The sequence below is a fragment of the Neltuma alba genome, unplaced genomic scaffold (genome assembly GCF_004799145.2).
Source record: "Neltuma alba isolate B1F8T4 unplaced genomic scaffold, ASM479914v2 tig00010701_pilon, whole genome shotgun sequence".
NCBI lineage: Eukaryota > Viridiplantae > Streptophyta > Magnoliopsida > Fabales > Fabaceae > Neltuma > Neltuma alba.
The window spans coordinates 228,626-300,545 of NW_021635537.1; the positions used below are offsets into that span (position 1 = coordinate 228,626).

The following is a 71,920-nucleotide window of genomic DNA, read 5'->3' on the forward strand; positions in this document are numbered from 1 at the left end:
TAAATAAAGAAGAAATAGAGAGAAGAATCATACAGAGGAAGAGAGGATCAACAAGAGAGAGTATTTCTCATTCTATTCAAATGTACTCAATACATTATCCATGGCCTCTATTTATAGACACACCTTTACACCTTTGATATTACATAATAATATGAGATAATTGTGGGATATAAAGATAATGGGAGATATTAGAAATTATAGGAGATATAAGAGATAATAGGAGGTATATGGAGATCCACAAAGATATTATTATATTCATAACAATACAAAATTTTTCTGAACTTTGGGCCAGTTACATGTATTGACGTATTACAGTTTAAATTTAAATAATCTTCCTAACTTTTACCTCTTTTCTTTTTACTATTAATCTGTTGCTGTCAAGTCACCATCATATTTTTAATAAAAAGTTTCATCTCAGATTAATGTGAGTCACATATGTGAGTTAATAATTTTATAAAATCATCTATAGGAAGTTTTATATAATTTAGCCGATTAGTAAATACTTTTCTGGCCCATAATTTTAATCTGGTTTAACCACCTAATATGGAAAAAAAAATTTCGTATAAAGCTTTTCAACAAGGAAAAAAAAGGGACCGGATCGGCCGGTTCGATCGAGAAATCGGTGACCGGTCTCCAGTTCGGTCCAGATGAGCTGCTTGACCGGGGAGCCATCCAACTGGAAAAAACCGGTCCAACTGGTTATAACCGAATTGAACCGGGTATTTCCTGGTTGGCCTTTTTTTTTTTTTGCCTGTCAGCACCCCAAAACGCTGTTGTTTTATTTATTAAAAAAAATTTCTCTTCTTCGGTAGTTCGGTTCTCTTCCACTCACGAGTCGGCCATTTTCCCTCCCCTAAAGACTAAACTTGGCGGCAACTCACGCGACTCCCTCCCTCAAACCGAAATCAGTCCCTGCTCCCTAGCGTCGTCGACGGCACTACAGTCTCCGGCAGAGGTAGTTGTTCGGTAGATCTCCAAAATCGCAGTCGTAGCTAGTCTGATCTCCCTCAACGTCCTCGCAGTCTATGGCAGATCTGAAACTGAAAATCACAGCTCTCCACCTCGCAAAGTCGCTATCGCATCAGTAGTCTGGCGGTTTGAGCTCGCAAGTCTCCCTCAACATGACCACGTCCTACTTGGCCTTTAGCATTTACAGTTTGGCAGTTCGCAGAAGCTGAATCCAGAGTCACAGGTCGCCCTGAAATCCCACTCGGCCACTCAGCATTGTCCCTTCGGTGCATTAAGTTGTGGTTAAGCTCAAAACTTTTCCCTTTCAGCTAGATTGTGTTTTTAAGATGTATTTGTTTTGTTGCTTCTTTCTCTTCGGCTGTCGAAAGATTTGGGCAGGGAGGAGATGAAAATTGTATTATGATTTCTGATGAATACTTGAAGTAGGAGAGGAAAGTAGATGAATTTGCTGAAATAATACAGATTATTGGATTAAATTGATTCTGGACGATATACAAAGTATGAACAGCTTAAACTGATAAACTTAAATTGATTTTGTTTCCTTTGGAGATTGGATTAAATTGGTTCTGGATAGATAAAGTATGTTTCACATGTCTGAAGTCTTGATTGGTGATGTTCTGGTCAGGAAAAGAGTATTGATTAATAATTAATATGATATTTTTTGATTTGAAGATTTAGGACATATAATTATGTACAAATGCATACGTATGAGATAGATAAATTCATGTTTGTAACTTGAAGCATTGATTGGCATATCGATATATGGTAGATAAATTGATACTGGATTAAATTGATTTTGTATGGATTTTGTTTCCTTTCCAAGAGGTAGCAGTGATGGATATTTCAAATAATCAAAGTTCTGGAAATGATAATGTCACTCTTCATACTGAATCTTTGACTCCCAATACTGAAACTTCCACTCCTTCTGCACCCACTTCTTCATTGCGTGCAAAGACTGATCCTGCATGGGCACATGTTGCTTATAAAAAAGGACACAAAATGTATACACATGCCTTTTTTGTGGTAATAGTTATAGAGGTGGTGGGATAAATAGAATGAAGCAACACCTTGCTGGTATCACTGGTCAAATATCTTTTTGTAAAAAAGTTCCGCATGATGTACGTCATAGAATGACAGAATCTTTGAAAGAGTGTTCAAAGAAAAAAGCTATTGAAAATATAGAAGAAGAAATTGAAGAAACTCATGTTGATTCTCCAATTATCATGAGTAGTGCAAAAAAAAGAAAAGCTACGGGGAATATGGACAATTATTTTGCTCCTCGCACAACTCCTGATTCCCAGCCAAGTATTAAAAGTGCATTAGCAACAAAAAAAGCAAGACACAATGTGAAAATGTTGATTGCTGAATGGGCAATTGTGAACTGTATTCCATTTAAAGCATTTGATTTCCTATTATTTCAAAAAGCTGTAGATGGTATTGCTTCAATTGGCCCTCGGTTTAAAGCCCCTAGTGCTTATGATTTCAAAACCAATTTGCTAAGTGATTGGAGAAAAGAATGTCAGTTACTTATTGATAGCCATCGAGCTAAATGGAAAAACAACAGCTGTACACTCATGGTTGATGGATGGACTGATGTCAGGCAACGTACTTTGATAAATTTCTTAGTGTATTCTACTCACAGTATAGTATTTGTGAAGTCTGTTGATGCATCAGATCTAGTCAAAGATACTAAAACTTTGTTTACGTTATTCTGTGAACTTATTGAGTGGATTGGTCCTAAAAATATTGGTCATGTAGTAACTGACAATGCAACCAACTATGTAGCATGTGGCAGGTTGATTAAGGAAAAGTATAAAAGTATTTATTGGTCACCTTGTACTGCTTATTATTTGAATCTTATATTGAAAGACTTTTCCAGCATGCCTCATGTGTTAGACCTCACATCGAAGGCATCAAAGGTGACTATCTTTGCATATAATCATATGGTTTTTTTATCATGGCTGAGGAAAAAACCGAGTTGGAAAGAAATTGTGCATCCTGGTGTCACAAGATTTGCTACAACATTTATTACATTGCATAGCATATATATGCACAAAAATGACTTGCAGGCTTTAGTGGTTGATAAGCACTTTGTGGACCATAGATTATCGAAGACTGAAGCAGGAAAAAATTTCAGTGTAATCATTTTAGATAATCGGTTTTAGAATGATTGTTATCAAGTTGTGAAGATTGTATCTCCTCTCATCAAATTATTGAGAATTGTGGACTCAGATGAAAAACCTTCATTACCTTAGGTTCATAAAGGAATGCAAAGGGCAAAAATGGCAATTAAGGAGATGTTTAAGAAGAATAAGGAACTATATAAGCCTTACACAACAATCATTCAAACTCGATGGGATAGACATCTGAAGACCAATCTTCATGCAGCATCGTATTTGTTGAATCTTGTAATTACAAATGGTCCAGACTATCCTAGCAAGTCAAAATTGATGATGGCTTTGATTGATGTTGTGGAGTCTTACTCAGATGAGGATATTGATGGCTTCCTGGTAATGAAACAAGCGACTACTTATCGCGAAGGGAAGGAATCTTTTAGTAGACCCTCATGTCAAAAAGCTGCACAAAAACTAGACCCTTGTAAGTATTACATTCAATTATTCATGGTTATTCACTAATTTTATATAATATTGGATACTAAATGTATTTTATTATGCAGATGAATGGTGGACAAATTATGGTTGTTCAGTTCCAGAATTGCAGCGTGTTGCAATGCGTATTCTTAGTCAAACTTTTGCTTCTTCTAGTTGTGAGAGGAATTAGAGCTTATTTGAAAGAATTCATATGAAAAGAAGAAATAGATTGAAACATAAAAGGCTGAATGATTTGGTTTTCACCAATTATAATCTGCGACTGAAGCATAGGTAATGTTGAAAATTGTGAATACCTTTAGTTTTTTATTTTAATTGATTCATATTTATTTGAAATTTTATTTGTCATTAAAGGATTACATTGAAGAAGAGCAAAAGTTATGATCCAATTGACTATGAAAACATTAATATGGTGGATTTTTGGGTCGTTGAAGAAGATCCCACTCCGGAATTTGATTATAGAGATGTGGCTTCATTCGAAAGCGTCCTTAACAATGAGGGTATTGCTAATTCAACAACTCTTGAGAAGGCTAATGAAGGTTTATAACTTTATATATATAATTAAGACTTTATTTCTATACAAATATATAATTTTTTGTATGATTGTTAATATTGATCATTGTTTTACATAGGTGATGAAGATATGGATATTGCTAACCCTCCACCTTTACAAGATGATGTTGTTGCTCCTACTTTTCCTCATCCAGCTATTGACATCTTAGTCCATGTCAATGATCTTAGTGATGATTTTGATTTTCCATAGTGAAGATGTGCATTTCATTAATATTTGCTTGGTACGATTAAACATTAAACCAACTTTTGTAGCTTCTCATCTTTTTTTTAGTGATTATTATTTATAAATTTTGTTTCATTTTAATATTATGAATTAAATTATATTATTTTAATATGACCGGTCCGACCCCGGTTCGACCTCGATTCGACCAGTAACCCTTGACCCACTATCTTGACTGGTTTAATGTCCGGTCCGGTTTTTTGTTCCTTGCTTTTCAATACTAGTATATTAATTATAATGAATTAATTACGACTTTGGTCATTATTAATTGTCACTTGTAGGAATTTCTCATATATCAAAAAGAGCATTAAATAGATAAAATCTTACACTTTTGTCCTTATCAAGAATAACATTAAAAACTAGTGTATTTTCTCCCACCCATTTTCTTTTTCTTCACCTTTGCTATAATTAATAGGGATAGAATTGAAAATGAAGTATTAAAAAGGGTACAAGTAACAAATAAAAAAAACTAAAATCCCTTCCCACTAGTGATAAATAATAAGGATCAGGGTGATACTCACAGAGTTTAATTATATAGAAAGGCCAACTAGGTAAACAAATATCAAATGCTTTAGATATATATTATCAAACTTGGTTTAGATTTGGGACCAAATCGGTACAATATAAGTAATAAACAAGAGACGCTGGGGAACGATAAGTCGCAAATGGAAGTTATTGGAAAGCAATAGACAAGAACGATAAAGAGAAAACATACTGATGTTCCTTAGGAGTCCAGGGGTCCTTATTCAGACGCTGATCAGTTGCTTGAGAAAAATGGAAGTTTCCAAAATTAGGATTAGGGTTAAAGGTGAAGAAGGGCAAGCAAGATTTCTTGACCTTGAATCGAATTTTCCTGGAATAAATATGAGCTGTGAATTTGAGGATTCTTGAGGATTTATTATATGGGTTTTCTGGGGAAGATGGAGGAGACTTTGTAAGATCAATCACTTCTGCTTCCATTAATGATCAGAATGGTCCGTAGAAGAAAGAGGAGATGATTGCTTCAAGTTTAGGGTTAATACGGTTGTGCTCAGAGAGTAACATGGATTGGTATTTATAGAACTTTTTAATTTTTTAAGGATATTTGCATAAATACCCTCGGGTACGCGAAATGGCAGTAAACCCACGGAAGGAATGAAACTGATAAAATTGTGGCTGGGAGATGAGGAAGAAATTATTGCATGGGAAAGTGAAGTTAGAGTCAAGTAGACACGTTAAAGAAGAAACAGATAAAGCTATACGCACCATGCATATTGGATATTGTCAAAAAAAAAATTCATCTAAGAGTTTGTTATTAGTCCTTATGGTTTGATCAAATTTTAATTTTAATATCCTTATAGTTTCAAATCGTGTTTTTTGTCCTTATAATTTTAAAAAGACTTAGTCTAAATTTAATGGCATTAGCTTTTAATGGGTTTAACCGGCTTAGGTAATATGGACCAAAACAACCAAAACATGTTATTAAAAGTAGAGGAGTCCAGACTAGTTTTGGTTTTAGTCCATATATTTTTAACAAGTTTTGGTAGTTTTGGTTCCTATACTTAATAATGTTAACTATGATTAGGTCCTTATGAAATTATAAGAACTAAAAATCACAATTAGAAACTATAAGCATAAAAATCAAAATTCAATTAAGTAGAAAGAACTAATAATAATATTAAACTTCATTACCAACATGCTGTTAGTTAAGTTGATAAGTAAACTCACCCTTGTAAGGAAAAGAACACATATTCAAATCTTAGGAAGCACACTTATTTAGGAGAAGCAAATTCTTTATGCTATAAGCCTCAAATAAGAAACCTCAATCAAATAAAAAGAATAGTAACCCTTCATTTAATTTAGTTTGTAGAATTTTCGGTTCAACCTCGTGAAAAAAAAATCCCTCAACTGTCCCTTTTCATCCGACGCCTAGTGACTATCACCATGTTATGATATGCACTAAACTAATGATATTATATTTGTTCCTTGATGTAAAACTTAATTAATTAATTTGAAAAGATTAAAAAAAGTTATCAAATTATTTAATTATAATACATATTACAGGATATCTGTAAGACACTTATGTATGTCATTAGATTCTACGTCAATTGTCAATTTATAAGTGAGTCAAATTAGTTTGAAAAAAATGATAAATATAAATGCTTTAAAGTAATTTAGAGACTTCCTTAATCTCCTTAACTAAGCAACTAGTCTTATATTAAAAATTAAAGGTAGTATGATAGATTGATATATCATTAGAATATAGATTGATAAGTATGTTGTTACCAAAAAAATTAAATAAATTGGAAAACATAATGTTTTAAATTTATAGGGTTTTGTTTGAAGGATAACAAATTTTAAAGAATTAAGGTTGTCTTGAAAGCTTTCATGCAAGAGATTTGGATATTTGAAATTTTTTTGGAAGCAAATTTGCCCCAAAAATTTAAAATCATGACAATAGTACCCCCAACCGTTAAAAAGCTAATATTGACCGTTAAAATAGTGACATTGACTATTAATATTTTTAACAGTAGAGGACAATATTACTACGATTTTAAACTTTCAAGGCAAATTTGCTTCTAAAAAAAATTCAGGATACCCAATATTCCTAAGTAAAAATTTTCAGGACAAATTTACAACATAACCCAATTTTAAAATAATAAACCTTACTTTTAAATTCAAATTGGATTAATATAATTTTTAATTCTTTAAATTTACCCTCATTTTGGCTTCATATCTATATTTATTGGACTATTTTTTTTTATAGGCAACATCAAAAATATTTATGTTTAGCTACAAGTTGTGCATGCAGCTTTTGAATATCCCAAATTCAAGTAGACTATTTCGTAAACGGCTTTTAACCCCGTTTCTCCATACTTTTATAGTCTCCCAACTCTTTATCTTAGTGTGATCATGACTCTTTGGAATAGGTTTTTGGGAGTTTTTGTTCAAATCAATCAATTGTTAGTATGAGTTATTTAGACTTTTGTCTTATCCTTTCTTGTAACTTTGAAACGTATGTAGCTCAACCATTTCTATTAAAAAAATCATTATTCTTTATCAAAATATTCAAAGAAATTGTTAATTACTTTGTATCTAATTATCCCCATATTTCATAACACAAGGTGCTTCACCCTGAGTAATAAATACGCCCTCTACTCTTAACATAGAAGTTAGTAACTAATTTATGGATATCAAAAACATAATAAAATTAATTATTTGTAATAAATATCTACTGATTTCTTTGAAATACTCTTTTGATTATCATTTGATTAATAGAATATGCTATTAACAAGGAAAATCAACTATCAACTATCAACTATCAACTATCAACTATCAACTATCAACTATATACTAGAAATCTTGTAATACCCAGATATTCAATCGGGTCGGGTCGGGTCGGATCTCGCAATCAATGTGTTTTGCTTGGTGTATTATTAATAAAATCATATTACAATTCAAAATTTATTATTCTGAAAAAACGTGTTATTTAAATGCATTAATGAAAAATTATTAATTAGAGAATTAACCAATCAAATTCAAAACAATGAAATGATTGTGTTTTAAATGGATTTCCAAATTTATCGATTGGGATATTAATACAATAATATCTTTTATGGCATATATTAAAAAACATTTTTAAAATTTAACACCCAATAAATATGTAGAAACACCACTTCTTTTGTTTTATATTGATATTGATGATATGGTGCACGTTGATAGCTTCTTATTTTACATTTTTCATTTTAATATCCTTTCCATAAAATCAATTAGAGTTGAATTCAATTATTTTTTTATACTCAACAAAAGAATCTTGTGATATTATTTACTTTCTATTTGGATATATGGATTTATGTTGATTTGATCATGGTCCCTAAATATTTAAATGTCAGCGTACACTTTTATTAATTAATACAGTTTTGTTGAGATTTTCTTCCATTTACATTACACTAAGCAACATATTCTGGATTCTTCGCTCACTGAATTAGGGCATCTAAAAACGTAAAATTTATTACATATAGAATTAAAAGATGATTTCAATTCACTATCTATTGTGGTATCCAAAAATATTCAGTTATATGGGATTTGTACATATTAAATTATTAAATTAAATTAAATTAAACTAAATGCGGTGCATTATAATTAAATGAGAATTTAATTGGAGGTTCAAACAGAGGAATTTTTTAATTAAAATTCGCATCTCCATTTGAAATTATATAGGTTAATTGAATGACAGAGAAAATCAAGAATTTGCATCCCCATTTCAAATGGTATAGGTTAATTAAATGACGGAAAAAATCAAGGAAACCTTGCAAATTGTCTTATGATTTTCACATGATCTTCTGCACAATTTCCATTAACATTCCTAAAATTAACAGTACTAAAATAATTAATGAATACAGGGTTAAAGATCATTCATTTTGGATTCCATGTAAAATTGATTCCATACATAATCAAAAGATGATTTCAATATCCATTATGGGATCCAAAAATATTCAGTCATATGGGATTTGAACATATTAAATTAAATGCGTTGCATCATAACTAAATGAAAATTCAATTAGAGATTCAAATAGAAAAATTTATTAATTAAAATTTGCATCTCCATTTCAAACTGTCTAGGTTAATTGAAAGATAGAGAAAATCAAGGAAACCTTACAAATTGTCTTAGGATTTTCATCCAGTCTTCCCAACAATTTTATTAATTAATATGGTTTTGTTAATATTTCCTTCCATTAATATTACTAAAATTATCATTACTAGAATTTTTTTTTTTAGCTGAAACCGTTACTAGAATAATTAAGCAATATAAGGTTAAAGTGCATTCATTTTGGGATTAAATGGGCATGTTATTATGATGGTATAGAAGAAATCATAACATTAAATAATATTTTTTTCACTATTGCAGAAATTTATACAATTGAGTTTCAGAAGAGGGATCTACCACATGCTCACATTATTCTATTTTTGGATCCTTCAGACAAACCAACCACTCCTGATGATGTGGATAGAATTATTTGTGTAGAAATACCAGACAAAGAGAGAGATCCAATGCTATATGATCTTGTCAGTAACTACATGATTCATGGACCGTGTGGCCCTTCCAATAAGAAATCTCCTTGCATGAAAGATGAAAAATGTTCCAAGTACTTTCCCAAGAAATTTGTCAATCATACCACAGTAGATGAAAAGGGTTACCCTACATATAGGAGAAGGAATGATGGTAAGAGCATCGATAAGAAGGGTGTACCACTAGATAATAGATATGTCGTTTCTTATAATGCGACTTTGTTAAGACTGTTCCATGCTCACCTTAATGTTGAGAAAACAAACCAATCAAGTGCCATAAAATATTTGTTCAAGTATGTCAGCAAAGGAAGTGATCGAGTCATTGCTAGCATCTACAACAATGATCAGTCAAATAATGGAGACAATGGTTTTGATGAGATCTCTCATTACTTGAATTGCAGATATGTTTCTTCTTGTGAAGGTGCATGGCGTATTTTTTCATTTGATATCCATCATAGATACCCTTCTGTTGAGCGGTTGAGTTTTCATTTACCAGATCAGCAAGCAATTTTATACAAGTAAAGATTCGGTTACCTCATTGGTTCACAAACCGAGAGTTAAAGAATCAATATTTCTTGCATGGATGGAGCAGAATCTAGAAGATACATTTGCAAGGAAATTAACATATACTGAGTTTCCCCATTATTATACATTTAATAAGCAAAAGAGCATTTAGAAGCTTAGAGAAAGGGGCTTTGTTGTTGGACGATTGGCACATGCATCACCTGCTCAAGGCGAAATATATTATCTTAGAATACTATTAACAAAAGTGAAGGGACCTAGCAGTTATGAACAGATAAAAACTGTAGATAATGTTGTTTACCCAACTTTTAGGTCTGCTTGCTATGCCCTCAGATTGATTGACGATGATCAGGAATTCATTGATGCAATAAAAGAGGCATCATTGTGGGCTACGGGATGTTATCTTAGAAGATTCTTTGTGTCAATGCTGCTAAGTCATTGTATATCACAACCACACATCGTGTGGGAGCAGACTAAAAATCTCTTATGTGAAGACATGTTGTTGTCCACAAAATAATCCACAATGTCAAGGTAAATTCAACTATGCACTTACTTTTTATGCAATTGACATGAATATAGTATTTGCTTTGTCTTTTTATGATTTATAACATTATTGCTGTTCCAATAAAATAGATTTAAATATTAGTGATGATGACAAGCATGAAGCAGGCTTAATTGAGATAGAAAAGCTACTGCAAATGAATGAAAAATCTCTTCATGATTACCCATTAATGCCACTTGCAACAGCTACTAAGTATTTTGATACCAGAAATCATTTTATATTGCAAGAATTAAATTTTGACAGAGAAACATGTCAGAGAGAAGCGATTAGGTTGCTAGAATCACTAACAGATGAGCAGAAGAATATATTCAACCAAGTAATGAAAGCAACAAACCATCCTACTGATGGGTTCTTCTTTGTGTATGGTTTTGGAGGTACTGGAAAAACTTTCTTATGGAATGCACTAACAGCATCGATTAGAGCACGAGGAGGAGTAGTGATTAATGTGGCTTCAAGTGGAATAGCTGCAACTTTACTACCTTCAGGCAGAACTGCACATTCAAGATTTGCAATTCCAATTGATATTAATGAAGATTCCATGCGCAACATATCCCAAAGTTCACCACTAAGTGAGCTTATCAGGTGTGCCAAATTGATTATTTGGGATGAAGCCCCAATGGTGAAACGTTTTTGTGCAGAAGCTGTTGATAGGACATTCAGAGATATAATGAAGTGTAATCATCCCTTTGGAGGCAAATGTATTGTCATGGGAGGAGATTTCAGACAAATATTGCCTGTCATCCCAAAAGGTAGTCGTGTAGATGTTGTCAACTCAACCATAAACTCTTCTTATCTATGGAGTCATTGCAAGTTATTCCAACTTACTTCTTGCGATTATCTTCGAGTTCATCCACAGATAATTCAAAATTGAAATTATTTTCTGACTGGCTTTTGGATATTGGTGATGGTCGCATCGGTTTACCTCATGATGGAATGGCAGAGATAGAAGTCCCTGATGATTTTTTAATTATGGACTATCATGATCCTCTGCAGTCGATTGTCGAAGCCACATATCCTGATCTTTTACATCATTTAGCTGATTCTGAATATCTCACTAATAGGGATATTTTGACACCAACAGTTGAAGTGGTTGACCAAATTAATGACTATATGTGCTCCTTACTGCCTGGCGAGCCTATTGTATATTTTAGCTCTCATTCTGTGAGTATAGCTGATCAAGGTTGTGCATCATTTCAAGAGTTGTATACCATCGAATTCTTGAACACAATAAAATGCTCTGGCTTGCCTCCACATAGACTTGCAGTGAAAGTTGGAGTTCCCATAATGCTGGTGAGAAACATAGATCAAGCTGCAGGACTCTGTAATGGCACAAGACTAAAGAACACATTTCTTGGTAAACACTTTATTAAAGCAATAGCTCTTAATGGTACAAGTACAAGTCAAGAAGTTTTGATCCATCGAATGGATATGAATTCTTCAGAATCTAGACTACCATTCATGATGACAAGAAGGCAGTTTCCTATCATATTATCATTTGCCATGACGATCAACAAAAGTCAGGGACAATCAATGACTAATGTTGGCTTATACCTACGTAGACCTGTCTTCACACATGGTCAATTATATGTTGCGCTGTCAAGGGTTAAGTCTATGGATGGCATCAAGATTTTAATTCTTGATTCAGACAAAAACCCAACAACAAGACCACTAATGTGGTCTACAGAGAAATATTTCAAAACATCATGTGAAGCTTATTGGTGATTAAATGTTTCTTTACATCTTCAAATGTATTACTTTATAAGGTTAAAAAAGATTTTTGTTGTTCTTTTTTGTTAATTTTGTTGGTACTTTCAGATTACTCTTATATATATATATATATCCTTTTTTATGTTTTAAAAAATTATTTTCATTAATTTTATGTCAAAATATCTATGCTCAAATTTTGTGTACATTGTTATGACAAAATTATTCATAATTCACAACCCGTGCAACGCACGGGAGAGTTTTCTAGTTTACCATAAAATTATGAATTTGTCAAACAAAATAAATTAAATTTTATATTTAAGAATAAAATAAATATCTCAACTAGCTCCTATACTTTAGTGGGAGAAATATAATATAATTCCATTAAAGTTTGGAGATGTGAAAGCTTTTTTTTTTTTTTTTAGGTCGAAGGAGATGTTAGAGTTTCCTAAACTAAAATACACACACATAATAACGTATCCCACTTCACACATACCTTAAAGATTAATCATCATTAATTTTGTTGTGGTCCAATAATTCAAAGGCCCATATTCATGTCTGCCCAACTCAAGCATATAGATAATCCTGGCCTATCAGAAATTAGTTTCAAATATAAAATGACTTAAGAATATTCTAAATATCATAAAAAAGCAAAAAAGAAACTATGTGTTAGCAACTTGGAAAACAAGAAAAAATATTTTATCTTATTTTTTCCTTGTGTTTTTGCGTATTTTTCAGTCAAATTCTACAAATATATGAATTTTGCAAAAATGGGGCTTATTGTTATATATTTGTGTCCCTCTCCTGTTATTTTAAATAAGGTTGTTTTAGGAACTTCAAATGACATTCTTATCTAAATACTCAATCGTTTTATTTTCAATTCATCTTTTTTACTAGAGTTTTATTTTCAATTCATCAGAAATTATTAGTAATCAGAGGAAAATACAGTCAAACCTTGTGTCAGTATTTTTTTAAATCATGCACCACAATATCCATTGTATAATTTGTATTCACTTTCAAATTTGACCATTTTACTAGCCACGTTTTTAATTCACTGAAATTTATATACTACTATCTTTAGTTCTAATTATAAAATTTTATTTGTAATCTACTAACAAGGTCTTATAAATAGAACCGTAGGCAGTACATTCTAGTTAAGTGCCTCTTTTCAACAAAACTGATCCCGAAATTGAATTTTGTTACCCTTCAACTACAATTCAACTATTTCACTTTCTAAATCTTTATTATAATTATAATTATAATTATTTCACATAGATTAGCATAAGTAATAGCGAAAATAAATTTGATCATATACCTTATTCTCCTTTGGTATAAAATCATATAATGTACTCCCTCTAATCTTAAATATAAGAGCTAGTTAAAAGGCTTCGCTTAAACCTAAACATAGTTTATAATGTTTTTAATAAAATATCATATTGATTTTATATATTAAAAATGGTTTCCATTAATAGGAATAGTTTCCAATATAAATACTTAAACAAGTTATTTTATGAAAATTTACATACATTTAATACAAATAATTTAGTTAATTTTTTAATTTATCTAAACTAATTATTTAATTCTTTCTTTTATCTTTTTTCTTAAACAAAAATTCTTTCTTTTATCAGCGCAAAGAATATTGTATTGTATTATGTTTTGTCTCAAAACTAGTACGGTATCTGTGCAATGCACAGGCATGAATTGGTAGTTTTTTTTTATATAAGATAAAAAGTTAAATCACTACAAAATAATTACTTGAATATTATATTTCTATTTCAAGTCATAATTTCAACTTAATTTAAGAATAAAATATTCATAAGCTTTTGAAAAATGTAATATATGTAAATCTATTATCAACATTTTAAAAAGATTCATTTAATAGAGACAAAATCATTAGTGAGCTAAAATATTTTGAAAACCACACAAAGATGTACTCTCATAAGTTGAAAATGCTTGTCATGGACAATAACTTCAAGCTTAGTCACCCCATCCAAAAAGAGTTTGCTTATATAACATGCAAGTAAGCAATTCCGATTATAAAAAAAATAAAAAAAGAGATTCTAAATCAAGAACTACAATATAAACTTAAAATAATATAAAACTTTCAAAATAATATCAAAATATCGATATTCAAGAAATATTTTATGAAGATAAAAGAAATATAGGAAAGAACTACAATAATAGCCTAGGGTTGCAAGTGAAAGTTTGAAATGTATGCTAAATACGCTTTAGTAACATTATATTCAATTATGCAAGACAAAACTTCAAAAATCATACAATCTCTTAAAAGGAATATTATAATACAATTTTGTATTATAAATACAAAAAATCAATATCTCAAGCTAATCAATTATGTGGTACTCACACATTAAAATGTTGGAACATCCAAACAATTGGATGACACAAAATGACACTGAAATTTCATTTTTTTTTAAAAAAGGGCAAAGTATATATGATGAAAATAGAGTAGGGACCAACATTACTCCACAATACATGTGGATGCTTGAGTGTCTTCGACTACCTCATCACAACTATGACCTTCCTAGTATTCTTGTCTTTTAAAAACTTCATAATACCCGTGCCTCTCTCCTTCTATCAATTCCTATCAATTTCTCTCCACTATCATGGTCATCACCTGGAAAGAAGTAGAGTGCAACTTCTAAGAAATAGATAATAGATTCTAAATTCATAAATCAATTATTACAATGGAGAGAAAATATAAAACAACACTTGAGATAAAAAGAACAACAACAATGAGAGGAGGGAGGAGAGTGGGTCGAAACAAAAGAAAATATGGAAAAAAAATCTGAAACTTATAAGCTAGATGACCATGTCATCTCCTTTTCACCATCCATATATTTGAAGACAGTGTTCTATATCTTGATCCGTAACTCCCTCCTATCCTCTTCATTTGGCGTTGAAAAGTTAGGATGTGGATCCATAAATACCCAAGATAGAGATGATGATGATTAGCCAATGAAGCAAAGCAACCATTAGAAACTAACTCTACAACATGCATAGCATCCCATGCTCCTTTTTCTAAATAGGCATGTCCACCTTACCTAGGGATTAACCCATTCAATCACAATGATAGTAAAATATTAGGAAAAGAATGAAAAGTATTTAATTAATTAACTCAAAAGCGAGCAAGGCTGAGCTGTCTTAATTGAAAAAAGAGACAGCAAAGCCTTTATTGTCATCTCCCTAACCACATGTAAAGATGGAGTCTTGTGGCCACCGCCATAGATAATAATAAAATAAGACTTCCAATGTAATCTTGTGGTAGTAGTCTGTAGTAGATAGCCCCTTCATCTTCATCGTCCATGAGAAAGAGGAAAAGGAGGAGCATGCACAGCAACATTCATGGGTATTTAGATAACTATGGTAATTGAATAATTGTCATATCCCTCCATAACCATCCCCCACCATACACAAACATGAGATGCACACTGGTTACTCCCTCCTGAAATCTGCATACCTTATGGAGTTAAGATTGAATTAGGTATTTAATATAAAACATAAAATATATTGATTATCGTAATGATAATTAGGAAATTCACTATTTGAGATAATTAATAATAGACAAATCTCATATAAAATATAAAATAGGTTCACTATTCAATATATTAATAAATTGAGTAGTTCCTATTGTTAAAGTTACATAATAGTAATAAACAAAATATCTCAACTAATATTTTTAAGTTTGTATTTCTTTTTTTATATTAGGCTAATCCGTAAAAGACATCCATTGTTTTTCTAAAAATTAATATTTTATTTTATTTTAAAATAAATTTTAATTCTAAATATCATAAGTAAAATAATTTTCCATTTGAATTAGATTTCAGAATAATTTATAAATAAAAATAATAAATATTTCAGGTATAAATAATAGTTTAGATTTAAGGCATAGGATACCATTTTCAACACATTAATAGACTAAAAGAAATTAAATTTCAAGCATAATTAATTTTAAATAATACTACCAAATTAATACAAATTTCAAAATTTGAATATATATCATTCCCCGCGTATATGCCATATTTTTAGGATAAGAGAAGTTATATAATTTTATTTATTTTTTTTAATTTAAAATATTTGCAGATAAAAGGTATTTTGGTTTTTTAAAAAAAATGGAAAAAAATAAGGCTCATTAGTGGGGATAACTGCAATAAATTCTGTAATAAGTCAGAATTAATTGAATTAATAAAAAAATTATAAAAAATAGATTTATCTCTCATTAACAAAAATCATTATTTTGCAAAAATAAAAATAAAAAACATTTTATTTTTAAGATTGCATGGGTTGGTTAACAAACTCAGTAAATAGACATGAAACTTGCACTCAAATAAATAGGGGTGGATTAGAGAAGTTATATGGTTTTCATATGTTTTTAATTTAAAATTTAAAATATCTATTCAAAATATATTTATTTTAAATCTAAAATGTATAATAAGTAATAAATACAAACAATTCAATCAAAATAATTCAAATACAAAAAACGCAACAACTGGCTAGAAAGCAAAAAATTGAAGGCTAAAAAATCAATAAAATTAATATTTACATAGAGTTTTTATTGTTAAGTTGTTAAATTTATATTTATGTTGTTTGAAAATATGAATTGATCGAAACTCATGGCATATATATCGAACATGAACCAATTTAAAATTTCGTTGAACTAAATCTCAAGAACAAACGCATAAATAAGAAATCATAGGTAGAAACATGACTTTAACAAAAAATAAAAAGTAAAAAACATTTATTTGCAAAATAATGCTACCATGTGTCGGCTTACTATTGAGTCTTATTTTTACTCCACTTTTATATATTAATAAATGGATTGCTGGCTACCAAATTATTGTTCTGGAAATATACTTTGGAATAATAGCAAACCCGATTGATTTTTTTTTTTGGAAGAAAAACGCTCTTCAAATATTCAGCAACGAGGATAACCCTCTTATTTTCAGGTGTCAAGTACAATATCCGAATGAAAAACAGAAATTTTGAAAAAACTACGTTATTTGATTAATAAAATATATGACTAGTTTCTGTAGCTCTTTGTTCTCATAAAATATATGATTTGTTTTCACTTAGCCTTTGTTTGGTTCAATAGAGGGGAGGGGAGGTGAATTAAGGGAGGGGAGGAGAAGGGAGGTTATGAGTTTTGTTTGGTTGAAGGAGAAAAGAGTAGAGGAAAGATTTCTTGTTTGGTTTAAGAGGAGAAGAGAGGGAAGCTAATTTTAAGTTGACAAATATATCTTTATCTTTTTATTTAAACTTCTTTATTATTTTATTAAGATATTTATATCATAATTATTATTTTTTAATTTGTGAATATAAAAAAAACAGATATCTTGAGACATAACAAATAGATTATAAATAATCATATCAAAATAAGTGTCAATCAAAAAAATATATTATAATCTTTAGCATATTATATAAATTATAAATAAATTTGTGCTGCAAGTTTTAAACTATTCTATCCTTAATTATATAATGTGCGCAACCGCTCACATGCTTAATTAGATAATATACAGAGTTTTGTATAAAAAATAAAATTAAATTAAAACAGGTATATATAGACACACATATCAACAAATTTAGATAGTATTATTTTAATAGATCTCAGCAACTTCAACTCATATAAACCAATAAAAAATAGTTTTATACAGGATAAATGAATTAAAAATACTAATAATAACGAGAAGACAAATGAGGTGGGGGATCAAGTAAGAGGAAAAGATGAGAAAGATTAATGGTAAAGAGCATGGAAAATGATAAAATCAGAGAAAGAAAATATGCAAAAAAAGAAAGAATCAAAAAAAAAAGAGAAGAATCAAAAAAAAAGTATAAAAACTTGGAATATTTAAAAAATAACATGGATAATTTAGTCAAGATGAGAGATAATATTTCTCTTCCCTCCAAAAAACCCCAAATTTAGAAAGGAATAGGAGGGGAATTGAGCACTACAAGACAAAATTTTTCCCCTTTCCTCCCTTCCATTTTTTTGAATCTTAGACCAAAAACAAAAGCTTTGTAGTACCAAAGGCAAAAACGATTTTCTGATTTCCTATTCTCAAACAAATGCACAATCTGTCAAAAAAGGTAGGAGAGGAGAGGAAAGAAAGTTCCACACTTGAATATTTGTGGAGATTCACATGGAAGCTCTTTGGAGTTCACTAATGGTAATGGAGAAGATACTTCATCATCAATGATTCCTTCCCTCTTTCTCAACGTCTTCTCTCTCAATCATATTGCGTGGGAAACTCCTCACCCATCGTCTTTGTTTCTGATAGTTAGGGTAAGAGTGTCATTTGATGATTCTGAAAATTGCACACAAGTCACTTTGGGACCTCAAAAATATTATGAGATTTCAGGGGATCTTTTTGTTGTATTTATACTTGTGTGGGACCTTAATGCCATTTTCCCTTTTAATTTTTATAATTTCATGAATTTTACTGAATATTGTGCAATTTTACCCAAATATAGAGACAAAGTTGTGAAAAAAAATCATGATAAAATTGTACATTTAACTTTGATAAAAAAAATTGCACATCTAGCATTTTCACTCAAAGGAGGAACTTCTTAGCAATCCAACTCCTCTCTTTTTTTTTTTTTCCAAGGGCAAAACAAGATGACCTGCTAGATTAGTTTATGTTAGACTCGATTGGTATGACAATAACAGAACATGGTTTCAATTTTCAAGTTATGACGATGAGAAGAATTTGATTGGATGATGATGAGAAGTAATGCAATGAAAAGAAAATGAAATGAGAAGCGAGAAGGAGCGAAGGACAGCTAATCTGACTGGACCGGACAATTTGTGGTTAATCCGCTAACCCGGTTTGATCCATTCGGGTCTTCTTCCTTCCTTCCAAGGAAGGACCAAAAAAATGTTCCAAGGAAGGACCAAAAAATGTTCAGCTGGGGCCAAACTCTGCCAGCCACCCCACTTCTTGTATAATTCCATTCGTTCTTAACTCCTTTTTATTATTCTTCAACCAAATTTGTTCCCTCCGTCTCGGCTTCTTTTCCGGCGACGGCGTAGGGTTGATGCATAGATAGATTGTCCGCTGGTTAGTTTCTCTTTCTGTCTTTTTTTTCTTTCAAAAGTTCCCAAGGCGATTACGAATTCCAGTGCTCTGGTGATGTTCGCCGGGTGCTCTGGCCTTTGGTTATCTTTTGATTTAACCTAATGCAGTTGAACATGCTGATGAAGTTGATTTTTGGTTTCCTTAATTCATTTATTTCTGTAAGAAAATTCATTGTTTGCTTAATAATTGCATTGTTGAATATGCTGATGTATGTAGTCTTTGCCGTGTTAATTTGGTAGTGTTTCCTCTTTCTTCTTTTCTGGGTGTAGAATTGGGAAGCTGAAGATATTACTTGAGTAATCATACGGCTAGAGTTTCTTGTTAGAGCGAGATTAAAGCTTGAAATTGGCAGAGCGGGAGATATCGGAAGCACCACTCCGAATCCTCAGGGTGGGCCGAGATTGGACGACACGCGCCACACCATGGCGCAAGTGAGGAACTATGACAGTTAGATTGGAACTGAGGAGGGGCCTTTGGAAACCCTAAGAATAAAAATTTGAAGAGTTGAAGAGCGGGGTTCGTCCACTCGCCAGGCCTCTCGCGTGAGATTTCCAGCTTCTGGCCAACTTGAGTAGGGTACCTTCTTTCATGTAATCAGAGAGGTACTCTCCTCTGTTTTCTCTAACATCTTTTGTTCTTTGGTTTGTGGTTCGCCTTTTATCTCTTCTATTTCTTTCTTTCTTTTTGCTTCGACGTCTTAAATATATTTTGTTTTTATACTCTGGGTCTTGGAAATAATTGCATACTGCTTTAAAGACATGAACGTGAGGCTATGTGGGAATTTAGCATGTATCTTTTTTTGACCTGAGGAATTTAGCATTATATCAATGCTGGTTTTTTGATAACTTTGGGAGACGATATTAGTCACAAGAACAAAATAATAGTGCTGGTAAGAAAAATTTATTTTTGTTTGAAGTCTTAAATGTGTTCTGCTTTTTGTATAGGTCTTGGAAACGATTGCGTAAGTAGCTTTAAAAAAAATGATGTGATGCGGGAATTCAGCACATATCATTATTTTTTCCCAATATCATGGATAATATATTAGTGACGAGGAAAGAAAATCTGGTACTGTTATATTTTAGTGTTGGTAAGCTTTGTCTAGTGAACTCAATATAGAAGTTTAGAATTTCCAAGTTCTACACCCCATTTGGCAATCAACGATGATGAATGAACGGATGAGAAGTGAGAATTTAGAAGCAATCTTGAAAATATAATAATAGAAAGATCTTTAATGAAGCTTCTTGTTAACAGCTCAACCTTCTTTAGCTTGCAATGATTTTTTGGATGAAATTGGTTGCTTGCTTCCAAATGAACATGAATTTATTTATTTTTTGTTTTTTTGCCCGAACTTAAAGTGGACTTGAGAAAATTGAATACTTTTTTTTTCCCCCTTTCGGGACATAATATGGTTGAAATTCCATGAGCCGTAGCTTGAAATGGGTGTGGGGGTTGGCCGGCAAGAGTAATTGACAATTAATGGCATTAGATATGTCGGTGACTGATCACGGGTTTTAATTTGTGTTGGCCTCCTTTTTTGGTGCAATGGAGACTGAGGTAGTTTGGGATTCTTAAATCTCACCTTGAAAAGCATGGGATCCTCTGTTGAGTATTTAAGTGGGTTAGTACTACCATCTTAATAGTTAGCTTTTGAGGGTGTATTTTCCTTCACACTTGACTATTCATCAATTGGTTTATATCTATCAAAGGTTCTAACTAGTACAATACTGAGTCATGTCATAAAGTGTCACTGCTTGGGTGTGTGCTCTCAGTAGGGCAATTAATGGAGGTTGAGCTAGTATGGAATGTTTAAGTCTCACATTAACTAGTATGAGATGTCTAATGAGATATTTAAGCGGATTGGTATTCCCACTTGAGTTCCCATTAGATTGGCAGAAGCTACTAGTTGTGCCCTCCCCCCTTTTCTTTCTTCTGTCAGTCGTTGCAGGTGGTTCAGGACTCGGGCTATAGGGCCTCTTTTCGATAATAAGAAGCTTTTGAAGGCTATCAAATCTGTCAAGAAGAAATAATATAAAATGCTATGGTAACAGCTAGTTCAATGTTGTGGGGGCTAGCTATAGATTTCTGGCCATTGACGGGATACTATGATGGTGCATGTGGGAAGCTCAGTCCAGGTGAAGAAGACCAGTAATGGGATAATTTGCAATTATGTATTGCAAGAAAAGCCTTGTTGTAAAGATCCCAAGTTCTTTCTAATGATTAGATGTAGCATTGTCAATTGAGGCTCTCTCTCTTTATATACTTGTGATGTGTTGCCCTAATCCAGAAAGAGAAACACTCAAACCACCTTTATTTTTCATTGCACATCTGTCATTTTCTGCTACATTTTAGCTGGCATACTAGTGTTTTGCAAATTTTCAGTTCTCTCACTTTTTGTAGTCTGTTCTCTTAGCAAACTACTTGTCAGAGTAAGGAGGGAAAATTGCTTTTGCATTGTATTGTATGCTGTTCTTTGTTGTCTTTGTTTGGGGCTGGATCTTTAACATAGAGACATTGTCCCTAGACTTGCTTTGGGACAGAATTATTTTCATAACCTTACTTCGGTGTTCTTACAGAGTCTGCCTTTAGCAGACAGGCACGGGGACCAATAGCTTTGTTATCTTGCTATATTTCTGTATTTACTGTGATGTTTATTTTTGCATGAATGTAACTTTTCGTTCGTTTTTCTTAATCTTTAGTCTCCTTTTTCTCTTGCTATAATAATTTCTTCTTTTATTTAGAAACAAAGATTACATGATTGGGAATGTGCAATTATATTCCACAACAGATGTAAAAACAACATAAAGCCATTGAAGATGAGTATTCCTCTTCAAGCAAACCAAACAAAACTCAAAGTGTTGTTTTTCTTCATTTTAACAAATCATCAAAATAAGTTTGGAGGGCCCCACCCAAGGCAGCAGGGTATGCCTAATGCTCTCCAAAATACCGGAGAGTCTTTTCCAAATGTGACACTGCTGGGCAATGAAACTGTAGACTAACCAAAATTTCTGAATCTGATTCAGATCGTCATCTAACACATTAGAGAAAAAGGCATATGGGTCATCAAACCTGCAAAAATATATATTTGTTTTTCTTTTTCAGTACTGCTTTACTAATGATTTGATCTTTTGGGGAGCTCTCCAAATTTTTTAATTATGAACAAAAGATTACTTTGTAGAAGAATGAGTTATGAAATGGAAATAGGATTTCTCACAATTATTACAGATTCCAAACTCGCATGTCTAGACTAGAGGAAAAAATGACAAGATCCAGTTGTTTGGGGGGGGGGGGGGGATGACAAGATCCAGAAGACAAGGATCTGGGCTAACCACAACTCCTCTCCTAAATAAGAGTTGCTGTACTCTGTGATGGATGCAAGCAATCAAACAAAGAATCAGATGCGGCCTTAAGCACTGGTCTCTTTGTTCCTCTCCCTCCCATTCTCCTGCGGTTAGCTTTTCTGTTTTAACTGTTTCTGTGCTTGACATCAGTTCTGTTATTTGGAATTTTAAGGTACTGCTGAAAATCATCAGGCTGAAAGCTGTTCTCATCATGGACATAGATCTCAGGTTACCTTCTGGTGGCCACGATAAGGATGAAGAACAAAATACAATTGCTGACATATTGGAAGATGAAGAAAAATTGCATACCGGTGATCTAGAAGGCCAGAATATGGTTGGTGCCAGTGTTGATGCGCATGCTCTAGATAGTGGAGATTTGAATTCATCTACAATGGATATGGCAATGTTTAAGGAAGAGACAAATCTTGAGCCCCTTTCTGGCATGGAATTTGAGTCTCATGGGGAAGCTTATTCTTTTTACCAAGAATATGCAAGGTCAATGGGATTCAACACTGCAATACAAAATAGTCGACGTTCAAAAACTTCAAGAGAATTTATAGATGCAAAATTTGCTTGTTCCAGGTATGGAACAAAAAGAGAGCATGACAAATCATTCAATCGAGCCTGTGCCCGACAGAACAAGCAAGATGCTGAAAATTCAACTGGTCGAAGATCTTGTTCCAAGACTGATTGTAAAGCAAGCATGCATGTAAAAAGAAGGCCTGATGGAAAATGGGTAATACATAGTTTTGTGAAGGAGCATAATCATGAGCTTTTACCAGCACAAGCTGTCAGTGAGCAAACAAGAAAAATGTATGCTGCAATGGCTAGACAGTTTGCTGAATACAAAACTGTGGTTGGTCTTAAGAATGAGAAAAGTCCATTTGACAAAGGCCGGAATTTGGGCTTGGAGTCAGGGGATGCAAAGCTTCTACTTGATTTTCTGGTGCAGATGCACAGTATGAATTCAAACTTCTTTTACGCGGTAGATATAGGTGAGGATCAACGTCTGAAAAATGTTTTATGGATTGATGCTAAAAGTAGGCATGACTATACGAACTTTTGTGATGTAGTTTCTTTTGACACCATCTATGTTAGAAACAAATACAAGCTACCTCTTGCGCTTTTTGTTGGAGTAAATCAGCACTATCAATTTATACTGCTTGGGTGTGCCTTAATATCAGATGAAAGTGTTGCTACTTATTCTTGGCTAATGCGGACGTGGCTGAAAGGAGTTGGTGGCCATGCTCCGAAAGTGATCATCTTTGACCATGACAAGGCATTAAAGTCAGTTATTTTAGATGTCTTCCCTAATGCTCGTCACTCCATGTGTCTATGGCATGTATTAGGGAAGGTGTCTGAAAATCTGGCAGGTGTAATTAAACAACATGAGAATTTTATGGCAAAATTTGAAAAATGCATCTATAGGTCATGGACAAGCGATGAGTTTGAGAAGAGGTGGTCAAAAATTGTTGATAGGTTTGGACTCCAAGAGGATGAATGCATGCAGTCATTGTATGAAGATCGCAAGTTCTGGGTGCCAACATTCATGAGGGATATTTTCTTAGGTGGTTTGTCCACCGTCCAGCGATCAGAAAGTGTGAATTCATTCTTTGATAAATATGTTCATAAGAAGACCTCTGTGCAAGATTTTGTCAAGCAGTATGAAGCAATCTTGCAAGACAGGTATGAAGAGGAAGCAAAAGGTGATTCTGAGACATGGAATAAAGCAGCAACATTAAAAACTCCTTCACCATTGGAGAAGAGTGTTGCAGGGAGTTACGCACATGCAGTGTTCAAGAAGATTCAAGTCGAGGTTATTGGTGCAGTTGCTTGTCATCCGAAAGCTGACAGTCAGAATGATGCAGGCATTACTTACAAGGTTCATGATATGGAAAAGAATCAAGACTTCATTGTTGTGTGGAATGAAATTAAATCTGAAGTGTCATGCATATGTCGGTTATTTGAATATAGAGGTTTTCTTTGTCGGCATGCATTGATTGTTCTTCAATATTCTGGCCTTTCGGTAATCCCATCCCAATATGTCTTGAAACGGTGGACAAGAGATGCTAAAGATAGACAAACAATGGGAGAAGAATCTGAACATGTACTAGCTAGGGTACAACGATACAATGATTTATGCCAGCAAGCAATGAAGTTGAGTGAAGAGGGATCTCTATCTCAAGACAGTTACAGTATTGCATTCCATGCGTTGCGTGAAGCATACAAAAGTTGTGTGACTGTGAACAATTCTAGCAAGAGTCCTGCCGAAGTTGTCATGTCAGCTAGTCACAGTCAGCTCTCTGCTGAAGAAGATACCCAGAGTAGAAATATGGGCAAGACAAACAAAAAGAAGAATCCAACTAAAAAGAAAAAGGTTCTTTGTTTTTTTTTTTTTTGGTCTTTTTGTTTGCTTCAGAGCACATATACACATCTATGTTGTGTTGAGTTTATATCATGACCTCTTTGAATTGCAGCTGAACTCGGATTCTGAAGTCATGACAGTTGGGGCACAAGATAACATGCAGCAAATGGTTAGTCCTTCTATGGATGTTAATCTCTAAAATTGTTCAATTTTATATTTTAAGGTGTGGTGTGTGTAGAAGAAAGTCAGGCTACACGGTGGAATATTTATTTAGAGCGAACAAAAATAGAAATATTGAAGTTTAAAATAGAAGCTCCATCTTAGTTAAAAGGATGTATTTGTCTGCTTAGTTTGAAGTGTCTTCAGTTAATTGGAAATTTGTTTTGTAGGACAAATTCAACGCAAGGGCAGTAACCCTTGATGGTTATTATGGCTCTCAACAGAGCGTTCAGGGAATGGTAAGCATATGATACTCTTCAGTTTACCTTTGGTGGTTTCGCATTAGTACCTGGACTAATGTATTTTTTATTTGATTATTGAGTTGAACTTGATGGGACCAACACGTGATAATTATTATGGGAATCAACAGACAATTCAGGGGCTGGTGCGTCTATGAAATTGTGATTAATTATGGAAAGTATTTAGCGCAAGTGCAAAATTTTAGAAACTCTGTTGTTTGAATACAGGGACAGTTAAGTTCCATACCAACAAGCCACGATGGTTACTATGGTGCTCATCAAAGCATGCCTGGTCTGGTAAGGTTTGCTTGCGCTGAACATGAATTTCCTGCCATTGTAATATTTTTGCTGAACTTCATAAATTGTTCCAAAATTTGCAGGCACAGCTTGATTTTTTCCGGGCATCGACAAATTTCACTTATGGCATTCGGGTGAGTTTGGTAAATTAAGTTACTTCCTAGATAGTATTCACTTCCAGACTAACACTATCATGATGGCTCGCTCCTTGTGGCAGGATGATCCAAATGTAAGACCGACACAATTGCATGAGGACCCATCAAGACATGCATGAGTATATGTAACATGATACAGAATATCTGTTGTTTATTATAGATCTTGTTAATAAATGGTTAAAGGGTGTAGTGATAAAGATATGGTAGAGGTGGTTGGTTGTATTGTGGTTCTGATTCTTTAGGCTGCATGTAAAATTGTAATCAGTATTGTCGTTTGTCATAAAAATTTTCAAATGTTCTTCATTTTCCACGAGTTCATATTTAGTTTATCATCACTTTCTTTAGCTTCTTTCCTCCAAGATAACTAGTCAAAATTTGTGCGTTAGCGTTTACTGGATGCCCGAATGGTTACTGATTTGATTTTCTCTTTTTAGTGATGAATTTATTTCCAATTTTCTCTTAAAAAATAGGTAGAATTACAAGATTACCCATATTTAGATAGAAATTGTTGTATCATTTCGTACTTCCTCACCAGTTGCTCATGTTGACTAAAATTTTAGTAGTGTAACAAAATATTGTTGTTCCCATAAAAATTATTTGTAGGTTGATACAAGTATTTAAATAATTAGTTGATATCTAACAATTTTCTGCTTTCAAAGATTTAATTTGTTATTTGTTCTTGGTTACTGCAAAAGTAAATTATTAATTATAGTACTGTATTTTGATTTTTTAGACCCAATTATAGTATTTTGATTGCCAAAAAAAATTTCGGTTATAATAAAAGAACCGAAATACATATATAGTATATTTATATTTAACAAATATTATTATAGTAAATGTGTACGAGTGGCTGGGAGCTCTAACGATGGGTTAAAATATATTTATATTTAATTATAATAAATAATATTAAACAATTGAATATGATTAATTAGTGGTTGTAATTGTAATTTATTATGTTTTTCTTATTTAAAGTTACCTTTTGGTTATTAATGGAATTGAAGTATCTTAGTTAATTCGATTTTCAAATTAATTGGTTTCAATTCAATGTTTAAAATTATTTAATTTGATTTTTTGGTTAATTTGATTATGATAGAAAAGTCAGACACCCACCTTTATTTTACCCTCCAATTAATTAACTTGTACAAAATAAATGTAAGGAATAAATTGCTTAGAAGTAAAATGATTTCCTTCTTGATTTTGTTAGACTGCGCATCACATTAGCCACTGTCTCAAAAAACCAATTAATCCGAAAATCATATAATTATAAAAATTAATAATATAAAGCAATAGGATTCTGGATTATCCCACCCTAGGACCTATCCGAGGAAAGCTTTAACGCCGAATTCTCAGCTGTAGTCTTTGTTGAAGGATGTGAATTTCTGAATGCAACTGAAGATGTCATTTTGCAGACCTCCTTCACGGTACGTCTTCCGATTTCCTTTGTTTTCTGCAGCGCCTACGTCTACCTTCCTTCTTTCTCACCCGCATGCCTTTACTCTCCATTTCTGTTTCCATTCCAATCCTACCAGTACTCCCAACATTGAAGAGGCTGTCTCTTCTTTTAATCGCCTGCTTCATGTGCGCCCCCAACCCTCGATAATCCAAATCACTAAGATCTTAGGATATGTTGCAAAGTTGAAACATCATCGAACAGTTATCTCTCTTTTCTCACAAGTGGAATCTAAGGGATTCACGCCATCTTTGGTTACGCTGAACATCTTAATTAACTGTTACTGCCATTTGGGTCAAATGACTTCTGCTTTCTCTGCCTTAGGCAAGATTCTTAAGATGGGCTGTCAGCCAGATACGATTACTTTGAATACGCTAATGAAGGGCCTTTGCATCAATAATGACGTTGGGAGGGCATTAGATTTTCATGATGATCTGACAGCAAAAGGTTTCCAGTTAAATGTTGTTAGCTACAACACACTGATGAATGGACTGTGCAAGATTGGAAAAACAAGGGCTGCTGTTAAATTACTCCAAAACATGGGAAGAGGGCCAGTTAAGCCTAATTTAGTTTCTTATAATACAATTATTGATGGCTTTTGCAGAGAAAGGCTCATAGCTGAAGCCTATGATTTATTTCATGAAATGATTGATCATGGAATATCTCCTGATGTTGTGACCTACAGCTCTCTCATAAGCGGTTTTTGCGTCCTTGATAAATGGCCAGAAGCAGCAAAATTGTTTAATGAAATGAGACTTAAAGACATCAACCCTGATGTGTGTACTTTTAGTATATTGGTCGATGCATTTTGTAAGAAAGGAAATATGACTAAAGCTGAGGCTATCGTTGCCACGATGATGAAGTGCGGTGAAAAACCTGATGTTGTTACTTATAGCAGTTTAATGGATGGGTACTGTTTGATTAATAATGTTTTTGAGTCAAAAAGACTATTCAACAAGATGGTCAAAAGTGGTTTGGCTCCTTGTGTTATTAGCTATAGCATTTTAATTAATGGACTTTGTAAAATGAAGATGGTTGATGAGGCCATGAATCTCTTTAAAGAAATGTGTCGTAAAAGCTTTATTCCCGACATCGTCACTTACAGCTCCCTTGTTGACGGTTTGTTCAAGTCAGGTAGAATCTCTGACGTGCAAGATATTATCTATGAGATGCATGATAGAGGTTGTGCCCCAAATATAGTATTTTATAGTACCTTGTTAGATGGATTGTGCAAAAGTCACCATCTTGACCAGGCAATTTCATTATTCAAGCAAATTGTTAACCAAGGAATTCGGCCTGATACTTATACATATACCATACTTATTGATGGTTTGTGTGAGGGCAACAAACTAAATGATGCGCGACAGATTTTCCAACATCTTTTGGTTAATGTTCATCCTTTGAATGTCCAAGCATACACTGCTATGATCAAAGGACTTTGTAAAGAGCATTTGTATGATGAGGCAAAGGCTTTGCTTTATAAAATGCAAGAGAATGGGTGCTCGCCTAATCTTGTAACTTTTGAAACAATTATTATACCTCTTTTGGAAAAAGGTAAGAATGATGAGGCAAAGAATCTGATTGACGAATTGTTCCTCAAGGTCTCTTGAAATGATAGAAGAAGGTTAGTCACTTACCCCAAGATTGCGTTACTTGTGTTCATGATGGAAAAAGTTGACACATTTTTGTAGGAAAAAATTTGCACTATTATTACTGATGTCAATTGCATTTTTTTTTCAGTCATATGTTCATATGTATTTAGTTTTAACTTTTGTTGTAACTGGTCGTTTGTTTAGTTTTTTTGGCTTGACATGTGTTTGATGCAACACGCTCACACACGCTAGCATGTATCACCGAAATGATGCCTTGAATTCCTGTCCTCTCTATAGTATATATCCGTCAGATAGCGCACCAAACGTAACTCACTCTAGTAATTCCTCTCCTCTCTTGCCTTTAGTTGCTTATTTTCAGGTATGGAACAGAAAGAGAGCATGACAAATCATTCAATCGACCGCATGGCTGACAGAACAAGCAAGATGCTGAAAGTTCAACCGGTCGAAGATCTCGTTCAAAGACTGATTGCAAAGCAAGCGTGCATGTAAAAAGAAGGCCTGATGGAAAATGGGTAATTCACAGTTTTGTGAAGGGGCATAATCATGAGCTTTTACCAGCTCAAGCTAAAAGTAGGCATGGCTATATGAACTTTTGTGATGTGGTTTCTTCTGATACAATCCACGTTGTGAACAAATATAAGTTGCCTCTCTTGCGCTTTTGTTGGAGTAAATCTGCACTATCAATTTTTACTGCTTGGGCGTGCCTTAATATCAGATGAAAGTTGTAACTTGATCCAGAACATCTGTTGTTTATTACGGATCATGTTAATAAATGGTAGAAGGGTTTGGTGTTAAAGATCTTGTAGAGGTGGTTGGTTGTACCGTAGTTCTGATTCTTTAGGCTGCATGTTAAGCTGTAATGAGAGTATTGTAGTTTGTCATGAAAATTTTCAAATGTTCTTCATTTTCCATTAGTTCATATTTCATTTATCGTCACTTTCTTTAGCTTCTTTCCTGCCAGTTAAAAGGAGGAATTCCTACATACACTCCTTGCAATTCAGATAAGTAGTCAAAATTTGTGCATTAGCAGACGCCATGATGCTTTCTGATTTGAGTTTCCTTTAGTTCCTTACTCATTTACAGAGAAGGAATGAATGAAGGACAAAAATCAAGGCATGAAATAAATGTAATGGCTTTGATTCAGTTATATAAACTGCATGATGCTATTTATGCTTTATGAATTACATCTCTGTAGAGATATTTATTAAGAGATTCAGTTCAATGGCTTCCTTGAGTATCTTTATGAGCTTTACTAATTTTCATAGGATTGAAGATCATATGCTCTGCGCACACCTCTCATTTTTGCCACTCTAACAAATAAAATTCATAAGCTTCTTTGTGAAAGACGGTACATGTGCTATTGAGCCAAAAAGTTATTAGCAGTCATGGATAAAGTTTTGCAAGGCACAATAAATCAGTTCACATTAGAGTTCCAAAAGTATGCAGTCTATCGGTGGATTAATACTTCAAAAAGATCCTACCTAAATTATATAGAGTTAAGGTGCAAATTTGTCTTGAGAGTTTTTACCTTGGAGCATTAGGCATTTGAAATGTTTTTTTTTTAATTCAATATTACTCCGAAAATTTGAAATCGTAACAATTTTGAGTCGTACTGTTAAAAAATTAATGTTGACGCTTAAAATAATAACATTGACCATTAATATTTTTAACGGTATGGGACAACAATTATTATAATATTTAACCTTCTGGGATAACATTGAATCCAAAAAAATTTCAAGCGTCTCATACTCCTAAATAAAAACTTGTTTAACAAATTTACACCTTAACCATGTTATATATACTAGGCGTTTTTCTAATCATCATTCACTTGTGTATGTGTGTGAAAAAGGCAGTTTAAACTAATTCAAGCATTTTATGTTAAATTATTAATAACTCTAAATTTTATATTATCTACAGATAAATTTTCTAGTCAATGAAACTTACAATAAACCTGCTAATATATTATGTGGATGCATATGATCTTCCTGCAGTGAACTTAAAATTTTAGAAAATTATTTGCATATAACTCAGAATTTGATGTTATATACGTACGAAAATAAAATTTAAGAGAGCATATAATTAATGATTAGGAGGTTTTTTTAATTAGTTTTAAAGGTCGCGAATTTTATTGGTATGTTATTTAAAGTTTAACAGAATTTTGTGAAATTCATCTTAAATTTTTTTGAAAATTATTTTTGTTATTTTTTCTGAAAATGTTACTTCTTTCCAATTTTATCATTATTAACTATATAATGATAGAGTTTCCAAAACTATTCTGTAGCTTACGTTATAAAAAAAAAGGATAAATTCAGAAAAAAAAATAGTTAACATTACAAGATTAGCTATTTTGATAGAAACACTGTTTTCAGAAACTATCTTTTTTTTTTTTTTGGGTACTGTGAAATTGTCTTACGTTTACGGATAGGGAGGATTTGTATCCCTTTGTACTCACCCACCCAATTGCCCATGTTGATTTAAATTTTAATAGCAAAACAGAATAAAGTTAGATTTTTAATGTAAAAAAAGAAAATCTCATTACTATTTTATAATAATGTGTCACTTTTGTATTTTTCTGGTTCCATAGTGTTGTGTTGATAAAAAAATATATGAGGTTGATACAAGCATTTAAATAAGTTACTAGTGTCTAATAATTTTCTCCTTTTAAAGAGTTATTTTGTTATTTATGCTTGACTATTGTTATTCATAATAACTTGGATCTTTAATATAATATTCGAGTTAACTTATTTAGAAGGATTAAGAAAATTAAATAAATTATTTTAAAAATTTATGTTTTTTCTTTTTCTGTAAACTAATTTTCTTAAATTATAAACAAATACTACATCTGATCGTTAATATAAGAGTTAGTTTGACTTTTAAATTGATTCTAAATATAAGACTCTAATTCATTTTGTCTATCATATTTATTTATTATTTTCAATATAGTTATTATAGTAGTTGCACATATTAAAAATTTCACCAATTGGTAGCTTCAGCTAATATACTTGATTAATAAGTTTATTTTAAAAAAAATATCTATTTATTACAAATAACTAATCTAACTGATTTTTTTAGTAATCTAGCTCTTATATTAAGAACTGAAAGTAGTATATAATATGTGAACCTAGATACTCCTCCGGTCCTTAATATAAAACCTATTTAACTAATTTGATTATATTAAGGAAGTTAGGTAAGTTAGTTAATTATAAGAAATGTGACATGTTTTTCCTAAAATACCATAATCATCTTTTTTAATACCCTTCTCCCTCTTCTACTTGATTATGGTTGAGGGAGTATCCATAAGGGTAATTTAGTGAAAATTGATAAATATGAGAAACGGGTTTATATTTAGAACCAAAACCAACTTAATAATTGGGTCATATATTAAGGACCGGAGGAGTATATAATCTAATGATACGCTAAAAAATTTCATATGTTCATATAATATAAGTCATTTAATTATAATTTATTTAACTTATTTAATGTCACTTTTGATTGAAATTTTAATGTTAGTATAGACACATATATCTCGTGGCCAAAAATTAGAAAAACAAAATAGAGACATGCATGTCAATAGACCCCCCAGCCCTTTTTCTCTTTGAATGAAGTCAAAATGATACAAATAATAATTTTTTTGCCAACGATATAAATAATAAAAATGCCTTGCTTTCCTTGCTTCTTTTAAAAGTGATAAATAAATTAAAAATAATAATTCTCATACATGGATAAGATTAAAATTGAAACCAAATTGGAATATTCTTAAATTAACCTATAATAAATTGAGGTAAAAAAATTAACTTATAAAACCTAGGGTGGCCAAAAAAAAAACTATAAAACTTAGGCTGGCAAAAAAATTACTTAGAATTAAAATAATTTCCTTACTGATTTTTTTTTATTTGCTAAAATGTTATAATTAAGAAAAATTTGTAATATGGTGAAAAACAAAAACAAAATCACTAAGTCAGTAATAAGAGGGCGATAGGATTCTGAATTTTCATACGGCAGAACCTATCCGAAGAAAATTTCGGTGCGTCTCTGGTGGCAGGAACGCCTTCGTCTTCCTCGTTGAATTCTCTTTTTTTGGAGGAAAGACGACAAGCCGTAGCTTGGAGACTGAAACGAAAATAAAGAGACTACAAGCGAAACAAAAAAAATAAAAAACCAACAAGACTACACGGAGACAGCAAGCTCCCAGCTCAGACACCTTGCAGGTCTTCTAGCACCATATTTCCTCGTTGAATTCTTTGTGGAAGGATCTGAATTTCTGAATGCAACAAGATGTCATTTTGCAGACCTCCTTCACGGTACGTCTTCTTCCGATTTCCTTCGTTTTCTGCAGCGTCTACGTTTCCGTTCCTTATTTCTCCCCGGCATGCCTTTACTCTCCATTTCTGTTTCCATTCCAATTGTACCAATCCTCAGAATATTGAAGAGGCTCTTTCTTCTTTTAATCGCCTGCTTCATGTGCGCCCCCCACCTTCTATATTCCAAATCACTAAGATCTTAGGATATGTTGCAAAGTTGAAACATCATCGAACAGTTATCTCCCTTTTCGCACATGTGGAATCTAAGGGATTCACGCCATCTTTGGTTACACTGAGCATTTTAATTAATTGTTACTGCCATTTGGGTCAAATGACTTCTGCTTTCTCTGCCTTAGGCAAGATTCTTAAGATGGGATGTCAGCCAGATACGATTACTTTGAATACGCTAATGAAGGGCCTTTGCATCAATAATGACGTTGGGAGGGCATTAGATTTTCATGATGATCTGACCGCAAAAGGTTTCCAGTTAAATGTTGTTAGCTACAACACAATGATGAATGGACTGTGCAAGACTGGAAAAACAAGGGCTGCAGTTAAATTACTCCAAAACATGGGGAGAGGGCCCGTTAAGCCTAATTTAGTTTCTTATAATACAATTATTGATGGCTTTTGCAGAGAAAGGCTCATAGCTGAAGCCTATGATTTATTTCATGAAATGATTGATCATGGAATATCTCCTAATGTTGTGACCTACAGCTCTCTCATACAAGGTTTTTGTGTCGTGGATAAATGGCCAGAAGCTGCAAGATTGTTTAATCAAATGAGACTTGAAGGCATCAATGCTGATGTGTGTACTTTTAGTATATTGGTCGATGCATTTTGTAAGAAAGGAAGTATGACTAAAGCTGAGGCTATCGTTGCCATGATGTTGAAGAGCCGCAAAAGTCCTGATGTTGTAACTTATAACACTTTAATGAATGGGTACTGTTTGATTAATAATGTTAGAGAGTCAAAAAAACTATTCAACAAGATGGTCAAGAGTGGTTTGACTCCTAGTATTATTAGTTATAACATTTTGATTAATGGACTTTGTAAAATCAAGATGGTGGATGAGGCCATGAATCTCTTTAAAGAATTGCGTTGCAAATGCTTTATTCCTGACATATTCACTTACAACTCCCTTGTCGACGGTTTGTTCAAGACAAGTAGAATCTCTGATGTGCAAGATATTATCCATGAGATGCATGATAGAGGTTGTGCCCCAAATATAGTATTTTATAGTACCTTATTAGATGGATTGTGCAAAAGTCACCATCTTGACCAGGCAATTTCATTATTCAAGCAAATTGTTAACCTAGGAATTCAGCCTGATACTTACACATATACCATACTTATTGATGGTTTGTGCGAGGGTAACAGATTAAACGATGCACGGCAGATTTTCCAACATCTTTTGGTTAATGGTCATCCTTTGAATGTCCAAGCATACAATGCTATGATCAAAGGACTTTGTAAGGAGCATTTGTATGATGAAGCAAAGGCTTTGCTTTATAAAATGCAAGAGAATGGGTGCTCGCCTGATTTTGTAACTTTTGAAACAATTATTATACCTCTTTTGGAAAAAGGTGAGAATGATGAGGCAAAGAATCTGATTGACGAATTGTTCATCAAGGTCTCTTGAAATCATAAAAGAAGGTTAGTCACTCTACTCGAAGATTGCGTTACTTGTGTTCATGATGGAAAAAGTTGACACGCATTTTCATAGAAAAAAATTTGCACTGTTCTTACTGATGTCAACTGCGTATTTTGTTTAGTCATATGTTCATATGTATTTAGTTTTAACTTTCGTTGTAACTGGTCGTTTGTTTAGTTTTTTTGGCTTGACATGTGTTTGATGCAACACGCTCACACACGCTAGCATGTATCACCGAAAGGATGCCTTGAATTCCTGTCATCTCTATAGTATATATCCGTCAGATAGAGCACCAAACATACCTCACTCTAGTAATTCCTCTCCTCTCTTACCTTTAGTTGCTTAGTTTCAGGTATGGAACAGAAATAGAGCATGGCAAATCATTCAATCAACCGCATGGCTGACAGACCAAGCAAGATGCTGAAAGTTCAACCGGTCGAAGATCTCGTTCAAAGACTGATTGCAAGGCAAGCTTGCATGTAAAAAGAATGCCTGATGGAAAATGGGTAGTTCACAGTTTTGTGAAGGGGCATAATCATGAGCTTTTTCCGGCTCAAGCTAAAACTAGCAATGCCTATATGAACTTTTGTGATGTGGTTTCTTCTGATATAATCCATGTTACGAACAAATATAAGTTGCCTCTCTTGCGCTTTTGTTGGAGTAAATCTGCGCTATCGATTTTTACTGCTTGGGCGTGCCTTAATATCAGATGAAAGTTGTAACTTGATCCAGAATATCTGTTGTTTACTACGGATCATGTTAAGAAATGGTAGAAGGGTTTGGTGTTAAAAGATCTTGTAGAGGTGGTTGGTTGTATTGTAGTTCTGATTCTTTAGGCTACATGGTAAGTTGTAATGAGAGTATTGTAGTTTGTCATGAAAATTTTCAAATGTTCTTCATTTTCCATTAGTTCATATTTCATTTATCGTCACTTTCTTTAGCTTCTTTCCTCCCAGTTAAAAGGAGGAATTCCTACATACACTCCTTGCAATTAAGATAAGTAGTCAAAATTTGTGCATTAGCAGACGCATTATACTTTCTGATTTGAGTTTCCTTTAGTTCCTACTCATTTACAGGGAAGGAATGAATGAAGGACAAAAATCAAGGCACGAAATAAATGTAATGGCTTTGATTCAGTTATATAAACTGCATGATGCTATTTATGCTTTATGAATTACATCTCTATGGAGATATTTATTAGGAGATTCAGTTCTATGGCTTCCTTGAGTATCTTTATGAGCTTTACTAATTTTCATAGGATTAAAGATCATATACCCTGCGCACACTTCTCATTTTTTTGCCGGTCTAGCAAATAAAATTGATAACCTTCTTTATAATAGAAGGTACATGTGCTATTGAGCCAAAAAGTTATTAGCAGTCATGGATCAAGTTTTGCAAGGCACAATAAATGAGGTCACATTAGAGTTTCAAAAATCTGTAGTCTATTGGTGGATTAATATTTCAAAAAGATCCTACCTAAATTATATATGGTTACGGTACAAATTTGTTTTTAGAGTTTTCGTCCAGGATCATTAGGCATTTGAAAGGCTTTTTGAGTTCAATATTACTTTGAAAGTTTGAAATCGTAACAATTTTGGTTCCCTATTGTTAAAAAACTAACGTTGACGCTTAAAATAAAAACATTAACCGTTAATGTTTTTAACGGTATGAGACAAAAATTGATACGAAATTAAACCTTCAAGAATAATATTGAGCCTAAAAAAAAATTTCAAACCTTCAAGAATAATATTGAGCCTAAAAAAAAATTTCAAATGTCTGGTGTTTTGGAGTAGAAACTTAGTAGGTGAATTTATAACTTATCTTGTTATATATACTAGGTATTTTTCTAATCATCATTCGCTTGTGTATGTGTGTGAAAAAGACAATTTAAACTAATTCAAGCATTTTATGTTAAATTATTAATAACTCTTAAGTTTTGTGTTATATATTGATAAATTTTCTAATCAATGAAACTTATAATAAACCCATTAATATATTATGCGGATGCATATGATCTTGCAATTAGTTGTTTGATAGAAACACTATTTCCAGCAACTGTCTTATGTTTGTTTTTTTTTTTTTTTTGGACGGTGATGTTGTCTTGCATCTACGATTTGAGAGTATTTGCATCCCTTTGTGCTCACCCAACCAATTCTCCATATTGGTTTAAATTTTAATGGCAAAACAGAATAAAGTTAGATTTTCAGTTAAAAAAAGAAAATATCATTACTATTCTGTAATAATGTGTCACTTTTGTATTTTTCTGGTTCCATAATGTTGTGTTGACTTTTTGCCAGCCATAATGTTGTGTTGATGAAAAATATGAGGTTGATACAACTATTTAAACAAGTTACTGATATCTAATAATTTTCTCCTTTTAAAGAGTTTTTTTTTAACCAGAAATTTTAAAGAGTTATTTTGTTATTTATACTTGACCAGATAAACTATCAACTATACTAACTTGGATCTTTAATATAATATTCGCGTTAACTTATTTAAAAAGATTCAGAAAATTAAAGAAATTATTTTAAAATATTTATATTTATTATTTTTTTAAAACCAAATTTTTTAAATTAGAAACGAATACTACCCTTATCCTTAATATAAGAGCTAATTTGACTTTCAAATTAGTCCTAAATATAAGACTCTAATATTATTTATCTCTCATATTTTGCTATTTTTCTAATGTAGTTATTAGAGTAGTTATACACTACATTAGAGTAGTTATACACATTAAGAGTTTCACCGGTTGGTAACTTTAACTAATACAATAAGTATATTTTAAAAAAGATATTTATTTATAACAAATAACTAACCTAACTAATTTTTTTAATAAACTAGTTTTTATATTAAAAATAGAAAGTAGTATATAATATGTGATCATAAATGTATAATCTAATCTTCACCAAAAATATATATAATCTAATGATACACTAAAATATTTCATATAGATCATATAATATAAGTTATAATTAAATAATTTATCTAACTTATTTAATCTCATTTTTATTGAAATTTTAATGTTAATATAGGCACATAGATCTCGTGGCCAAAAATAAAAAAGTAGAGACATCCATGTCAATGATCCCCACCCCCTTGTCCTTTTTGAATGAAGTCAAATGATACAAATAATAATTTATTTTGACAACGATATAAATAAAATGCCTTGCTTTCCTTGCTTCTTTTAAAAGTGATACATAAATTAAAAATAATAATTCTCATATATGAACATGATTAAATTTGAAACCAAATTGGAATATTCTTAAAATTAACCTATAATAAATTGAGGTAAAAAATTAACTTACAAAACTTAGGTTGGCAAAAAAAACTATAGAACTTAGGCTGGCGAAAAAATTACTTCGAATTAAAATAATTTCCCTACTGATTCTTTTTTTTTTTGGGCATTATTACTGTCACGAAAAGCTAATGCTAAAATGTTATAATTAAGAAAAATTAGTAATATGGCGAAAAACAAAAACAAAATCACAAAATCAGTAATAAGAGGGCGATGGGATTCTGAATTTTCATACAGTAGAACCTATCCGAACAAAATTTCGATGCGTCTCTGGTGGCAAGAACGCCTTAGTCTTCCTCCTTGCATTCTTTGTTGAAGGATCTAACTGAAGATGTCATTTTGCAGAGCTCCTTCACGGTATGTCTTCTGCCGATTTCCTTCGTTTTCTTCCGCGTCTACGTCTACCTTCCTTATTTCTACTTCATATGCCTTAAGCCTCCGCCTCTGTTTACATTCTACAACTCTTCAGAATATTGAAGAGGCTATCTCTGCTTTTAATCGCCTGCTTCATATTCGCACCCCACCCTCTATATTCCAAATTACTAAGATCTTAGGATATGTTGCGAGGTTGAAACAATATCCTACAGCTGTCTCCCTTTTTGCACAAGCGGAATCTAAGGGATTCACGCCATGTTTGGTTACGCTGAACATCTTGATTAATTGTTACTGCCATTTGGGTCAAATGACTTCTGCTTTCTCTGCCTTAGGCAAGATTCTTAAGATGGGCTGTCAGCCAGATACGATTTCTTTGAACACACTGATGAAGGGCCTTTGCATCAATAATGACATTGGAAAGGCCCTAGATTTTCATGATGATTTGATAGCAAAGGGTTTTGAGTTAGGTGTAGTTAGCTATGGCACAATGATAAATGGACTATGTAAGGCCGGCAAAACGAGAGTTGCGGTTAAATTGCTCCAAAAGATGACGAGAGGGCCAGTTAAGCCTGATTTAGTGATGTATAGTATGATTATTGATGGATTTTGCAAGGAGGGACTGATAACTGAAGCCTATGATTTATTTTGTGAAATGATTGATCGTGGAATATCTCCTAATGTCGTGACCTACAACTCTCTCATGCATGGTTTTTGTGTCATGGATAAATGGCCGGAAGCAGTAACATTGTTTAATGAAATGAGACTTAAAGACATCAACCCTGATGTGTGTACTTTTAATATATTGGTCGATGCATTTTGTAAGAAAGGAAGTATGACTAAAGCTGAGGCTATCATTGCCACGATGATGAAGTGCAGTGAAAGACCTAATGATGTTACTTACAACACTTTAATGGATGGGTACTGTTTGATTAATAATGTTTTTGAGTCAAAAAGACTATTCAACAAGATGGTCAAAAGTGGTTTGGCTCCTTGTATTATTAGCTATAACATTTTGATTAATGGACTCTGTAAAATGAAGATGGTTGATGAGGCCATGAATCTCTCTAAAGAAATGTGTCGTAAAAGCCTTATTCCCGACATTGTCACTTACAGCTCCCTTGTTGACGGTTTGTTCAAGTCAGGTAGAATCTCTGATGTGCAAGATATTATTTATGAGATGCATGATAGAGGTTGTGCCCCAAATATAGTATTTTATAGTACCTTGTTGGACGGATTGTGCAAAAGTCACCAGCTTGACCATGCAATTTCATTATTCGGGCAAATTGTTAACCAAGGGATTCGACCTAATACTTACACATATACCATACTTATTGATGGTTTGTGCGAGGGTAACAGATTAAACGATGCATGGCAGATTTTCCAACATCTTTTGGTTAATGGTCATCCTTTGGATGTGCCAGCATATAATGCTATGATCAAAGGACTTTGTAACGAGCATTTGTATGATGAGGCAAAGGCTTTGCTTTATAAAATGCAAGAGAATGGGTGCTCGCCTGATCTTGTAACTTTTGAAACAATTATTATACCTCTTTTGGAAAAAGGTGAAAATGATGAGGCAAAGAATCTGATTGATGAATTGTTCATCAAGGTCTCTTGAAATGATAAAAGAAGGTTAGTGACTCTACTCCAAGATTGCGTTGCTTGTGTTCATGATGGAAAAAGTTGACACGCATTTTCGTAGAAAAAAAAATTTGCACTGTTCTTATTGATGTCAATTGCATATTTTTTTCAGTCATATGTTCATATGTATTTAGTTTTAACTTTTGTTGTAACTGGGCGTTTGTTTTGTTTTTTTAGCTTGACTTGTGTTTGATGCAACATGCTCACACACGCTAGCCTGTATCACCGAAATGATGCCTTGAATTCCTCTCCTCTCTATAGTATATATCCGTCAGATAGAGCACCCAACATACCTCACTCTAGTAATTCCTCTCCTCTCTTGCCTTTAGTTGCTTATTTTCAGGTATGGAACAGAAAGAGAGCATGACAAATCATTCATCGACCGCATGGCTGACAGAACAAGCAAGACGCTGAAAGTTCAACTGGTCGAAGATCTCGTTCAAAGACTGATTGCAAGGCAAGCGTGCATGTAAAAAGAAGGCCTGATGGAAAATGGGTAGTTCACAGTTTTGTGAGGGGCATAATCATGAGCTTTTACCAGCTCAAGCTAAAACTAGGCATGACTATATGAACTTTTGTGATGTGGTTTCTTCTGATATAATCTATGTTACGAACAAATATAAGTTGCCTCTCTTGCGCTTTTGTTGGAGTAAATCTGCAATATCAATTTTTACTGCTTGGGCGTGCCTTAATATCAGATGAAAGTTGTAACTTGATCCAGAATATCTGTTGTTTACTACGGATCATGTTAAGAAATGGTAGAAGGGTTTGGTGTTAAAAGATCTTGTAGAGGTGGTTGGTTGTATTGTAGTTCTGATTCTTTAGGCTACATGGTAAGTTGTAATGAGAGTATTGTAGTTTGTCATGAAAATTTTCAAATGTTCTTCATTTTCCATTAGTTCATATTTCCTTTATCGTCACTTTCTTTAGCTTCTTTCCTGCCAGTTAAAAGGAGGAATTCCTACATATAATCCCTGCAATTAAGATAAGTAGTCAAAATTTGTGCATTAGCAGACGCCATGATACTTTCTGATTTGAGTTTCCTTTAGTTCCTTGCTCATTTACAGGGAAGGAATGAATGAAGGACAAAAATCAAGGCATGATATAAATGTAATGGCTTTGATTCAGTTATATAAACTACATGATGCTATTTATGCTTTGTGAATTACGTCTCTTAAGAGATATTTATTAAGAGATTCAGTTCAATAGCTTCCTTGAGTATCTTTATGAGCTTTACTAATTTTTATAGGATTGAAATCATATGCTCTGCGCACACCTCTCATTTTTGCCACTCGAGCAAATAAAATTCATAACCTTCTTTATAAAAGAAGATACATGTGCTATTGAGCCATAAAGTTATTAGTAGTCATGGATAGGTTTTGCAAGGCACAATAAATCAGGTCACATTAGAGTTCCAAAAATCTGTAGTCTCTTGGTGGATTAATACTTCAAAAAGATCTTGCCTAAATTATATAGAGTTAAGGTGCAAATTTATTTTGAGAGTTTTCACTAAGCATTAGGCATTTGAAAGATTTTTTTTTTCTAGTTCAATATTACTCCAAAAGTTTGAAATCATAACAATTTTGAGTTGTGCTGTTAAAAAAACTACCGTTGATGTTTAAAATAATAACATAGACTGTTAATATTTTTAACGGCATGAAAAAAATTATTAAAATATTTAATCTTCTGGGATAACATTGAACTCAAAAAATTTTAGGTGTCTCGTACTCCTAAATAAAAACTTAGTTAACAAGTTTATACCTTAAACATGTTATATATAGTAGGCGTTTTTCTAATCATCATTCACTTGTGTATATATGTGAAAAAGGCAGTTTAAACTAATTCAAGCATTTTATGTTCAATTATTAATAACTCTAAATTTATATTGTCTACAGATAAATTTTCTAGTCAATGAAGCTTACAATAAACCCACTAATATATTATGTGGATGCATATGATCTTCCTGCTATTAGTTTTGTTTGCAACTTGTCTGCAGTGAACTTAAAATTTTAGAAAATTATTTGTACATGACTCAGAATTTGATGGTGTATACGTACGAAAATAAAATTTAAGAGAGCATATAATTAATGATTAGGAGGGTTTTTTTAATTAGTTTAAAGGCTGAGAATTTTATTTGTATGTTATTTAAAGTTTAACAGAATTTTGTGTGATTCATCTTAAATTTTTTGAAAATTATTTTTGTTATTTTCTCTGAAAATGCTACTTCTTTCCAATTTTATCATTATTAACTATATAATGATAGAGTTTTCAAAACTATTCTGTAGCTTACGTTATAAAAAAAAGGATAAATTTAGAAGAAAAAAAAGTTAACCTTACGAGATTGGCTATTTTGATAGAAACACTGTTTTCAGAAACTATCTTATATGTGTGTGTGTATTTGGACTGTGAAACTGTCTTACATCTGCGGTTAGAGGGCATTTGTATCCCTTTGTACTCACTCACCTAATTGCCCATATTGATTTAAATTTTAATAGCAAAACAGAATAAAGTGTCACTTTTGTATTTTTCTGGTATTTTTCTGGTTCCATGGTGTTGTGTTGATAAAAATATATATATATATATGAGGCTGATACAAGCATTTAAATAAGCTACTGATATCTAATAATTTTCTGAGTTATTTTGTTATTTGTAGTTGACTCTATTGTTATTCATAATAACTTGGATCTTTAATATAATATTCGAGTTAACTTATTTAGAAAGATTAAAAAATTAAATAAATTATTTTAAAAATTTATATTTATTATTTTCTCCAAACTAATTTTCTTAAATTATAAACAAGTACTACATCTGATTGTTAATATAAGACTCCAATCTATTTTATCTATCATATTTATTTATTATTTTCAATATAATTGTTATAGTAGTTGCACATGTTAAAAATTTCACCAATTGGTAGCTTTAACTAATATACTTTATTAGCAAGTTTAAAAAAATAACATCTATTTATTACAAATAACTAACCTAACTAATTTTTTTTAGTAAATTAGCTCTTATATTAAGAATTGAAAGTAGTATATAATATGTGATTGTAAATATATAATTTAATGATACACTCAAATATTTCATATGATGATATAATATAAGTTATTTAATTATAATTTATTTAACTTATTCAATGTCACTTTTGATTGACATTTTAATGTTAGTATGGACACATATATCTGGTGGCCAAAAATTAAAAAAACAAAATAGATGGGTCAATAGACCCCCACCCCCTTTTTCTTTTTGAATGAAGTCAAAATGATACAAATAATACTTTTTTTTTACAACGATATAAATAATGAAAATGCCTTGCTTTCCTTGCTTCTTTTAAAAGTGATAAATAAATTAAAAATAATAATTCTCATATGTAAATATGATTAAAATTGAAACCAAATTGGAAAATTCTTAAAATTAACCTATAATAAATTGAGGTAAAAAATTAACTTATAAATTTAGATGGCAAAAAAAAAAAACTGTAAAACTTAGGCAAGCGAAAAAATTACTTAGAATTAAAATAATTTCCTTACTGATTCTTTTTTTATTTGGCATTATTAGTGTCTCGAAAAGCTAAAACTAAACCTATCCGAAGAAAATTTCGGTGCGTCTCTGGTGGCAAGAAAGCCTTCGTCTTCCTCGTCCAATTCTGCGTTGAATTCTTTGTTGGAGGATCTAAATTTCTGAATGCAACTGAAGATGTCATGTTGCAGAGCTCCGTCACGGTATGTCTTCTGCCGATTTCCTTCGTTTTCTTCCGCGTCTACGTCTCCCTTCCTTATTTCTCCTTCACATGCCCTAACTGCCTGCCTCTGTTTACATTCCAATTCCACAAATCCTCAGAATATTGAAGAGGCTGTCTCTTCTTTTACTCGCCTGCTTCATGTGCGCCCCCCACCCTCTATATTCCAAATCACTAAGATCTTAGGATATGTTGCGAGGTTGAAACATTATGCTACAGCTATCTCCCTTTTTGCCCAAGCGGAATCTAAGGGATTCAAGCCATCTCTGGTTACGCTGAACATCTTGATTAATTGTTACTGCCATTTGTGTCAAATGCCTTCTGCTTTCTCTGCCTTAGGCAAGATTTTTAAGATGGGCTGTCAGCCAGATACGATTACTTTCAATACGCTAATGAAGGGCCTTTGCGTCAATGATGACGTTGGGAGGGCATTAGATTTTCATGATGATCTGACCGCAAAAGGTTTCCAGTTAAATGTTGTTAGCTACAACACACTGATGAATGGACTATGCAAGATTGGAAAAACAAGGGCTGCTGTTAAATTACTCCAAAACATGGGGAGAGGGCCCGTTAAGCCTGATTTAGTTTCTTATAATACAATTATTGATGGCTTTTGCAGAGAAAGGCTCATAGCTGAAGCCTATGATTTATTTCATGAAATGATTGATCATGGAATATCTCCTAATGTTGTGACCTACAACTCTCTCATAAGCGGTTTTTGTGTCCTGGATAAATGGTCAGAAGCAGCAAAATTGGTCAATGAAATGAGACTTAAAGACATTAACCCTGATGTGTGTACTTTTAGTATATTGGTCGATGCATTTTGTAAGAAAGGAAGTATGACTAAAGCTGAGGCTATGGTTGCCGCGATGATGAAGTGCGGTGAAAAACCTAATGATGTTACTTATAGCAGTTTAATGGATGGGTACTGTTTGATTAATAATGTTTTTGAGTCAAAAAGACTATTCAATAAGATGGTCAAAAGTGGTTTGGCTCCTTGTGTTATTAGCTATACCATTTTAATTAATGGACTCTGTAAAATAAAGATGGTTGATGAGGCCATGAATCTTTTTAAAGAAATGCGTCGTAAAAGCTTTATTCCCAACGTTGTCACTTACAGCTCCCTTGTTGACGGTTTGTTCAAGTCAGGTAGAATCTTTGATGTGCAAGATATTATTTATGAGATGCATGATGGAGGTTGTGCCCCAAATATAGTATTTTATAATACCTTGTTAGATGGATTGTGCAAAAGTCACCATCTTGACCAGGCAATTTCATTATTCAGGCAAATTGTTAAACAAGGAATTCGGCCTAATACTTACACATATACCATACTTATTGATGGTTTGTGCGAGGGTAACAGATTAAATGATGCACGGCAGATTTTCCAACATCTTTTGGTTAATGGTCATCCTTTGAATGTGCCAGCATATAATGCTATGATCAAAGGACTTTGTAAAGAGCATTTGTATGATGAAGCGAAGGCTTTGCTTTATAAAATGCAAGAGAATGGGTGCTCGCCCGATTTTGTAACTTTTGAAACAATTATTATACCTCTTTTGGAAAAAGGTGAGAATGATGAGGCAAAGAATCTGATTGACGAATTGTTCATCAAGGTCTCTTGAAATGATAAAGGAAGGTTAGTCACTCTACTCCAAGATGGTGTTACTTGTATTCATGATGGAAAAAGTTGACAAGCATTTTGTAAAATGAAGATGGTTGATGAGGCCATTAATCTCTTTAAAGAAATGCGCTGCAAATACTTTATTCCCGACATTGTCACTTACAACTCCCTTGTCAATGGTTTGTTCAAGTCAGGTAGAATCTCTAATGTGCAAGATATTATTTATGAGATGCAGGATAGAGGTTGTGCCCCAAACATAGTATTTTATAGTGTTCAAGAAGATTCAAGTTGAGGTTATTGGTGCAGTTGCTTGTCATCCTAAAGCTGAAAGACAGGATGATGCAGGCATTACTTACAAGGTTCATGATATGGAAAAGAATCAAGACTTCATTGTTGTGTGGAATGAAATTAAATCTGAAGTGTCATGCATATGTCGGTTATTTGAATATAGAGGTTTTCTTTGTCGGCATGCATTGATTGTTCTTCAATATTCTGGCCTTTCGGTAATCCCATCCCGATATATCTTGAAACGGTGGACAAGAGATGCTAAAGATGGAGAAATTGGAGAAGAATCTGAACATGTACTAGCTAGGGTACAACGATACAATGATCTATGTCAGCAAGCAATGAAGTTGGGTGAAGAGGGATCTCTATCTCAAGGCAGTTACAGTATTGCATTCCATGCATTACGTGAAGCATACAAAAGTTGTGTGACTGTGAACAATTCTAGCAAGAGTCCTGCCGAAGTTGTCATGTCAGCTAGTCACAGTCAGTTCTCTGCTGAAGAAGATACCCAGAGTAGAAATATCGCAAGACAAAGAGAAGAATCCAACTAAAAAGAAAAAGGTTCTTTTTTTTTTTTGGGTCTTTTGTTTGCTTCAGATCACATATACATATCTCTGTTGTATTGAGTTTATATCATGACCTCTTTGAATTGCAGCTGAACTCGGATTCTGAAGTCATGACAGTGGGTGCACAAGATAACATGCAGCAAATGGTTAGTCCTCCTATGCTTGTTAATCTCTAAAATTGTTCAATTTTATATTTCAAGGTGGGGTGTGTGTAGAAGAAAGTCAGGCTACGCGGGGGAATATTTATTTAAGGCGAACAAAAATAGAAATATTGAAGTTTAAAATAGAAGCTCTATCTTAGTTAAAAGGATGTATTTGTCTGCTTAGTTTGAAGTGTCTTCAGTTAATTGGAAATTTGTTTTGTAGGACAAATTCAACGCAAGGGCAGTAACCCTTGATGGTTACTATGGCTCTCAACAGAGCGTTCAGGGGATGGTAAGCGTATGATACTCTTCAGTTTACCTTTGGTGGTTTCACATTAGTACCTGGACTAATGTATTTGTTTGTTTGATTATTCAGTTGAACTTGATGGGACCAACACGTGATAGTTATTATGGGAATCAACAGACAATTCAGGGGCTGGTGCGTCTTTGAAATTGTGATTAATTATGGAAAGTATTTAGCGCAAGTGCAAAATTTTAGAAACTCTGTTGTTTGAATACAGGGACAGTTAAGTTCCATACCAACAAGCCAGGATGGTTACTATGGTGCTCATCAAAGCATGCCTGGTCTGGTAAGGTTTGCTTGCGCTGAACATGAATTTCCTGCCATTGTAATATTTTTGCTGAACTTCATAAATTGTTCCAAAATTTGCAGGCACAGCTTGATTTTTTCCGGGCATCGACAAATTTCACTTATGGCATTCGGGTGAGTTTGGTAAATTAAGTTACTTCCTAGATAGTATTCACTTCCAGACTAACACTATCATGATGGCTCGCTCCTTGTGGCAGGATGATCCAAATGTAAGACCGACACAATTGCATGAGGACCCATCAAGACATGCATGAGTATATGTAGCATGATACAGAATATCTGTTGTTTATTATAGATCTTGTTAATAAATGGTTAAAGGGTGTAGTGATAAAGATATGGTAGAGGTGGTTGGTTGTATTGTGGTTCTGATTCTTTAGGCGGCATGTTAAATTGTAATCAGTATTGTCGTTTGTCATAAAATTTTTTAAATGTTCTTCATTTTCCACTGATTCATATTTAGTTTATCATCACTTTCTTTAGCTTCTTTTCTCCAAGATAACTAGTCAAAATTTGTGCGTTAGCGTTTAGTGGATGCCCGAATGGTTACTGATTTGAGTTTCCCTTTTTAATGATGAATTTATTTCCAATTTTCTCTTCAAAAATAGGTAAAATTACAAGATTGCCTATATTTAGATAGAAACACTATTTTTAGAAATTGCTGTATCATTTCGTACTCTCACCAATTGCCCATATTGACTAAAATTTTAATAGTATAACAGAATATTTTTGTTCCCATAAAAATTATTTGTAGGTTGATACAAGTATTTAAATAATAAGTTGATATCTAACAATTTTCTCCTTTCAAAGAGTTAATTTGTTATTTGTTCTTGATTACTGCAAAAGTAAATTATTAACTATAGTACTGCATTTTGATTTTTTATACCCAATTATAGTATTTTGATTGCCGAAAAAAATTTCGGTTATAATAAAGAAACCGAAATACATATATAATATATTTTTATTATAATAAATGTGTATATGAGTGTCTGTGAGCTTAAACGATGGGTTAAAATATATTTATATTTAATTATAATAAATCATATTGAATAATTAAATATCATTAATTTGTGGTTCTAATTGTAATTTATTATGTTTTTCTTATTTAAAATAACCTTTTTGGTTATTAATGGAATTGAAGCATCTTAGTTAATTCGATTTTGGTTAATGTGATTAATTGGTTTCAATTCAATATTTAACTTTTGTTGTAACTGGGCGTTTGTTTTGTTTTTTTAGCTTGACTTGTGTTTGATGCAACATGCTCACACACGGTAGCCTGTATCACCGAAATGATGCCTTGAATTCCTCTCCTCTCTATAGTATATATCCGTCAGATACAGCACCCAACATACCTCACTCTAGTAATTCCTCTCCTCTCTTGCCTTTAGTTGCTTATTTTCAGGTGTCGAACAGAAAGAGAGCATGACAAATCATTCCATCGACCGCATGGCTGACAGAACAAGCAAGACGCTGAAAGTTCAACTGGTCGAAGATCTCGTTCAAAGACTGATTGCAAGGCAAGCGTGCATGTAAAAAGAAGGCGTGATGGAAAATGGGTAGTTCACAGTTTTGTGAGGGGGCATAATCATGAGCTTTTACCAGCTCAAGCTGAAACTAGGCATGACTATATGAACTTTTGTGATGTGGTTTCTTCTGATATAATCTATGTTACGAACAAATATAAGTTGCCTCTCTTGCGCTTTTGTTGGACTAAATCTGCACTATCAATTTTTACTGCTTGGGCGTGCCTCAATATCAGATGAAAGTTGTAACTTGATCCAGAATATCTGTTGTTCATTACGGATCATCTTAATAAATGGTAGAAGGGTTTGGTGTTAAAAGATCTTGTAGAGGTAGTTGGTTGTATTGTAGTTCTGATTCTTTAGGCTGCATGTTAAGTTGTAACGAGAGTATTGTAGTTTGTCATGAAAATTTTCAAATGTTCTTCATTTTCCATTAGTTCATGTTTCATTTATCGTCACTTTCTTTGGCTTCTTTCCTCCCAGTTAAAAGGAGGAATTCCTACATATACTCCCTGCAATTAAGATAAGTAGTCAAAATTTGTGCATTAGCAGATGCCATGATACTTTCTGATTTGAGGTTCCTTTAGTTCCTTGCTCTTTTACAGAGAAGGAATGAATGAAGGACAAAAATCAAGGCATGATATAAATGTAATGGCTTTGATTCAGTTATATAAACTACATGATGCTATTTATGCTTTGTGAATTACGTCTCTTAAGAGATATTTATTAAGAGATTCAGTTCAATAGCTTCCTTGAGTATCTTTATGAGCTTTACTAATTTTTATAGGATTGAAAATCATATGCTCTGCGCACACCTCTCATTTTTGCCACTCGAGCAAATAAAATTCATAACCTTCTTTATAAAAGAAGATACATGTGCTATTGAGCCATAAAGTTATTAGTAGTCATGGATAGGTTTTGCAAGGCACAATAAATCAGGTCACATTAGAGTTCCAAAAATCTGTAGTCTCTTGGTGGATTAATACTTCAAAAAGATCTTACCTAAATTATATAGGGTTAAGGTGCAAATTTGTTTTGAAAGTTTTCACTTAGAAGCATTAGGCATTTGAAAGATTTTTTTCTAGTTCAATATTACTCCAAAAGTTTGAAATCATAACAATTTTGAGTTGTGCTGTTAAAAAAACTACCGTTGACGCTTAAAATAATAACATAGACTGTTAATATTTTTAACGGCATGCAAAAAATTATTAAATATTTAACCTTCTGGGATAACATTGAACCCAAAAAAAATTTTAGGTCTCTCGTACTCCTAAATAAAAACTTAGTTAACAAGTTTACACCTTAACCATGTTATATATAGTAGGCGTTTTTCTAATTATCATTCACTTGTGTATGTGTGTGAAAAAGGCAGTTTAAACTAATTCAAACATTTTATGTTAAATTATTAATAACTCTAAATTTTATATTGTCTACAGATAAATTTTCTAGTCAATGAAGCTTACAATAAACCCACTAATATATTATGTGGATGCATATGATCTTCCTGCTATTAGTTTTGTTTGCAACTTGTCTGCAGTGAACTTAAAATTTTAGAAAATTATTTGCACATTACTCAGAATTTGATGGTGTATACGTACGAAAATAAAATTTAAGAGAGCATATAATTAATGATTAGGAGGGTTTTTTTAATTAGTTTTAAAAGTCTGGAATTTTATTTGTATGTTATTTAAAGTTTAACAGAATTTTGTGTGATTCATCTTAAATTTTTTGAAAATTATTTTTGTTATTTTCTCTGAAAATGCTACTTCTTTCCAATTTTATCATTATTAACTATATAATGATAGAGTTTCCAAAACTATTCTGTACTCTGTAGCTTACGTTATAAAAAAAAGGATAAATTTAGAAAAAAATAGTTAACGTTACGAGATTGGCTATTTTGATAGAAACACTGTTTTCAGAAACTATCTTTATATATATATATATATATATATATATATTTTGGACTGTGAAATTGTCTTACATCTACTTTTAGAGAGCATTTGTATCCTTTTGTACTCACTCACCTAATTGCCCATATTGATTTAAATTTTAATAGCAAAACAGAATAAAGTGTCACTTTTGTATTTTTCTGGTTCCATAGTGTTGTGTTGATAAAAAAAAATATGAGGCTGATACAAGCATTTAAATAAGCTACTGATATCTAATAATTTTCTCCTTCTAAAGAGTTATTTTGTTATTTGTAGTTGACTCTATTGTTATCCATAATAACTTGGATCTTTAATATAATATTCGAGTTAACTTATTTAGAAAGATTAAAAAAAATTAAATAAATTATTTTAAAAATTTATATTTATTATTTTCTCCAAACTAATTTTCTTAAATTATAAACAAGTACTACATCTGATTGTTAATATAAAACTCCAATCTATTTAATCTATGATATTTATTTATTATTTTCAATATAATTATTATAGTAGTTGCACATGTTAAAAATTTCACCAATTGGTAGCTTTAGCTAATATACTTGATTAGCAAGTTTAAAAAAGATAACATCTATTTATTACAAATAACTGACCTAATTAATTTTTTTAGTAAACTAGCTCTTATATTAAGAATTGAAAGTAGTATATAATATGTGATTGTAAATATATAATTTAATGATACACTCAAATATTTCATATGATGATATAATATAAGTTATTTAATTATAATTTATTTAACTTATTCAATGTCACTTTTGATTGACATTTTAATGTTAGTATGGACACATATATCTGGTGGCCAAAAATTAAAAAAACAAAATAGATGGGTCAATAGACCCCCACCCCCTTTTTCTTTTTGAATGAAGTCAAAATGATACAAATAATACTTGTTTTTTTTTACAACGATATAAATAATGAAAATGCCTTGCTTTCCTTGCTTCTTTTAAAAGTGATAAATAAATTAAAAATAATAATTCTCATATATAAATATGATTAAAATTGAAACCAAATTGGAAAATTCTTAAAATTAACCTATAATAAATTGAGGTAAAAAATTAACTTATAAAATTTAGATGGCAAAAAAAAAAAAGTAAAACTTAGGCTAGCGAAAAAATTACTTAGAATTAAAATAATTTCCTTACTGATTCTTTTTTTATTTGGCATTATTACTGTCTCGAAAAGCTAAAACTAAACCTATCCGAAGAAAATTTCGGTGCGTCTGTGGTGGCAAGAAAGCCTTCGTCTTCCTCGTCTAAATTTCTGAATGCAACTGAAGATGTCATGTTGCAGAGCTCCGTCACGGTATGTCTTCTGCCGATTTCCTTCGTTTTCTTCCGCGTCTACGTCTCCCTTCCTTATTTCTCCTTCACATGCCCTAACTGCCTGCCTCTGTTTGCATTCCAATTCCACAAATCCTCAGAATATTGAAGAGGCTGTCTCTTCTTTTAATCGCCTGCTTCATATGCGCCCCCCACCCTCTATATTCCAAATCACTAAGATCTTAGGATATGTTGCGAGGTTGAAACGATATGCTCCAGCTATCTCCCTTTTTGCCCAAGTGGAATCTAAGGGATTCAAGCCATCTCTGGTTACGCTGAACATCTTGATTAATTGTTACTGCCATTTGGGTCAAATGACTTTTGGTTTCTCTGCCTTAGGCAAGATTCTTAAGATGGGCTGTCAGCCAGATACGATTTCTTTGACCACACTAATGAAGGGCCTTTGCATCAATGATGACGTTGGGAGGGCATTAGATTTTCATGATGATCTGACAGCAAAAGGTTTCCAGTTAAATGTTGTTAGCTACAACACACTGATGAATGGACTATGCAAGATTGGAAAAACAAGGGCTGCTGTTAAATTACTCCAAAACATGGGGAGAGGGCCCGTTAAGCCTGATTTAGTTTCTTATAATACAATTATTGATGGCTTTTGCAGAGAAAGGCTCATAGCTGAAGCCTATGATTTATTTCATGAAATGATTGATCATGGAATATCTCCTAATGTTGTGACCTACAACTCTCTCATAAGCGGTTTTTGTGTCCTGGATAAATGGTCAGAAGCAGCAAAATTGTTTAATGAAATGAGACTTAAAGACATCAACCCTGATGTGTGTACTTTTAATATATTGGTCGATGCATTTTGTAAGAAAGGAAGTATGACTAAAGCTGAGGCTATGGTTGCCATGATGATGAAATGCGGTGAAAAACCTAATGATTTTACTTATAGCAGTTTAATGGATGGGTACTGTTTGATTAATAATGTTTTTGAGTCAAAAAGACTGTTCAACAAGATGGTCAAAAGTGGTTTGGCTCCTTGTGTTATTAGCTATACCATTTTAATTAATGGACTCTGTAAAATGAAGATGGTTGATGAGGCCATGAATCTTTTTAAAGAAATGCGTCGTAAAAGCTTTATTCCCAACATTGTCACTTACAGCTCCCTTGTTGACGGTTTGTTCAAGTCAGGTAGAATCTCTGATGTGCAAGATATTATTTATGAGATGCATGATAGAGGTTGTGCCCCAAATATAGTATTTTATAGTACCTTGTTGGACGGATTGTGCAAAAGTCACCATCTTGACCAGGCAATTTCATTATTCAGGAAAATTGTTAACCTAGGAATTCGACCTAATACTTACACATATACCATACTTATTGATGGTTTGTGCGAGGGTAACAGATTAAATGATGCACGGCAGATTTTCCAACATCTTTTGGTTAATGGTCATCCTTTGAATGTGCCAGCATATAATGCTATGATCAAAGGACTTTGTAAAGAGCATTTGTATGATGAAGCGAAGGCTTTGTTTTATAAAATGCAAGAGAATGGGTGCTCGCCCGATTTTGTAACTTTTGAAACAATTATTATACCTCTTTTGGAAAAAGGTGAGAATGATGAGGCAAAGAATCTGATTGACGAATTGTTCATCAAGGTCTCTTGAAATGATAAAAGAAGGTTAGTCACTCTACTCCAAGATTGCGTTACTTCTGTTTTTACTGATGTCAATTTCATATTTTTTTTAGTCATATGTTCATATGTATCTAGTTTTAACTTTTGTTGTAACTGGTCGTTTCTTTTGTTTTTTTGGCTTGACATGTGTTTGATCAGCACGCTCACACACGCTAGCATGTATCACCGAAATGATGCCTTGAATTCCTGTTGACGGTTTCAGGTATGGAACAGAAAGAAAGCATGACAAATCATTCAATCGACCACATGGCTGACAGAACAAGCAAGATGCTGAAAGTTCAACTGGTCGAAGATCTCATTCAAAGAGTGATTGCAAAGCAAGCGTGCATGTTAAAAGAAGGCCTCATGGAAAATGGGTTATTCACAGTTTTGTGAAGGGGCATAATCATGAGCTTTTACCAGCTCAAGCTAAAAGCAGGCATGACTATATGAACTTTTGTGATGTCTTTACGAACAAATATAAGTTGCCTTTCTTGCGCCATTGTTGGGGTATATCTGCATTATCAATTTTTACTGCTTGGGCGTGCCTTAATATCAGGTGAAAGTTGTAACTTGATACAAAATATCTGTTGTTTATTACGGATCATGTTAATAAATGGTAGAAAGGTTTGGCGTCAAAGATCTTGTAGAGGTGGTTGGTTGTACTGTAGTTCTGATTCTTTAGGCTACATGTTAATTTGTAATCGGAATATGGTAGTTCATGGTTGTCAAATCGTGATACAAATTGTGCATCGAAAAGCTAATTTTTTGAATCTTGAATTGTACCGTATCGTGAATCGTAAGGTTCATGAACAATTATTAAGGATAATATATAAATAATTTTCATATGAAAAAAATATTAGAAGTTTGTAAATATTTGGTATAAACTGCCCAAAAAAAAAAGCCAACATATGAAATTTTAAAAATAAATAGTCCCCAAAATCAATTCAAAAATTAAACTCCTAACTTAAAAAAACTAAAATCACTATACATAAAATTCAATTTATCATTCATCATCTCCAAGATCAATGTCACTCAATTCGTCATCATCCTCCATTAACATTGTCGCTTCTTCATCGTCCTCCTCTTCTCCATCTTCAACATTATCTTCATTTTTGTTCTCTTGTTCTACTATAGATTTCCCTTTGCTATTGGTTTTGGCATTCAAATTTCTTGGACCTTAGGGGAAAAAACTCAATAAGTATGGTGGTATACATTTAAACTAAAATCAACCTAAGTTTAATTTTAAAATATTATACCTCTCTTTCTCTTCTTACTTAGAGCTCCTTCATCAAGAGTGAAACTCTCATATATGTCCACCCATGACCCATCCACTGGCAAGCACGGGTTTTCTTTTTTAGTGATCCACTCATCATCAGATTCAATATCTGATAAACAAGTTAGATCATATGTTTCTCCTTTTTCCTCTCTAATCTTCTGTCTCATTTCAAGTTGAAGGTTGTACTTGACAAATACAAGTGCATTTAACCTTTGTTGTTCCAAGCGATTTCTTCGCTTAGTATGCACTTGATCAAATATGCTCCAATTTCTTTCACATCCAGTAGTACTACATGTGAGACCCAAAATTCTCATAGCTATACTTTGTAACTCCTTGCCTTCTCCTCCATAACTTCCCACCAAAAAGCTAAAAAAATAATTATTATGAATGTTTCTCAAAATTCAAATTTATTATTATGGTTAAAAATTAAATTCTTATAAATAGTATAGACTAGAGAATGATACCAGGTTGCTTTTTGTTTCTAGTATCTATTGCCATGTTCCTTCCGAAAAGCCCCTTGGCAGACTTGAATGCTTCAAGTTGTTGATCACTAAAAATCTTGTCTTTCTATCTGGAATCATTTTCTCAATAGTTTCATATAAACCAAAATAAACTTCTTGAATTGCATTAAATTTTTCATCATAATGGAACCAAAAAAATAATGAATAAGTTATCTTTTTCTAACATACAATTATTAAATAATAAATATTTAAGTTTTAAATTTTAAATTATATAAAACTTACTCAGGATTAAGAAAGTAAATAGCCACATGGAGGGGTCTATGTAGTTGCAAATTCCAACGAGTATCAATAATCTTCCATATTTTTTTGTATCTTGATTCCTTCTTTTCAAAATTGTCAGCAATCTCTTCCTTGGCTCTATCCATTGCTTCATAAATATATGGCATAGCAGGTTTGGAGTCACCATCTACAAGTCTCAAAACTTTTACAAGCGGACTCACACACTTTAAGCAATATTTGATAGAACTCCAAAATCTAGAGTCCCCAAAAATCATGTCTGCCACTTGCTTACCCTCACTTTTACTAGCAAAAGAACTAGAAACCCAATCATCTGAAGCAAACATGGTTCGAAAAGCATTCTTTTGCTGCAATATGCAACTTAGTGTAAGATAAGTTGTTGCAAATCTTGTTACTGCTAGTCTAGCTAATTCTCTTCCCTTGGAATATTTTCTATACAAGTTAAGGACCCATGCATGCCTATAAGTGAATGTTGTTATTTTCTTCACATTAGTGATAGTATTATAAAATATTGGAAGTTGCCCAATATCTTCAAGGACTAAAGCAAGGCAGTGAGCCGCACAAGGGTACCGAAATAATTTTGTTCTCTTCTCTTCTAACATCTTCCCCGCTGCCACGAGATTTGAGGCACCATCTGTCACAACTTGCACCACATTATCCTCCCCAATTTTCTCAATCATATTGTCTAGTAATTCAAACATTTGTTTAACATCTTTGATCACACTACTTGTGTCTACCGACTTTAAGAAAACTGTCCCACTAGGACTGTTAGCTAAAAAATTAGTAAGAGATCTCCATTTACCATCAGTCTAACCATCACACATCAAAGTATAACACCATTTCTCCCATTCCCTCTTATACTTCACTAAACTTTCTTGAATTTTATCAACAGTTTTTTTCAAGTGAGAAACTCTCACCTCATGATAACTTGGAGGTTTCAAAGCCCTACCATATTCACTAACAGATTTTAACATTTGAATAAACAGTCGACTTCTAATCAAATTGAATGGTAAAGCATTACCATAGATGCATTTACAAATATCTTGAATCACTACCTCTCTATCTTTTACCATCTCATTCATTGTTTTCTGTTTGGTAATTTTTGATGTCCCTTTCGTCCCCTTAGCATCTTAAGCAGCTACTTCTTTAAATATTTCAACACTATTAACATCTTTACTTTTTTTCTCTCTCTATTTTTTAGCATTTTAACAAACAACCTTTTAACTTCATCGGGAACGCTTGTACAAGGACTCACATTCTTTCTTGTTCCAACCAAATGATGTTTCATCCTGGCTACCCCACCCCAACATTGATGTGAACAATATTTTCATTTAACCATAAGTATATGGGGAGGAACACTTTTACAATGTTTCCATGTAATGTCAACTTCCTTTTTTTTTCATTCTGATTCTGACTCATTTTTCCCACCAATATAATATCCAATAAAAAAAATAGAGTAAAAAAAATTACCAAGTAGGAGTAGCAGAGAAGAGAAAGAACCAGGAAAGAGAAGACTTCAATATTCAAACTTCAAAGCTTCCAAATTTCAGCCACATGGAACCAGCAGAAGAGACGAAAGCGTGGGGCAGAAGATATAAAGTGTAAAACGTAAAAAAGATGAGTGGGGGGAATAAAAAAGTAGGGTTTGGCAATTACCTCCCTTATCTAATCAATAAAAAACGAAAAAAATTAAAAAAAAATAAACGGAGAAGGTTTTACCGTGTTAGGTAGCGCACAAATCCGAGTCGGATCTGCGTGACCCGACATTGCCTAGAATCACACGATCCACCAGTGTCGCATGATTCGGGTGATTTCAGTGTGAATCGCGTGATTCCAGGCCCTTAAGATACACTGGGAGATTTGTATCTCCCGGTGTCCATTTTGTAACGAATCATGCGATTCGTATCCCGAATCGCACGATTCTAATAACATTGTTGTAGTTTATCATGAAAATTTTCAAATGTTCTTCATTTTCCATTAGTTCAGATTTCATTTATTGTCACTTTCTTTGGCTTCTTTCCTCCCAGTTAAAAAGTGGAATTCCTACATACACTCCTTGCAATTAAGATAAGCAGTCAAAATTTGCGCATTAGCAGAGGCTATGATACTTTCTGATTTTGAGTTTCCTTTATTTCCTTCCTCATTTACAGCGAAGAAATGAATGAAGGACTAAAATCAAGGTATGAAATAAATGTGATGGCTTTGATTCAGTTATATAAACTGCATGATGCCATTTATGCTTCATGAATTACATTTCTGTAGAGATATTATTTATTAAGAGATCAGTTCAATAGCTTCCTTGAGTATCTTTATGAGCTTTACTAATTTTCATAGGATTGAAGATCATATGCTCTCTGCACACCTCTCATTTTTGCCACTCTAGCAAATAAAATTCATAACCTTCTTTGTAAAAGGAGATACTTGTGTTATTGAGCCACAAAGTTATCAGCTGTCATGGATAAAGTTTTCCAAGACATAATAAATCAGGTCATATTAGAGTTGCAAAAATCTATAGTCTATTGGTGGATTACTACTTCAAAAAAAATACTACCAAAATTATATAGGATTAAGGTGTAAATTTGTCTTTGAGAATTTTCAACCGGGAGCATTAGACATTTGAAATTTTTTTTTAGTTCAATATTACTGTGAAATTTTGAAATCATAACAATTTGGACCCATATTGTTAAAAAATTAATGCTGACCCTTAAAATAATAATATTGACCGTTAATATTTTTAACTGTATGGGACAAAAATTGTTACAATGTTAAACCTTTGGGGATAATATTGAATCCAAAAAAATTTTCAGGTGTCTCTTACTCCTAAATAAAAACTAATTTAACAAATTTAGAACTTAACCCTGTTATATATACTAAGCATTTTTCTAATCATCATTCACTTGTGTATGTATGTGAAAAAGGCAGTTTAAACTAATTCAAGCATTTTATGTTAAATTATTAATAACTCTAAATTTTATGTTATTTATAGATAAATTTTTTAATCAATGAAACTTACAATAAACCCACTAATATATTATGTGGATGCATGTGATCCTCCTGCTATTTGTTTTGTTTGCAACCTGTCTACAGTGAACTTAAAATTTTAGAAAATTATTTGCATATATCTCAGAATTTGATGTTATATACGTACGAAAATAAAATTTAAGAGAGCATATAATTAATGATTAGGAAGGTTTTTTTAATTAGTTTTAATGGTTGAGAATTTTATTTGTACGTTATTTAAAGTTCAACGGAATTTTGTGTGATTTATCTTAATTTTCTTAAATTATTTTTTTATTTTTTGTGAAAATGGTACTTCGTTCCAATTTTATCATTGTTAACTATATGATATGATGACAGAGTTTGCAAAACTATTGCGTAGCTTACGTTATTGGGCGGAAAAAAAGAGGATAAATTTAGAAAACAGAATAGTTAACATCACGAGATTACCTATTTTGATAGAAATACTGTTTTCAGAAACTATCTTATATTTGTTTTTTTCCTTTTTTTTTTTCTTTTTTGACTGTGAAATTGTCTGGCGTCTGCGATTAGAGAATATTTGTATCCCTTTGTACTCACACACTAAATTACCCATATTAATTTAAAGTTTTAATGGCAAAACAGAATAAAGTTAGATTTTTAATATAAAAAAAGAAAATCTCATTACTATTTTGTAATAATGTGTCACTTTTGTAATTTTCTGGTTCCATAACGTTGTGTTGATAAAAAAATATATATATATATATATATATATATATATATATATATAGGCTGATACAAGCATTTAAATAAGTTACTGGTATCTAATAATTTTTTCAAACCCAACCCATGAGTTGACCGGTTCGGGCCAGCTCATGAGCTTTTGCCCGTTTAACTAAAATATAATTTTTTTATTTGTTTTGCATATTTTATCAAAATAATAAAATGAAACAATAAAATTACTAATAAAAGGTATAAATATGAATAAAAATAAGTTACAAATATAAACATCATTATGTCTAAACATCTATCACAGTGTAATAGAGTTTACTGAATAAAAAAATTAAATAAAAGACATACATAAACAACTAAATAAATATTAAGTTCAGTAAATAATTACAATACAGATAATCTAATTTAATTATAAATAATTAACAAAAAATTTTAACTAACAAATATAGTATATATAAAAAATAATTATTTGTCCTACAGACAAAAAAGAAAAGAGTCAATCATTACTAGTTTTAAATTTGTTTCTAACTATAAAAATAATATAGATCTTTATTTTAATTCAAAAGATTCTTTAATCTATTCTATTTCAAGTATACAAAATATACGAGAATGATAGATAAAGACTGTAAAATTACAAATACAGTATTTTAATAGGTTTTGACAACTTACAAATACATTTTTGTGAATATACTCCTCTGATCCTAAGTATAAAACAGTATACATACTAGTACAATAGTCTTATATTTAGGACTGAAGGAGTACTTAGTTTTAAATTTTGCAATTTTCACGTTTTTTTGGTTATTTTTCCAACAACTATGATGATTTTTTTTTGTGAATACTATTTGTGTGAGTGGATGACATAAGTGAAACTAAGAGTATACTACGTGTAAAATGTTAGGATTTTCCTTTTTATCTTAAAAAAATATAGAAACTTTTTTTTAAAAAATGGTGACGAGATTAAACGGGCCGATCCGTTTATTTTTCGGCTCTACAGGATTGGCTCTTTTAAGCCTGACTTCTTTTTAAAAGCTTCAAAATACAAATTCAGCCCTCAACTTAAACGAATTTAAACAGGTAGGCATGACGGGCTTGACCTGTTTTTTCGACTCTAAATATAAGTATGGACACATATATCTCGTGGCCAAAAATTAAAACTGCAAAATAGAGACATCATGCCAATAGACCCCCACCCCCGTTTTCTTTTCGAATGAAGTCAAAATGATACAGATAATAATTTTTTTTGACAACCATATAAATAATAAAAATGCTTGCTTTCCTTGCTTCTTTTAAAAGTGATACATAAATTAAAAATAATAATTCTCACATATGAACATGATTTAAATTGAAACCAAAGGGGAATATTCTTAAAATTAACATATAATAAATTGAGGCAAAAAATTAACTTATAAAACTTAGGTTGGCCAAAAAAAAAAACTATAAAAGGTGAAAAACAAAAACAAAATCATTAAATCAGTAATAAGAGGGCGAGGGATTCTGAATCTTCATACGGTAGAACCTATCCGAAGAAAATGTCGGTGCGTCTCTAGTGGCAAGAACGCCTTCGTCTTCCTCGTTGAATTCTTTGTTGAAGGATCTGAATTTCTGAATGCAACTGAAGATGTCATTTTGCAGAGCTCCTTCACGGTACGTCTTCTTCCGATTTCCTTCGTTTTCTACTGCGTCTATGTCTACCTTCCTTCTTTCTCCCCTGCATGCCCTTACTCTCCATTTCTGTTTCCATTCCAATCGTACCAATCCTCAGAACATTGAAGAGGCTCTCTCTTCTTTTAATCACTTGCTTCATGTGCGCCGCCAATCCTCGATACTCCAAACTAATAAGATCTTAGGAGCTCTTGCAAAGTTGAAACATCATCGAACAGCTATCTCCCTTTTGGCATAAGTGGAATCTAAGGGATTCACGCCTTCTGTGGTTACGCTGAGCATTTTAATTAATTGTTACTGCCATTTGGATCAAATGACTTCTGCTTTCTCTGCCTTAGGCAAGATTCTTAAGATGGGCTGTCAGCCAAATACGATTTCTTTGACCACATTTATGAAGGGCCTTTGCATCAATGATGACGTTGGGAGGGCATTAGATTTTCATGATGATCTGACCGCAAAAGGTTTCCAGTTAAATGTTGTTAGCTACAACACACTGATCAATGGACTATGCAAGATTGAAAAAACAAGGGCTGCAGTCAAATTACTCCAAAACATGAGGAGAGGGCCCGTTTAGCCTAATTTAGTTTCTTATAATACAATTATTGATGGCTTTTGCAGAGAAAGGCTCATAGCTGAAGCCTACGATTTATCTCATGAAATGATTGATCATAGAATATCTTCTAATGTTGTGACCTACAACTTTGTGATACATGGTTTTTGTGTCATGGATAAATGGCCAGAAGTAGCAAATTTGTTTGATGAGATGAGACTTAAAGGCATCAACCCTGATGCTTATACTTTTAACATATTGGTCGATGCATTTTGTAAGGAAGAAAGTATGACTAAAGCTGAAGCTCTTGTTGCCAGGATGATGAAGTATGGTACAAAGCCTGATCATGTTACTTATGGCACTTTAATATGTTTTTGAGTCAAAAAACTATTCAACAAGATGGTCAGTAGTGGTTTGGCTCCTTGTATTATTAGCTATACCGTTTTAATTAATGGACTCTGTAAAATGAAGATGGTTGATGAGGCCATGAATCTCTTTAAAGAAATGCGTCGTAAAAGCTTTATTCCCAACATTGTCACTTCCAGCTCCCTTGTTGACGGTTTGTTCAAGTCAGGTAGAATCTCTGATGTGCAAGATATTATTTATGAGATGCATGATAGAGGTTGTGCCCCAAATATAGTATTTTATAGTACTTTGTTAGATGGATTGTGCAAAAGTCACCATCTTGACTAGGCGATTTCATTATTCAAGCAAATTGTTAACCAAGGAATTCGATCTAATACTTACACATATACCATACTTATTGATGGTTTGTGCGAGGGTAATAGATTAAACGATGCGTGGCAGATTTTCCAACATCTTTTGGTTAATGGTCATCCTTTGAATGTCCAAGCATACAATGCTATGATCAAAGGACTTTGTAAAGAGCATTTGTATGATGAGGCAAAGGCCTTGCTTTATAAAATGCAAGAGAATGGGTGCTCGCCTAATTTTGTAACTTTTGGAACAATTATCATGCTTCTTTTGGAAAAAGGTAAGAATGATGAGGCAAAGATTCTGATTGACGAATTCCTCTCCCTTCTATAGTAATTCCATCAAATCATAGCACGAAACGTACTTCACTCTAATAATTCCTCTCCGCTCTCACCTTTAGCTGCTTAATTTCATTAGTTTTGCAAGCGCATCTATGACAGAAAGAAATATACAAGTTACCTCTTGTGGTTTTTGTTGGAGTAAATCTGCACTTTGGTTGTGGCTTAATATCAGATGAACGTGCTGCTGCTTGTTCTTGGCTGAAAGCAGTTGGTTGCCAAGCTCCAGAAGTGGTCATCATTGATCTTGACAGGACATTAAAGACAATTATTTTAGATGTGCTTCCTAATGCTTATCACTCTACGTGCTTATGGTGTGTATTAATGAAGGTGTCTGCAAATCTGGCTCGTGTACTTGAGCAACATGAGAATTTTATGCCAGAATTTGAAAAATACATCTAAAGGATAAATGATGAGTTTGAGAAGAGGTGGTGAAAAATTGTTGACAGGTTCGAGCTCTGGGAGGGTGAATGCGTGGAGTCATTGTATGACAGTTGTAACATGATACAGAATACCTGTTGTTTTTTTTATGCATTTTGTTAATAAATGGTACAAGGTTTTAATGTTAAAAGATCTTGAGGAGGTGGTTGTTTGCATTGCAGTTCTGATTCTTTAGTCTACAAGTTAAGTTGTAATCAGCATCATAGGCTGTCATAAAAAATTCGGAGAATTGCAATCAAGTCCCATCGAAGAAACATAATTACTAAAAAGTCTTAATAACGACCTAAGCAGTCTGTAATGACAAGTTTTAAAATGAAAAATGATAATTTTTAACACGTTATTAGGATTTGTTGGTAGTTATTTTTCTTTCTTAGAGCCTTATTAAGTGTTGATAAATTACATTCATATACTATTTGATACCTTGGGTCTATTGGATGAGCATATAAAAGGGTTGGTTCAAGGACTTATTTTTGGGTTTAGCCTCGCTTGCTCTTCCCCCTCTTTTTCTTGCTTGTGTTTTTCTTTTTCTTTTTCTTTTTTTTTAGGGGTACAGGCATCTATTTCATGGTCATCAACGTTGGAAATTGGATGTACGAGTGACAGTTTTAGGAGCATGAGTGGTCATTAAGAATGCTGTCGCTTCCAAGTGAGCTTTAACGTTAATGGTTTTGGTAGTAACAAGCCTAAGGCACTCTAGTAACTCCAAGAAGCATTCTTTCTTGCCTCCCCCCCCCCCCCCCCCGGGGGTTTAATTTTTGTTGAACTTATGGAGGCATGATTGGGCAATCACAGTAATAAGCCTTACCTTACCTCATTAAATGGGTTCAGATATATAAATTGCATGATGCTATACGACTCTGTAGACATACTACCTCCGGTCTTTAATATAAGATCCCGTTTGACTTTTATTTTAGTCCTAAATATAAGATCCCAATCTATTTTGTCTATCATATTTACTCAATTTTTTTCAAGATAATCCTTCTAATAATTATAATTCTAGTTAATACATTTGATTAGCAAGGATATTTTAGGAAAGACAACACCTATTTAGAACAAATAACTAACTCAACTTACTTCCTTAATTTCTTTAAATTAGTCAACTGGCTCTTATAATTAGGACCGGAGGTACTATTATTTATAAGGGATTCAGTTCAATTGCTTCCTTCAGCATCTTGATGAGTTTTACTTAGTTTCACAGGATTGAAGATCAGTGGCCTGCTTTCTGCCCCCTCCCCCTCTTGAAAATATCTAAATCACCTTAATCAATTTTTTTTTAACTACAGGGGTCAAGTAATAATTGATAAGTACTCCTCTAGTGCTACTTATAAAATTTTTATATGAATATACAATTTTATCTTTTATTTATTATTGTGTTAATGTTGTTTTTATGTAGTATATTATATATTAAATAAAAATAAAGTTAAAAATTGTTGAATTTTGGTAAATACTTGCTCTATAAAATGAAAGAAAGAGGACCTGATGTTGTAACTTTTAAAACACTTATTATAGCTATTTTGAAAAAAGGTGAGAATAATGAGTCAAGGAATCTTGTTGACGAGTTATTCATCAATGTGTCTTTTGGAATGATACAAAAAGGTTAGGGTCAGTTTGGTTTCTTATTTTGAAAACGATTTTTTGTTTTTAAAAACAGAAAAATATAAAAATTGGTTTGGCAATTTGTTCTTAATTGAGTGTTTTAAATAACCAAAAAATAATAATATGTTTTTAAAAACTGAAAAACCAAAACAACTTGTACATGTTTTTTTTATTTTTTTGTTTTAAAAAATTGGAGAAATCTTCTTTTCTTTTCCTCTACTACCTACTACTTATTACTACTAGTGATAACTACTACCTGTCAAAATGTATTTTTTTATTTTTTTAAATGTGATTTTTAAAAAATTATTTTCTAAACAACTGTTTTTGTTTTGTTTCCAAAACTTGTTCTTAAAAAAAATTTTATAAAATTATTTTAAGAATAAAAAAACAAAGAACAAAAACAAACAGGTCCTTAGTCACTCTACTCCAAGTTGTGTTATTTGTGTTCATGATGGAAAAATTTGAGACTTGCTTTTTTTAAGGCAAAAAAAGTTTAACTGTGCTCGCTGGTTGAAATTTAAGGTTGTTTTTTCAAGTCGTATGTATATTTATTTTTTACTTTTATTGTAACTGTGGTTTTTTTTTTGGCGTGACATGAGTTTGATGCGACAAACAATAAAATGTTTTACGTACGAATGAAGTGGTGCACCAAATAATAAAATTTGGTCATATTAATATTTCAAGTCTATAGGTGGAATATTAAATATTTTAATAAGTTATTCTGAAAAGTGACTATCCGATGTGGCAATACAAGATTATTTTTTAAATCTTTTTGATAGTCTATTTTATTAATTAGTTTTGAGAGGCATACTAGCTGCTTTTCTCTGGCCATTTAATATTGCAAAAAGATGAAATTGGGAGACACTACTCAAACTATAGGTGCCACACGCCCACTGTTAAATTTTCTTTTTCATTTTAAATTTAAAAAATTATTAGCTTTTTACCATGGATAACAGCTTCTTTTTTTTTTTTTTTTTAAAAAAAAGATTTGGTACCAGCCAGATAAGAAGAACATCCGCGTCTATTTTTTTCCCCCAAAGGCACAAGGCTAATGCCTTCTAACTCGTTAGGCCTAATCCATATTGGCATCTAGTCGGTGATTTAATTTTATATAAGATTTTGGTTTTATTTTATAACTTTAAAAAATATATTTTTAGTCCTTCTACTCTAAAATTATAAAAAAGATCATGTTAAAATTTTGAATGATAATAAAATCTTCTCAAATATTAACATGTTAGGTTTAATTTTCAAGACATTTATGATTATTATAAAAAAAATCATTTAACACTAATGATTTTGGAAATAAAGAACTAAAAACGCATTTTTAAAGTTAATATTTTTTTAGTCATATATTTCATATATATTTATTGTTTCACTCTTGTTGTGACTAGTGGTTTCCTTTTTTCCCCCTGACATCAGATCAGAGCAGAAGGTGCCCCACTCTAGTATTGCAAGCACATCCAAAGTTCTATGCACCCTAGAATTATTTTTTCCCCCCAGGTTGATTGCTCTGCTTTTAAAAGACCAGATCATCAGACTGCACATATATACGCTCTTTTAGGTTTAATATTTAAATCTATTTAAACAGCCTGCTTTAGCACGAGAACTTATAGATGCAAAATTTGCTTGTTCGTGGTATGGAACAGAAAGAGAGCATAACAAATTATTCAATGGACCATGTTCCCAACAGGACAAGCAAGTCGCTGAAAATTCAACTGGTGGAAGATCTTGTTCAAAGACTGATTGCAAAGCGAGCATGCATGTAAAAAGATGGCTTGATGAAAAATGGGTAATACTCTTCCTGTCCTTAATATAAGACCCAATTGTTTAGTTACTTTTGGTCCTAAATATAAGACACATTTCTTATATTTATTAATTTTTTCTAAATTACTCCTATGGATACTCCCTCAACCATAATCAAGTAGAAGAGTGAGATGGGGTATTAAGAAAGATGATTATAGTGTTTTAGAAAAGACATGTCATATTTCTTATAATTATCTAACTTACTTAACTTCTTTAATCTAATCAAATTGGTTAAATGGGTCTTATATTAAAAACCGGAAGGGTACTTAGTGTTGTGAAGGAGCATGATCCTGAGCTTTTACCAGCTCAAGCTGTCAGTGAGCAAACAAGAAAAATGTACGCGGCAATGGGTAGGCAGTTTGCTGAATACAAAACTGTGGTTGGTCTCAAGAGTGAGCCATTTGACAAAAGCTGGAATTTGGGCTCTGAGTCAGGGGATGACAAGTTTCTACTTGAGCTTTTTGGTGCAGATGCATAGTACGAATTCAAACCTCTTTTATGCGGTAGATATTGGTGAGGATCAACATCTGAAAAACTTTTGATGGATTACTGCTAAATGTAGGCATGACTATATGAACTTCTGTGATGTAGTTTCTTTTGACACCATCTATGTTAGAAACAAATATAGGTTTCCTCTTGCACTTTTTGTTGTTGTAAATCTGCACTATCAATTTTTACTGCTTGGGTCTGCCTTAATATCAGATGAAAGTCATAACATGATGCAAATTATCTGTTGTTTATTATAGATCTTGTTAATAAATTGCAGAAGGTTTTGGTGTTAAAGATCTTGTAGAGGTGGTTGCTTGTATTGTAGTTCTGATTCTTTAGGACTACATGTTCAGTTGTAATCAGAGTGCTGTAGTTTGTCATGAAAATTTTTGAATGCTCTTCATTTCCCATTAGTTCATGTTTTATTTATCGTCACTTTCTTTAGCTTCTTTTTCCCGGATAAAAGGAGGAATTCCTAAATTCACTCCTTGCAATTAAGGTAACTAGTCAAAATTTGTGCTTTAGCAGATGCCATGATGCCTTCTGATTTGAGTTTCCTTTAGTTCCTTGCTCATCTGCAGAGAAGGAACGAATGAAGGACAAAAATCAACATACTTCCTCCCATTTCTTTTAGGTCCTGTTTGGTGCGAAGTATTAAAAATAAAAAATAAGAATTGAAATTGAAAGTACAAAACTGCATTAAATGGTGTTTAGTATGAGTAATTATATGATATTTGGGATTAGATAAACCCATATATGTGGAATTGGGAAATACCATGAGGGGAGATGGTATTCTCCAATCCTATTTATATGGGATTGCCTAATCTCATGTGATAAAAAATCACTCATGCTAAGTATTCTTTTAACATATGTTTTTAACCCCAATCACAATTCTTATCCCTTATTTTCAATACTTCTTACCAAATTTAATCTTATTTCCTCCCTTTCCCCCACCCCCTTGCCCAAAAAAAAAAGTGTCTAAATTACTGTAATCGATTTTTGAAGCATAAGAATCAAGTGATAATTTTATGAAGCACAATAGATAATTGATAAATATTAAACGAATGAGTTGCAATTTTTAGAAGCACAGGGTCAAGTGGTACCTCTATTGAGCATATTTGGCAACTGATCCCTCCTTTCTAAAGCCATTTGTCTTATTTTTGAAATTATTACTTGTTAGACTGTTTAAAGTTTTGTCACCAGCATCTTGTCATGAATAATTTAAATTTTAACAATTTAACCCTGCCCCGTGGATTCATAACCTTCTTTATAAAAGAAGATACATGTGGTGTTGAACCAAAAGTTATTACGTATTGGCAGTTGTGGATAAAGTTTTACAAGAAACAATAAATTAGGTCATGTTAGTATCAAATATCTGTACAGTATATCGGTGGATTGATACTCTAAAAAAATCCTAACTAAATTATATATGATTAAGGTGTAAATTTATCTCAAAAATTTTTACTCGAAAACGTTTGGCACCCAAAATTTTTTTTTTTAGTTTAATATTATTCTTCAAGTTTGAAATCCAGTGTTGGGACTCAGAATATTGAACATAACAAAATTTTCAAGTGTCAAGTACTCAAGATTAAAAGCTTGCCAGATAAATTTGCACCTAAACCTAATTATATATATTAGGCATTTTTTAAAAATCATCGTTTACTTGTGCATGTCTAAAAGGCAGCTTAAACTAATTCAAGCATTTTAAGTTAAATTATTAATTACTAGATTTTATGTTATACTGATACATTATACATAGATAAATTTTCTAATCAATGAAACTTGCCATAAACCCTCTCATATATTATGTCGATGCATGTGATCTTTATGCTATTAGTTTAGTGTGCAAATTGTCCGCAGAGAACCTAAAATTTCGGAAAATTATTCACGTATAACTCAGAATTTGATGTATATACATGGGAAAATAAAATTTAAGAGAGCATATAATTAATGCTTAGGGGGGTTTTTTATTAGTTGTAAAGGTTGATAATTTTATTTGTGCGTTATTTAAAGTTTAACAGCATTTTGTTTAATTTATCCTAAATGTTGTTTTTTTAAATTATTTTTGTTATTAATTTTTTTCTGAAAATTTTACGTCTTTCCAATTTTATCATTATTAACTATATAATGGTAGAGTTTCCAAAACTATTATGTAGGTTACATTAAACAAGGAAAACGAGGATTTAGGGGGGAAAATATTAACGTTGCAAGATTGCCTATATTTTGATGGAAACACTGTTTTCAGAAATTGTCTTCTTTTTTTTTAATGACTGTGAAATTGTCTTATGTTTATGACTAGAGAGTATTTGTGTGCGAAAATGACCAAAAAAATGACTGTCAAAATTTGAAATGAACAAATGGACATGTAAATAGTTGAAATGATTAAATGGACACAAAGTATCAATTTGAAATTTGGACAATTCATTAGAAAGATTAAAATATCCCTGAACCTCTCTGAAGACATGAACAAGTGGTAACTCTCAATACAAAAGTTATAATTCACATTACAAATATTGTCATTATCATTACTAGAATAATGAAATTGGCTCCAAATACATGTTACTTGGGTTTGAAAGAAATAAGTTGGAAATGACAATAGCAAATAGTAACTTGCATTATGAAAGTTGTAATTCACATTACAAATATTGTCATTATCATTATCAGGTAGTGAAATTGACTCCAAATACATGCTTACTTGAATTTGAAATAAACGAATTGCAAATGACAATAGCGAGATGGTAACTTTCATTAAAAAAGTTATAATTCATATTATAAATGTTGTCATTATTATTACTGGGATAGTAAAATTGGTTCCAAATACATATTATTTGGGTTTGAAAGAAAAAAGTTGCAAATGGTAATAGCAAGATGGTAATTCTCATTACGAAAATTATAATTCATATTATAAATATTGTCATTATCATTACCGGAGTAGTAAAATTGGCTCCAAATATTTGTCAGTGGCATTTTAGACTTTCTACCGAATTGTCAAAATTTCATATTGATACCTCGTACTCATGTGGTCATTTCAGTTATTCCGTGTCCATTTTGTCATTTCAAATTTCAACAGTTATTTTCTGGTCATTTTTCCTATTTGTATCCCTTTGTAGCCACTCACCCAAATTCCCCAATATTGATTTAAAATTTAATAGCAAAACAGAATAAGGTGAAAAAAAAGAAGATCTATTTACTATTTTGTAATAATGTGTTACTTTTGCATTTTTCCGGTCCCATAATATTGTGTTGAAAAAAACATATATGAGGTTGATACATGTATTTAAATAAGTTACCAATATCTAATAATTTTCTTCTTTTTAAGAGCTGTTTTGTTATTTATACTTGACTATCGCTAAAGTAAACTATCAATTATATTATCTTGAATCCGTTATGAATATTATAACATATGGATGTCCATCTCCTCTTCTTCCTCTTCCTCTTCCTCTCAACTTCATCATCAACTCTCACTACTTCCGCTAGGCATTAATCTTCCACTATTCCATTACCTTTCCTGTAACTTCTCCCACTCATATTCATGTGGTTTATTGTCCACTATCCATCATTTAAGTACCAATGTAACTTATGTGTAAGACTATGCCTATAAATAAGGCATGCCATTGTATTGTGATGCAAGTGAAACAAGTGAAAGAATACAATATCATTCTCTCATTTTCTTGTCTACTTCTCTTCTCCAATCTACTTTTATTGTTGGTTAATTTCATAACACGTTATCAGCACGAGACTCTACCATCAGAGTTCATGGCTCCTAGTTGATACACGTTGAAGTTTTATTCGTTGAATGAAGATAGTTTGATCCGAACAGTTTGGTAAGATTTCTCCAATCTATTTAGAGCAAATGATGGTTTTGCATGTTAACCATATTGATTCATTAGCAATCAAATATTTTATTTATCATATTGAGAAAATTTTTATTGTTATTTCTTACTTTTCTTATATTTTCATGGTTCTACTATCCTTATATTTCTTGATTTGCTATGAGGTTTATGTTTATCTATAAAATTACTATATATGATTATCATCTCTGATATTGGTTAATTGTTGTCTTAGAAAGTATAATGTTAAATATATAAACGAATGGCTAATAGTCATTATACTCTTGATTTTGTGATTAGATGGCCAAAAGCCACATCAAGTTTTGATGATTATTTGATAAAAGACCATTTTGTAGTAGTAACAGATGGCATGATAAAATTGTCACAATTTGATAATCTATATCAAAGTCCTGAAGATTGATGGTTAAAAATGAAACGATGCAAAAGAACTTCGTAATTCTGAAAATTTTGTTATAGTCCTGAAGACTAATATTTGAGAAAATTGATGGTGTGCAATTAAAAGCAAAGAATATATCTATAAGAGTGATAAAGAGTATGTTCACATTGTATCAGTGGAACTGATAACTAAAAGGACAATAATTTTGAGGTTTGACTATTGAATCATAACAACAAAATTAGTAATAGCCCTATGATCAATATGATAAAATTATGAACTGTAGGGAATTGAAAGACGACGCGCAGCGGAAAACAACACAAATTTTAAAAACTTTCAATCCCTTACCCGGATCTACCGATCGCGTTTAAGTCAGGTAGTAAGAAGTATTACCTTCAGTGTTCGGTTTCCGAGTGGCTTGGTGATTCCGCCGTTCAGGATGCCTCTGCTCGCCTCCTTTATCGTTCGAAGTCGACAACTCCGGTCGGCTTCCTCTACCGGTATCCACACGAGTAGCCCTCAACCTCGAACGACGTGCTAGCGTCTATGTCCGTCTAGGGTTTTCAGAGAATCCGTCCACTCTTATCTCTCTTAGGCCGTCTCTTATCTGTTGGTACTCTCACGCCTAAAACCCTAGCTCCTCATATCAAATATATAGGATGCTATAGGTTTAATGAATAATATTTAATTTCGAAATTAACTCTAAATTAATTCAGAAATTAATACAATATCAAA

At 32.3% G+C, this 71,920-nt stretch overlaps 8 protein-coding genes and 1 long non-coding RNA gene across 9 annotated transcripts; 8 read left to right on the plus strand and 1 right to left on the minus strand.

Annotated features, from left to right (window-relative positions):
- The first annotated feature begins 2,099 nt into the window (after nt 1–2,099).
- On the plus strand, nt 2,100–3,134 carry LOC114758440 (uncharacterized). The gene has a single exon (XM_028947472.1). The coding sequence runs from the start codon at nt 2,100–2,102 to the stop codon at nt 3,132–3,134; it is 1,035 nt and encodes a 344-aa protein (XP_028803305.1).
- An 8,165-nt stretch (nt 3,135–11,299) lies between these two features.
- LOC114758441 (ATP-dependent DNA helicase pfh1-like) lies at nt 11,300–12,226 on the plus strand. The gene has a single exon (XM_028947474.1). It carries the CDS (start codon nt 11,300–11,302, stop codon nt 12,224–12,226), a length of 927 nt encoding a protein of 308 aa, XP_028803307.1.
- Nucleotides 12,227–19,111: 6,885 nt separating this feature from the next.
- Nucleotides 19,112–26,256, plus strand: LOC114758454 (protein FAR-RED ELONGATED HYPOCOTYL 3). Its single transcript, XM_028947487.1, has 9 exons — nt 19,112–19,281; nt 19,569–19,901; nt 22,810–25,014; nt 25,115–25,171; nt 25,392–25,460; nt 25,544–25,606; nt 25,689–25,757; nt 25,841–25,891; nt 25,975–26,256. The coding sequence occupies exons 3-9, from the start codon at nt 22,849–22,851 to the stop codon at nt 26,029–26,031; spliced, it is 2,532 nt and encodes an 843-aa protein (XP_028803320.1). The 5' UTR covers nt 19,112–19,281; nt 19,569–19,901; nt 22,810–22,848; the 3' UTR covers nt 26,032–26,256.
- A 985-nt stretch (nt 26,257–27,241) lies between these two features.
- On the plus strand, nt 27,242–29,911 carry LOC114758467 (uncharacterized). The gene is made up of 2 exons (XR_003741806.1): nt 27,242–27,333; nt 29,334–29,911. It is a non-coding gene; the product is annotated as an uncharacterized LOC114758467 (long non-coding RNA).
- Nucleotides 27,596–29,889, plus strand: LOC114758461 (pentatricopeptide repeat-containing protein At1g62670, mitochondrial-like). Its single transcript, XM_028947504.1, has 2 exons — nt 27,596–28,986; nt 29,320–29,889. Exon 1 carries the CDS (start codon nt 27,662–27,664, stop codon nt 28,970–28,972), a length of 1,311 nt encoding a protein of 436 aa, XP_028803337.1. The 5' UTR covers nt 27,596–27,661; the 3' UTR covers nt 28,973–28,986; nt 29,320–29,889.
- A 3,774-nt stretch (nt 29,912–33,685) lies between the features above and the next one.
- Nucleotides 33,686–40,561, plus strand: LOC114758442 (pentatricopeptide repeat-containing protein At1g63080, mitochondrial-like). Its single transcript, XM_028947475.1, has 3 exons — nt 33,686–34,909; nt 35,338–35,564; nt 38,571–40,561. Exons 1-3 carry the CDS (start codon nt 33,686–33,688, stop codon nt 40,216–40,218), a joined length of 3,099 nt encoding a protein of 1,032 aa, XP_028803308.1. The 3' UTR covers nt 40,219–40,561.
- Nucleotides 40,220–49,046, plus strand: LOC114758443 (protein FAR-RED ELONGATED HYPOCOTYL 3-like). Its single transcript, XM_028947476.1, has 8 exons — nt 40,220–40,232; nt 43,800–43,963; nt 46,545–46,601; nt 46,822–46,890; nt 46,975–47,037; nt 47,120–47,188; nt 47,272–47,322; nt 47,406–49,046. The coding sequence occupies exons 1-8, from the start codon at nt 40,220–40,222 to the stop codon at nt 47,460–47,462; spliced, it is 543 nt and encodes a 180-aa protein (XP_028803309.1). The 3' UTR covers nt 47,463–49,046.
- A 2,883-nt stretch (nt 49,047–51,929) lies between these two features.
- On the plus strand, nt 51,930–54,396 carry LOC114758460 (pentatricopeptide repeat-containing protein At1g62670, mitochondrial-like). Its single transcript, XM_028947503.1, has 3 exons — nt 51,930–51,973; nt 52,092–53,629; nt 53,847–54,396. Exons 1-2 carry the CDS (start codon nt 51,953–51,955, stop codon nt 53,613–53,615), a joined length of 1,545 nt encoding a protein of 514 aa, XP_028803336.1. The 5' UTR covers nt 51,930–51,952; the 3' UTR covers nt 53,616–53,629; nt 53,847–54,396.
- Nucleotides 54,397–55,641: 1,245 nt separating this feature from the next.
- Nucleotides 55,642–56,340, minus strand: LOC114758444 (uncharacterized). Its single transcript, XM_028947477.1, has one exon. It carries the CDS (start codon nt 56,338–56,340, stop codon nt 55,642–55,644), a length of 699 nt encoding a protein of 232 aa, XP_028803310.1.
- Nucleotides 56,341–71,920: the final 15,580 nt, after the last annotated feature.

Excerpts from the sequence above, each read along its gene's own strand:
- LOC114758454 (XM_028947487.1), top strand. The coding sequence starts at position 22,849 with ATGGACATAGATCTCAGGTTACCTTCTGGTGGCCACGATAAGGATGAA. Across the intron at positions 25,172-25,391 it reads AAGATAACATGCAGCAAATG|GACAAATTCAACGCAAGGGC; the intron begins GTTAGTCCTTCT and ends TTTGTTTTGTAG. Across the intron at positions 25,461-25,543 it reads AACAGAGCGTTCAGGGAATG|TTGAACTTGATGGGACCAAC; the intron begins GTAAGCATATGA and ends TTGATTATTGAG.
- LOC114758442 (XM_028947475.1), top strand. The coding sequence starts at position 33,686 with ATGAAGGGCCTTTGCATCAATAATGACGTTGGGAGGGCATTAGATTTT. Across the intron at positions 34,910-35,337 it reads TTGACGAATTGTTCATCAAG|ACCAAGCAAGATGCTGAAAG; the intron begins GTCTCTTGAAAT and ends CATGGCTGACAG. Across the intron at positions 35,565-38,570 it reads CATGTTACGAACAAATATAA|AGCTCCTTCACGGTATGTCT; the intron begins GTTGCCTCTCTT and ends GTCATTTTGCAG.
- LOC114758461 (XM_028947504.1), top strand. The coding sequence starts at position 27,662 with ATGACTTCTGCTTTCTCTGCCTTAGGCAAGATTCTTAAGATGGGCTGT.
- LOC114758444 (XM_028947477.1), bottom strand. The coding sequence starts at position 56,340 with ATGATTGAGAAAATTGGGGAGGATAATGTGGTGCAAGTTGTGACAGAT.
- LOC114758440 (XM_028947472.1), top strand. The coding sequence starts at position 2,100 with ATGACAGAATCTTTGAAAGAGTGTTCAAAGAAAAAAGCTATTGAAAAT.
- LOC114758441 (XM_028947474.1), top strand. The coding sequence starts at position 11,300 with ATGGAGTCATTGCAAGTTATTCCAACTTACTTCTTGCGATTATCTTCG.
- LOC114758443 (XM_028947476.1), top strand. Across the intron at positions 43,964-46,544 it reads TGTTGCAGAGCTCCGTCACG|CTGAACTCGGATTCTGAAGT; the intron begins GTATGTCTTCTG and ends TTTGAATTGCAG. Across the intron at positions 46,602-46,821 it reads AAGATAACATGCAGCAAATG|GACAAATTCAACGCAAGGGC; the intron begins GTTAGTCCTCCT and ends TTTGTTTTGTAG.
- LOC114758460 (XM_028947503.1), top strand. The coding sequence starts at position 51,953 with ATGTTGCAGAGCTCCGTCACG. Across the intron at positions 51,974-52,091 it reads TGTTGCAGAGCTCCGTCACG|AATATTGAAGAGGCTGTCTC; the intron begins GTATGTCTTCTG and ends ACAAATCCTCAG.